The following is a 62,744-nucleotide window of genomic DNA, read 5'->3' on the forward strand; positions in this document are numbered from 1 at the left end:
AAGGAGGAATCCTACCAAAAAGCATATGCACTTCACTTAGCCGTCAGATCACATGGATTCACATGTGTCTTTCCACCAGTGCAAGAGCTCACCCATGAAAGGAAGCCCTTCCAATAGCAGTGGGTGGGTGACCAAGGCCTCAGTTTTATCTACATAAAACCAGCAGTCACTGCTGAATCACAGCGTGGAAAAGAGCCTTCTGTGAGATCACAAAAAAAGCCTGGCAGCAGGGGGAACACAGTAAAAAAGTGTACCTCATGGGAATACTTGATCTTACAGATTGCCTTTATATATTAAATACAGAGATTTATTTGTGCAAAAATCCGGGCAAACCTTTGTTTATAAACTTCTACAAGTCCTCATGTGACAACTGTGCTATAAAATTGATTTAAATCATCAATCACTTATTGGCACAAGGAAGACTTAATCTGATTAAAAGACCACATGATCTATTCTACACTAACGCTTCTGAGCTCTCCAGGCTCAGAGTATACCAGAGGGACAGGCCAAAATATTAGTTCAGGTATGCTCTACTTCTGTGAACCTCACAAAGCTCATGAGCTATTCTGCCTCAGCATCAAAAAAACCATTTTTGCACCCCCAAAGCAAAATTCACACAAAACATCAATCCTAAACCACAAGGCCATGAAAGCTAGCCTGTGCTCCAAGAGATATGGAAAAACCTGTCAGCATTGCACTGACTTAACTACAGTGGACATGATATTAGTGGGATCTCAATTTACCTCACAGGAAAATACAAATATACGTTATTGACTAATCTCTGAGACTTTCAGGAAAAAGGAAAATGGTTTGGAGGCTTTTTTTTACAGTTGATCCACCCCTGATGGGGGTTCACTTACTCAGTTGAGAAGCACATTTGAGCAACATACAACGATTAGAAATAAATAGACAAAAGTTACCAGAGAGACAGAGATTTTCTCCTGTCTTGGTTCACTCATTCTTGTCTGGTCTCACTGGTGTTATTCCATTATTTTTCTAGCACACATGACATGATCATCAGGCCTTTGTATGCTGGGAATGAAAAACAAAGCAGAGGATTAGGATTATGATCTTTTTTTGCATTTATGCAACAAGAAAGAAGAAGCCATCTTTCCAAAGGTGGGTGTATTTTTTCCAAGTTGTCAATTCACTTCAAGCGATTTGAGATTAATTTGATCTGGTGACATGGCCAAGCTAAGCATTCGGAAACTGTCCATAATAAAGCTGTCAAGTAGCAAATTGTTTCAGTCCTGGCGACTGTGTTTTTTAAAATCTTATATCAAAGGCAGAATTAATGCAATGCATTAAAAATAATTTCTTACACATAATTTAGTCACAAATGCCATTAAATAATAAAGAAACAAGCCAAATTATGCCCCACATGGCTCTTTGAAAACTCCTTTTACAAGAGCTCAGAGTAAACAGTATGGGATGAAACAAATTTATCTGAATGACCCACAACCTGTTCATCCATGATGAAAGGGCATTTTGGGAGTGAGGAATGAGAACCACTGCCCACTACCTTACCCACTCAGAACACCTCCATGGTTGTCACAAATAATCAAAGATAATGCTACAAAAAGGTGGCAGCACAGAAACTGTGAGTGGCCAGGAATGTAGACGTTGTGCCCTTCCGAGGGCCTGAACCAAAATTCACTGAGCTCCAGGAGCATCCTCCCAAGAAATATTGAGAAATACAACAGAAGAGAGGCCCCCCTTCCACAGATGACCTTCAGGTACATCATCTTAAACCTACAAGGCCACTGCAGGACATGGGGCATAGAGGGGTGACTGGCACCACCCAGGCAGCACCCTGAACCACACGCACACAGGACACCTGCAGCTCCAGGTATGGCAGTTCACCACCATCACCACTTCTTCAGGAGAAAGGCAATGAGGTACATACCTGCAGCACAGTACTCCTACTTCTTTGGTAAACCTATGCTGACAGAACATGGTAAGTTTGCTGCATTTCTGCTCCTGGGAGCAGACAACTGTGTCTGAAAGGCCTGTGAGACTTTTCTCCTGTTTCTTTTAATTGTTCCTTTTTTTATTTCCCCCTGACAGGAATCTGGGATGGAGCAGCCCAGTCCCCTCCTTCAAGCAGGCCCCGCAAACAAAATCACAGGCTTTCCACCCTGAAACAACTTAGTGAGGTACAAGATAAGCCACCTCAGGATGGTAACCTGTTAAGTCATACCTAAGATTACATATAAAGGGTGGAAATGCACTGGTGGCAAAGTGTCCCCCAACACTCCACAGGTCCTAGTAGCAATGCCCTGTCCCTGCTGCACAGAGACAGCCTCCCTTGGCCTCTCCTATATCCACTGTGGTAAATCACACACCACACAGCGTTTATACAGGTGATATAAATACACAGTAATTATATACAGATGAATAAAGCAAGGTACTCCACCATTCTCTGTAAAGTCCAGTTTCTAACATCACTGGGATTTGGTGTGTGTTTAACTTCTTTAAAGGTTAAAAGAGAAGAGAAAGAAAAATGTCTCCAGTTCTTTTTTTAAAAAATGTGTCCTTTATCCAACCACTTTGTTCTTATTAGCAAGTTTTGCTGGTTGATCGTGGTTGCTTGGCCCAGTATAGTTGCATAGGTAACTGCATTTTACAGCTACCTGTATGCCTTAGCAGATGCTCTCCTGTCTCTGCCTGGTGCACATTTCTGCTCTGTTCACAGGCAAGGCTGAGGATTCTGTTAGCTTTAGACAATGGGCTAAATCAGGACAATACAGTAAAGGCTCAAAGCTTCACATATCCCTCTCCATAAGGTGTGCCAAACTGTGTTCTGGCACTGTTGAGAATCTGATGTGTCATACCAATGAACTCACATATCCTGACTGCAAAAGTAATGACTATCAAGATCAAACAGGCTGCTTACAAGGAAACAGCAGAATGTACGCAAGGGCAGCCTGTTTGCCACCTTGCTAAAAGAGTAATTCTATCCTTGCTTACATTTCTTGAGGCTATGTCTGTCTTGTTATTTACTCTTTGTTCAATTCCTAATATCCATTGTATCATGCAGCATAATGTGTATTTGTACTGATGATTATATTGCATTTCTTCTGTTACATGATATAGGCTACTGTTTCATTCTGTTTACTGATATGGATGTTTTCTTAAAGTTTTAAAATACATATTTTTAGCATATTACTTAAAAAAAAAATAATGTGTGTTTATATTTTAAATGAAATGCTTTCAGTTTTCTGAAGAAACTACATAATTAGTCCCCAGGAAATATAGCCAGCTGCTTTCAGAATCACACAAGAAGTTTCACAGCTGTGCATTTGATTTATTCACCTATCAGCAGTTGCATAAAAGATCATCGGTTTATCTTGTCAAACTTAAACTTTTATGCAGTACAATAGCAAACAGAATGTTTCACTTGAAGCAATAGACTATTTTGGTCCTTTCTCCCAAAAAGCTCCCAAAAAGATATGACTCAGATATTTCAGATGTGTTAAGTAATCTGCGTTGATATATGCATGAACTCTCATGCTAAGAGTACTTTATGTGGTTAGTGCACAAGGATCCCAAAGGGGAAGGGGTCTACAGGGAAAGTGCAGATTTATTATCTGTTGTTGTTTGCTATTTCAACCATTTTTTTTCCTCTTATTTCCAGTTTAATCAATTTGGAGCTACTTGAACCATTACTTCTCTGAAGTCTATCCATCCTTTCTCTCAAATGAAGGTCATAGGTAATATAAGGTTTATAGGTAGAGATGTTTTATTGGCTCAGCTGGCATAATCAGTAAAATTAGGCAAGCTTTTTGTCAGAGAAGTCTTCCAGTCAGCTTCCAATATTTTGCCATCAGAGAGTTATTTCTTAAGTAAGTCTACCTAAGGAAATGGTGAAATCCAGACAAATCCTACCCTGCTAGCTCATTCGTTTGAAACCAGGAGGACTGGGTTTTCACAGTCAGTACAGAATTTGGCCCACAGTCAGCTTCAGGAAAGCATCTGCATCATTGGCACTTGAAGAAAATTCCTGCATTATGGTATGTTTAAATGCCTGCTTTCTCCACATACTTCTATTCTGCTATAGACACTCTAAACAATTAGTACTACTAATGGAGTTGTTGAAGCAAGCCCAGAGGAGGGCCATGAGGATGATCAGGGCACTGGAGCATATGAAGACAGGCTGAGAAAGTTGGGGCTGTTCAGCCTGGAGAAGAGAAGGCTTCATGGAGACCTCATAGCAGCCTTCCAGTATCTGAAGGCACCTACAAGGATGCTGGAGAGGGACTCTTCACCAGGGACTGTAGCAACAGGACAAGGGGCAATGAGTTCAAACTAAACCAGGAAATTTAAGTTAGATATAAGGAAGAAATTCTCTACTGTGAGGGTGGTGAGGCACTGGAACAAGCTGCCCAAGGAAGTTGTGAATGCTCCATCCCTAGCAGTATTCAAGGCCAGGCTGGACAGGGTCTTGAGCAACCTGGTCTAGTGGAAGGTGTCCCTGCCCATTGCAGAGGGGTTGGAAGTAGGTGACCTTAAGGTCCTTTCCAATCCCAATTGTTCTATGATTCTATGACTCACTCCCACTAGCTGTACTGGTGTAACATTGGGTTTTTACTTCAAGTAGAGTATACTGTAGACATTTACATGTCTCTACATTGCATATATGACACACCCATATGCGACAACTACATAGATTCTAAACAAGCAGCCAGTATTTTACCTTTTAACACATCTCAGCAAGTCTCCTGGGTCTTGAGGGATTGTTCCCAGCAGAAAAGATTGGTCCCTTTGGTATTAACATTGATGTGTTAGGGGCAGTGGTGGTTGCTTGTTTTACTGAATCTGGTTTCATGTTAGGTCATTTCAGGGTCCTCCATTTCTGTGCATATGTGTGACATCATTAGTTGCTGGTAGCTGACAAAGTCCTCCTTCTAACTGGAAAACCTGCTTTGCCCTTGAGTTCTGCAAAGGTTGAGAGTTGTTGTCATTTTATCCCCGATAATAAATCTCATATTCATTTTGACAAAGGCTTAGCTATTTAACAGGCGTCACACAAACTGAATCCATACAGAGCAAACAGTCAGACAGAGACTGCCATTGTGGATGACTTGTGTTACTTTCAGCCCTGCACCTAAAAATGTCCTTGAGGCATGGTCTTGGCTCTACCTAAACACAATGCACATGCTGACAGATCAGAGCCTTGTAAAATAATTGCTAATAGATAAAGTAAATCCTTATCAAAAACATACTCTCTGATGAAAAGATCAATACAACCATAATCAAGCCACTCTGGAAGCCATGTGAATGCTATGGGAACACAAAACAAGGACTGGGAGTTTTAGCTGAAATATTTCTGTAAAAATCATGCAACAACATGAGTAACATTCTTTTATAGGAGGAAATGAGTAGAAAGGAATGAGCAATCCTACTCTGTCTTCTCTCTCTCAGTTTTTAATTTCCCCCTGCTCCATTGTCTGTTGGGTGTTTTTTTTCTAGTTTTCTGATTACATTTTATTAAGAACATTTGCATTTTGGGGCTGTGGGATAGTGGTTCTTAGCTGTCAACTCAGCAACATTCTTGAGAATTTATGAAACTCTAAATTCATTAATAGCTGTGTTAGAACAACTGAGATTACTTATGTCTGTGAAGTCAGATTCCATTTAATACCCAATTCATTCTACACACTTATTCAGAAAGGTAGTTTAAGAACACGCTTTTCAGAATAAACGAAATGCTTGCTTTGGCATTAGTGTTACCCTAACAGCTAAGAACCCCACTCATACGGACCAGGATTTTTCTGTGCTAAGCACTATAATATGACTATGGTCTGAAACAATTCTTTGAAATATACACATACATGCTTTGCCAAACTAGATTAGAGTTTCATTTTGTTTACATCTCTTTGCATTGTCCTATTATTATTTATCTAGATTTCATTAAGCCATGGTGGTGCTTGTAGTAGAATGGCATAGAATTACTCTCTGCTGTGCTGTACAAACATGAAATGTGAGAATTCTTAGAGATAAAAAGTAATATAAAGACACGGAAGGGAGGAGAGAGAGAACGGTAATAGCCATCTAGGGTTACCTATCCTATTTATTAAAGGAAACAGACAACTGCCTGAAACTGGGATTTTGCTAGTTACTTCTATTGCAATGTGTCTCCTGTTCTGCTAGTTTTAGGACAGTAGTCACAGTGTTCATGGAGTGAACAGTAGTCGTCAGAAAGAGGGGAGGGTTCAAAGCTGACAAGGGACAAAAACTTTTCTTAAACTCCAGCAAGCAATGTCATTCAAAGGAGTCTCTGAGACACAAGGATGTCCGCACACCACCTCCAAGACAAATAAAATTCAGAAGCATGACGTCCTTTCCATGGCTTGCCCAGAACAGTACAGAAAGGAATTCTTTATACCAAGCTGTTGAACTCTTTCAGTCACAAAGGCCAGCCAGTATCTTTAGTTGTGTTTAATTTAGTTTACCTCAAGGATCTGGAGGTACAAATAGTTATATTGCCTCATTCATTTTTTCACTTGTTACCTCACAGATATTCTCAGCTTCCTCACTCATCCATACGTACCCGCTTCCCTCTGATGCATCTCTGCATTCTGTCTCCTCCTTCTTTCTAGCTACTCTCCCTTTATGAACCTCAAGTCCCACTTTCTTCCTCTGCCCTCTCTCCTGGTCAGTGCACCACTTTCCATCTCCTTTTGGCTTCTATAAGAGAAAGATGTCAACTTGTAGTCCAGTAGCAGCTGCAGCAAATAGCAAAAATAAAAGGGCAGTGAAGAGGAAGATCCATCTGCTGGCAACAGCTCTGCTGCAAAGGAAGTCATGAAGAGAGTCAGTCTTCAAGGTCCTTTAACTCCTGTTTTAAGTTTGCTTTTTCTCCATACTGACTGCAACCACGATCTATATGCCCTTTTAACCTAATAACAACAACAAAGAGATAGTGAACCCAAAAGCATCACATCAGGACCCCCCCCCGAGCCATATACTTGTGGAGTATAGGATTCCCTCCTTAACATACTATGCTGGCCACTGCCACAAATAAGGTATTGGGTTGGATGGACATTTCTTCTTATCTACTGTGGTCATTCTTACACTAAATGAACAAAGTGGAAGTAGTTCTCATCCAGGTAAAAACAACACCAGCTTACCTACTGTTCTTGTTTTACGTTAGTGTTGCGGGAAAATACCTCCAACATCTTAGCAAAGCAAACACGTATTTGTCAGAAAGGTTTGATTCCGTTTCCCAGTATCTAGTTTACTTTTCTGCTGAATTACAAAAGGGTTAAGAGTTTGATTTGGCATCCACTAAATGCTTTACCACACAACAGAATTACAGGGATCTCTCTGAACTAATGTAACACCCTGGGATAACATCAGCAGTTGTATGAACAACTTGAATTCCAGTAAATTCTAATGAACAGTCTTCTGTATTTCAAGCATTGTTATCAAGATTCGCTTTTTAAACAGAAGCAAGATTGCCCCAAATTCCCTTATGCTACAATGCATTGATCTGTTAAATGACACATCACAACTTATTCTCTTGACACATTTTGCACAGCTGGATCATTCTGATTAAAATATTTCCAACTTCTTTCAAAAAATACTTGGCATGAGTAGATCAAAAGTCTGTAAATGTCAACTAAAATCTTGAAAAAGTCATAGCAATTGGAAAGAGGGCCTTAGCATGGAAAATGTATTATATCTGGCAGTGCTATATGGCAAAGTTATAAGAAAGATTCACAAACAAATCAAAACTAGAATTGGTCATGTTCTAGCTAGTGTATAACTGATGGTTCAAGATAATAATTCATGTTAGTAGGCATGCAGTCATTTAGCTTCCACAATTCTGCATTATACATTGCCTTGTGATAGGAAGCATGTTGTCCAGTAAATAAGCCAGCAAATGGAAAGATACAATCGTTATCAAATAACATTATTAAAGGAATAATAAAATTTGTATAACCTTCCACAGAAGTCTCTTCATTGATTTCAGTAGGAGGTGAATAATGTTCTACAGATATTAAATTCTTACCCAACTGTGAAGAATAGAGGATATCTAAGGCTAATTACTAAAATATAAGTTCAAATTCTTATGGTTTAACAAATCAGCATAATTGAAGAAAAATACAAATTTGCACAGATATCTGTCATTAGTTTCATTATCTGGATCTCTGGACCACTGAAAAGACATCTGAATACAATTCTTTCTCCAAGCTGTTCTTCGCTAAATCAATTTAGATAATCTTCCTGCCTGTAAGCCCACAGCAACAACTTTCCCACATTAACATTCAAGGACCACTGGATGAAAAAAATGTCTGAGGAAAATTATTTTTTGAAGAATTTTTTGTGTAGAATTGACTAAATTACATGCATAAATAGACTTGCATTCCTTTCTCCTTATGAACAAATACTAGCTAGAACAGTGACTTATCAACAGGTACACCCAAAAGAATAATCATCAGAGTTTCCTGACATTCTGTTCTATTCTCCTTGGTTTCAAAATATATCAAGGTTTTGCTCCATTCAGAACTTCTATATTGTTTTGATCCACAAATATTCTAGCAAATAGTACTAGAGACAAATGTCTTTTTTGGATACAGCTAATGTCTCTGATGTACAGAATAAGCCTGTTCAGTTCTTTCATGAGCGGTTAAACTGGAAATTCTTACCAAAAGTCATACTTGTCTTTGATCTTGATATATATAGGATGTTGCTGCTGTTAGGAGCAAACCAGCCCAAACAGAAAAACCAACTGGATTGTCCAGAGTGTACATACAACATGCTCTGTGGTTGAGACCACCTTAGCCTTCACAGTTAAGGTGAGTTTAATGTTAATCCAACAATATATTTCACTACATACAATAGTCCTAAACGGTTCCATCACAGTTGACACGCTTATGTTCAAACTGAATACAATGGAAAAACTCTTTATCAACTTGAAAGACAAGCAGAAAAAAAGTCAACTTATGTCTCAAATATATTAAAAGTGCTTAGAAAGTCCTTGAGTTGCAAGTCTGGGGCAAGAAACTTTAAACATTACTTTGAAGTTATTGTTTGCAATGTCATAGAACTACTGTACCAAACTCAGGGCTTCTGCAATACTGACATGTGATCTGCAACGGAGAGACATAACGCACTGAATACGCCTCCATGTATGGAAAGACACGCCTTCATCTGAGCATTACACAGCACAGTTCAAGCGGGAGGTGAAACATTGCTTCTGTGAGTGCAACAAGAGAGGACTAGTTACTTTGCTCATATTAGGACAACCTGAAGAATACTTTAATATTTTCCTAGTGCCAACATATAACAAAGTCATTGCAGGTAGAAGAGGCAATTCTCTCACACCTTTGCGCATCAAAATCTGGGGAAAAGGGTTAGCATTTTTAATTATCAATTTTCAATAATTACAGATTTTTACTCCAGAATCATCCAGTATCAGTTTCTATCATAATAGTATGTAAATGAAGAATCTGCTAGTTCCTTCTTGATACATTTATAATAAAATGATTTTAGCCAGGCAAAAGATAGAAGGGAAATCGGACACAGAGAAGAATTTTGCACATTGGCATTCTGCGAGGAAATTATAAAGTTGAAAATAAATCCATGGACTCCTGACTCTCAGAAGACTGCCACAGCCACTTCTGTAACAGACCATAGCTCCACCAGATTCCTGTTAGCGATTACACCACTGATTTAGAGCCAATTTATTTTTGTCTTCTCTAGTAACATTTTTTGCAATATACCTCAAGATTCTTACTGTGAATCATGTTCTATCCATGTTCATACTCAGACATAAGCAGAAATACTCAGTTTTTGTTTCCTAAGTACTTTGAATGAGTTGCAAGTGGTTTGAAACTCAGCTGCTTTACCTATGCCAGCAGTGGCAGGCACCCTTTTGCTGTCCCATAATTCTCGCTTGGTCTTAAAATACAAGATAATGTGTAGTCTGTGGAAAGCAGAAGCTTGCTTACAGTATTCCTGCCCAGCTTCTTTGTCTGATTAGAATGGGACAAGAGAAATAACACCAAAATCACATCCATTCTTTACCTTTCTTATTCTGTTAGCTGGCTGCAGACTATACTCAGTGATATGCTGGTGCTGTACTCACCACGAGGCTGGACAGTGTTTTGAACGTCTAGTCCTTACTGGTATTTTGACAGGTAACATACAGAGAGCACTGTAACAGGGTAACATAGCCACAGCTACATGGCTCACAGCCATGGATATATTTTATCAGTCCTTATGTCTTATGTATAGGACAATGCCTAGAAATTCAGAAAATCATACTTTTATGAAGCATTTTATGAAAGACAACTATATATAGAAAAAGGAATTAAACTGGAACACTGATTCCCTGTCCCTGAGCAAATAGAAGTGCATTTAACAACCTCAAAAATCAAAGTGGAGTCCTGAACTTGAAATAGGAATGAGTAAGAAAAACAAAGACTGGAACAGAATTAGTAGGAAGGGGAAAAGTCTTAAATGCTGCAGGTGTTCCTGCAGCACTCAGATGTGCTACAAGAAACAAACAGAGCTTGTATGTAGTCCTAGAATCTCCCTTTAAAAAATTTAACTGGCAAGTATGTTATCTATAAAAGGTGTGTTTTCAGTTCATGTACTCAAGAATCTGGAGAAACAATAGATCATAAGCCACAAAAAAAATGATTGATTTATATAATTGTCAAAACCTTAGAAAATAAGTAAACTCATGATGGTTGAACATGATCTTGCACAGAAAGGCAGTGAGAATTTGGAGCCAGGTCATTCACTGACCTGGTTCACTGTGAGGGTCAGCAGAGTGCCAAGGCTGGAGCAAGGGAGGGAGTACACGTGTCGCTGGTGAAGGGGAAAAAGGTATGAGCAGCTCTCCTTTAGGTGGGTTGAACTGAAAACTGTATTGTTGCATTGTTGTTTGTCTGCTCGGGATGGATGCCAGGTAACTTCTATAATCTGAAGAACAGGGCATACAAGGAGATAAAGAATGGTAAGATTGACTCCTGAGGCAGAAGTTCAGCTGAGCCTCTAAACTCAGTCAGCACTGCTGTTGTGGTTTAACTCCAGCCGGCCCCTAAGCCCCACACAGCCACTCATTCAACCCCCCCCCCCCCCGATAGGATGGGGAAGAGAATTGGAAGGATAAAGTGAGAAACTCCTGGGTTGAGATAAAGACAGTTCAATAGGTAAAGCAAAAGCCACATGTACTAGTGAAGCAAAGCAAGGAATTCTTTCACCACTTCCCATTGGCAGGCAGGTGTTCAGCTATCCCCAGGAAATCAGCATGCATAATGGTTACTTGGGAAGACAAACATCATCACTCCTAAAGTTCCCCCCTTCCTTCTTCTTCCCCTAGTGCTACTGCTGAGCATGACATCATATGGTCTGAAATATCCCTTTGGTCAGTTGGGGTCAATTCCCAACTCCTTGGTACCCCCAGCCTCCTCATTGGTGGGCTTGTGTGAGGAGCAGAAAAGCCTTAACTCTGTGTGAGCACTGCTCAGTAATAACTAAAACATCCCTATATTACCAACACTGTTTTCAGCACAAAACCAAAACATAGCAACATACTGTCTAGTATGAAGAAAATTAACTCTATCCCAGCCAAAACCAGCACATTCTCCACCCCTAATTCCATACCACTTACATCATGCTAAGGTAATACACTATCTGATACAACCTCATTAATCACCACCCTTCTTCCCATCCTTTGATATAATACACAGATGTCATTTGCCTTGTCTATGAACCACCCCTGTAATATCTCCAAAGCCAGAGTTTTCTTCCACATTTCAGAGTACCTTGCATAACCAGTTCTAAAGTTAGTGTAACAAATTAAAAAGCAGTAACAACCATATTCAACACAGAGCTCATCTACCATTCTCTCTCTCTCCACATGCTTTTCACAGTGAGGATGTGTGTGGCTTTGTTTTCCATGGAGAAACCTCTCTGAGATTTCTTACGTAGTATGACGTGTTAAACTAAGCAGAAAACAGACTGCACCATCTACTCCAAGAATCCAGGAAAGGAACCTATGGCCAGAGTATGTCCACCATTTTCTTCCACAGTGGCAGTGCACATATTTATTAGGGAAAGTTAACAGGACATTAAAAAAAGGGTGGAGAGTGAACATGAATCCCTGGGTAGGGCTGGTAAGCAAATCCCTGGTGAGTCACCTGTAGACTGATGGAAGAAAAGAACAGTTGAGACTATGGGAGAAAGGTGAGAAAAGCATGAGCAGGACAAGCCAAGGAGAGCAACTAAACCTCTCCAGAGATAAATGGAAAGGGTGTGCCAGATCCTCTGCTTCTGCTTAAGTTAATGACAACTTGGTTTATGTTAATTGCAGACTGTCACTACTTTACATTAATTGGACAGATTATATCCATTGTCAGAACTGTGGGTCAAATGACACATATGTTGGATTTACTGTTACCAGAGGCACTTTTAGTGACCAATCCATTGGTATAGGTTTTTGGTACATAATCAGCGTAAGAGTCAGAAGAGTATTTGTCAGACAAATCCTTGACTGTTGTGATTAATTTCCAACAATCTCTCACCTATAAAATGAACTGGTCTGTATCAACTCTACAGATCTATCCTAAATTAATTTCCAGATTATTTGATACTGAGATGTCAAGATAAGCCTCTGGGATTTACACACATTACAACTGAGAAAAACAGACAAAAAAGCAGGGAAGAAAAAAAATGCTTTCAACAGCTCTGTAAACATTCCCTCCTGAAAACAAAAACACTTTGTTCTAGTTCTAGGCATATCCAAACTGTGGTCCTTTAATAGACTCCTGGTTTACATTAACAATGGAGACAACTGCTTGAGTTTCTGTTACTAAAATACTTCACAACTTGCTTCTGCAGTTCCTTTTCCTTCTTACAACTGAACAGGAGAGCTTGCTCCTTCCTACCTACGTAGGTAGGCTATTTTCTCTGCACCATCTGGGAAAGTCAGAAGTCCTCTGACTTCTATTTGTCAACCTACAAGAACCACTTGGAGCAACCACCCATGTGACCAACAAACATATTTACTTAAACCCTTCTGGGTTTTGTGATATTCTCATTTACAGATATAGTTCCCTCAGCAGTCAGTAAAATCTCACAGCCTGGTAATTTTCTAAATTTCACATAAGCCAGCTAACAGAGTGACATGACTTTCTTCTGTACATTTTTTGTTATTACCGATTTCACCCAGTGGTAGAGAGGCTGTATGGCTGGCTAAGCTGAACACCGGAACATCATTTGAATGCCACTACTCCCTGGAAATCAAAAATTTCAGTCTAAGCAGTAGCAACAATAACTCCAGACTATGCAAAGTTTTGAGAAAAATACCTGACCAATATCTTTTGAACCAGGACAACCTTTACAGCAGCTATGTAATAGTGTGCACTGGTAAACGTTTAGTGAAGTAGCATGTTCAAGTTTGACATTCATTGTTTCAGTCACAAGGAGTTATAATGAGTGAAAACTAAAAACTGTCTCAGAAGAAGAAAAAACTGTTTGATATTAGCACTCTGCTTAGCAACAACTCCAGTAAGAGAGACAGGGCAAGGGAAAAAAAAGCCTTGACCCCAGTGACACACCTAGTCATCCAAGGTACAGACACCCTCCTCACCTTCACCCGATGAGTATCAAAAGCACTAAATGTCCCCTCAGAAAACTCCTCCCTTTATCAGTAGTCCCTTGCTCTAGTTTACCCAATCGGAAACAAGAAACTTTCTCCAAATATTTTAAAGTAACACAAGAAGATCCTGGTATTCTGATACTCCCTTTATGCAGAGGTGGGTGTAACCGAAAAGAGAAGCAAGCTCTGCTACTTCTGGCCATCACATGTAGCCCACTGCTGAAGGTATATGCACATTAGTTGCTGAAAGCCTAGTTTGTTGGGTGGCTTCTTTAATTGCTTAACTGAGACTAGCGTATATTTATTTAATACAGCTAACTTGTCATGTAAACAAGGTATCATTTGCCTTCACTATGTACAGATGAATTTATATTCATTATGAGTACTGGCACAGAATTAAACAACGTTCTGTGGGCAGGAAATGCAGCCTTTTCTTTTCTCCTAGTCTGCTGAAGCATAAAGATACAGATCTAGGGTGTGTAAACAGCTTACTACTGATTATGAAGATGTAACTTCATTAAACATCCTGGATATTTTGACAGGGAATGTGTTTCATACCATCCATAGAAGGCCAGTATGTTGGCTTAAGTACCCCAACTTTGCCATAGTAAGCTACCACTGATTTCAGTCCAGAAATCAAATCCAGATAAGACTTCATAAACAAACCCTTTTTTGTTTATTTTACAATACTAAATGAGTGAGGGTCTAATATACTTAGTGCTAAACAAAAGTGAAACTGAAATAAATTGGAAAAAAAAAATACACTATTCAGTTCAGCAACACCTGAATTGAACATCGTATTATATTGTACCATTCTTTTACGGAAAAAAAAAATACTTACAATTGCAGGGTAGGATTTTGATAAGAACCCAAGGTAATCAGGCATCCAGCTGTGATCACATTTTACAACTAGGACACCTTCTCCACCTTGTCTCCTTCCCTTGTTTCAGCAGAAATGACAAACATGAGCAGAGACTGCTGAATTGAGTCTTACCAGGCATGTAGAAGTTAATACTGTCCTGTTTTATACAAAGTCCTTTCTGCATCCCTAAAAATCCTGGTATATAACTTCTTATATATAGCTGTCAGGTGTCTCTTATGAAATCTCCCACTGAGCACCAACTCTCATTCCATTTCTTACAATGAAGACATTCTGATCCATCAGCTACCTTCATTCTTGGCTGAAGATGAAAATGAACTGAGGACAAATGATATGTGTATAGCAAGTGCTGAATTGTGAACATTTTTGTTAATCTTTTACCATATTAAAGGTCCACTGCCCTTGGAAAGAAACAGAAATCTGCCCAGAGCAATTCATACTACCTACCTCTGATGCCAAGCTAAAAAAAAAAAAGAAGTAGCAACACTGCCTGTGTTTATTGAAGTATATATTCATTCCAGCCTTCGAAATTATAATCCAGTAGAATTGCAAAAAAACAGTGTGCAAAAAAAAGTACATTAAACATATACTGGCAAGCCTAATAGGCCCAATTCCTTGCCTGTTTCTCTAATCTGTAGTCCTTATTAACTCCATGGATGTGAATGCAATTACACAGGAATGATACTGAAATGATGTATCAGTCACAGGCCATAATCACTGTAACATTTATTTTCTCCTACAAAGTTGGTGTCTGGTTGTCTGACTGAAATTGATTCTGGTATTTTCTGTAAGGCAAAATCAGATTATACAGAGAATTTAAAAGTAGATTTCAAGGTTTAACCCCATCCCTAATAAAATACAGGATACAGACTATGAGAAGCTAGCTTTATGTTCCTCAGATATGTGCCTAATGCTTTTGTCAGCACCACACAGAAGTGTTTCCATGGCATACACTCAGTGTGACCATGTGGTACTGCAGGACCCTTCAAGGTTATTAGTCTGTTCTTTCCACAGGAAGATGAGCTGCCCCAAGAGGCAACCTAATAGTGGATTCTTACATATGAAATACTCCACACATCCTTGGACTTCAGAAATTAGCAGGAGTTTTTTGCTAAGGAGCTGCCCGGCACCAGTTACAGTTTTGAATGACTTAGAATAGCTACTTACATGCCATCTGCATAACTGTAAAGCAACACCTTATTAAATTTGTTCCAGGACCTGTTATTTGTGGAGGAGGAGTTGTATTTTATTTGCATGATATGTTTCTTTATTAGACTGAATCTTAACAAAATATACGTACATATACCTATATACTCCTCCCAAAATGCAAATACCATTGGCCAGTTTCTGAGAAAGGAAGAGGATCCTCTATTTACCTGTTCATTTGCTAAAATCCCCAAAACTCCACCTTTCTAGAGTCTCTGAATCAACCTGGGACTGAAGCCAAAGTCACCTACTATATAAGAGTGACAGAGCACCGGTAAACTACTCCTCCTGACCAACTTTAGACCTGACATACTTGTGCCAGACTCCACTCAAGATGGGGTCTGGCAGGGGGATATGGGTACCAGAATGGGCTTTCCTATTAGCAGCTTGCTGTGTCCATCTGATAGGTAAGAAGCTGCCGTCTTTTACTGGGGGAAAAAAAAAAAATAAATACTCTAGATCCAGTAATATATTTTAAACAACGATACTCATTATTTCACTTAACAGATGGTTGCATTTAAAAAGATTTCTTTGTTGTTGTTTTTTTCCAATTTTCATTAAATATTTAATGTCTATTAACTGATTTAACATTTTAATAATAATTTAAGATTGCCTTGCACTCCTGCATATAACTACATTTGGAAGGCAGCTTTGAAGACAAAAACCAAAAAGAACCATTAATCATGTCTTAAAATGTCAGGTTTTCAGTATCACTTATGCCTTACAGAAGTATTTTATCCCTGCTGCATTTTGTATTAGGGTTGATTATTGTTTTTTTGCAATTTAAACCAGTGCAATTTCCAATTGTTAGATCAGACCACTGCTCAATCTTTTTCAGCATCTTGTCACCTATCAGGAGCTGATATCAGATTCCTCTAGATTTCTTGCAATTTCTGTTGGGAAAGAGACTAGAAAGAAATATTCATGTGGCAGTCATCTTCAGTAACTAATTCTGCACTGATGATACCCTATGCAAAGAATATAAAATACTGATGTTAGGTGTGAACAGGACTGGGAGATTTGGCATATGCAATCCACCATTTTGCATGTTTTTTTTCCTCCTGTCAATTATTATATCTATCAGGGCTGGTCTTGGCAGTAATTTTAATATGAGTAGTCCTTTTAAGTCAGTGGGACCACTTAAAATTACTTGCATGAGTACAAGCTTGGTAGGTCAGTCTCATTCATGTATAGTAATTACTGCCCTGTTGAAAACATTTTTATATCTTCTGATTGCCTATGTAAATTTATCTTGAATATCATTTTCAAAACATTAACAAGTGCAAATATACTTTTAGGCTACTTTATAGATTGTGAAATAAAGACTAAAATACTGACAAGTTGATTTAAGTGCAAAATACAACAGCCACTTAGAGTATAAGCTGATGTTTAGAGTTATACAATGTCAGTAAAAAGCATCTTCAGCCATTCATTGAACAAGCAAGTTATTTGTACTGTGCAATGCTAATCTGATATACTGCTTTGGAAAAAGAGCAATGGTTAGACAGTGTCCAGCAAACTCCACCTTATTTGAATCAAACTCCATGGAAAATATTTTCAAATGCCTCGAGTGACTAAAAAATATTAGCCCAATCCCACACTATGTCCACATACATCCTGTGCCTGACTATATTTTGGGTCAAATACTAACTTTCATAAATTGATTGTAACGATAATTGTGTATGTGGATTGGCAGCTGGATATGACTTAGTAAGATGCATCTAGAAATATTATTAATAATTAGGTAGGTTCCCAAATTATCAATTAGTAAATGATCTTGACTATTCTTAAACTAAGAGACATTTCTTTTTATAATGGTCAACCACGTGGCATTGTGCAATTGCTAAATAAACCAGTGCAGCTAGAATTTCCTTGGGAATGATGTATTTGCTAAGTAAACAAAAGCCCCTGCTATTTCCTTGAGAAAAATTAACAGGCCAAAATACATGTATATACTATTCTGCTCTGTTAGAAAGGTTCTCATGCTAGAATAAACAAACATTCTATGATTCTAGGCCAGATGAGATTCCTATAGATGTGTTGGGTGAGAGCAAATTCTGGTCTATTATTAAAACTTAGAGAGGCATTTGTCTCACCTGATCCGTATCAAGTTTTCTCACCAGATGAATTATAATGATATGAATGCATTTACTTAATGACATTATCTATGATACTGAAACACTAACAGGAAATTAAAAATTTGTTTAAAATCCATCCTAAGTTACTTATTTATACATCACTAGAGGTCACTCACAAAGTTAAATGAGAAAAGAATTAAAAGCTTAGGTCTGAAAGAAACTGCAGACACTGCAGCAACTTCTATATATAGTGATGCTGCTCTGGGATCAGTTATTCAGTCTGCTTACATGGTGGAAACACTCAGGAGTTACATCAGAAAAATAATTACAATGAAAAAAAGGAGCCCCAGTCTGATTATTTTTAAGGCAAAGGTATTGTTCAGCTTTCATGGAGGTATCTGGGTTGAGTTCCTGAAGTGAAGGAAATCGTCAGCAACGAATGTAAACACCTGAGGTGACTGAGGTTTACGGCACATCCCTGACTTCATCATTTTTCTTTACTCCACCAAGGTGGCTCCCTGTTCAGTGAGATGGGTGTTATGGATCCATTTCTGAGTCAGTGAACTCTTCCCCCTGTATAAGGAAAAAGGGGGTTTAACTTAAGACTTAATTACAGAGGCAGTCCCTCTTTTAAAGAGAAATTCTCTAGACAGTTAGACTGCTCATTCACATAATCCTGATGAGGATTCAGATATTAGTAATTTCATCACCTAAATCTTTTGAGGATTTAGACTTGGCAGGTTACAGGTACATGTTATTCAACATGTTCCAAGCACGGTTATCACATGCTGACAGAATTCAGTCCTTCACAAAATAAGGTTGTACCTATTTTTCTTTTACAGTAAATCAGTAAATTTTTTACTTATATTTCCTGATAAAAGACGAGCTTAGAGCATTAACCTAGTTCAGGGTTAGTCTTTTTCTAGGCATCAGGTTTTCATGTCAAAATTCTTCATCTCTCAAAAGTCTTTGTCAGTATTTCTGCTGGTATGGTAGTGCTAGGCCATGTATGGAAAGGAATTAAAAATGTATGGAGTCCTGATAGAGAAGACACCTCATCTGTAAGACAGTTCACATATTTGATCCCCTAACCATTTAACTGGAGGTATAAAAATAATCCTTCAAGCAAGGCACAATACTAGGAAAGTTTTGATGCAGCTGAGTGTCCTAATCATGTGGTCACATGACCATGGCCTGTATTTTGTGCCTCTGTCCCACTGTTTTCAGCACAGTGTCTCAGCTTCAGGTAGTGTAGCAAGAGCCCTTGGTCAAATAGGCTTACAGTACGATGCTTAAGGTTTTCTGCAGAGAAGATGTGAGTTTGAACCATTTCAGAGTGAGAAGAGGGCTAGAAGAAAAAACCTGGTTCTTTTGGTTCCTTCTCCTGGGTTACTTCTCAGGCTATGGACCCTTGTATCATCATTCAGAGGTGCCTTCTTACAGCCAGCTGAAAGGCAAATCTAGATCCCTGACTGAGGCTCCAGATTTGCTCCTGAAGAAAAGGCCCTATGCTTAGGCGTAAAAGAAATTGGCATAGAAGTATCTGCAGCCATTAGCAGATCAAGCCCCAAGTCCCTTGTTTCTTTTAACCAGTTCTGTGCCCTTTCTTAGTATTGCCTAGCTATAGGCAATAGACTTTCTGATTCTTCCTGTTGTTTCACTTATTAACGAGATTTAGTGCAGCAGTGAATTAAGGGCTGTGATCCAGTCATTAGAAAAAAGAAATGAGATATAAATGAATTGTTATTTGAATTTAGAGCTGTATTTGTAATAGAAAGCATTATTGCTTTTTACCTTTTGGAAGGGGCTGTTTCTTTTTTTCTGATGTGATAGAGGACTGTCCCCTTTGTCTTATATAGATACACCTGGGTCCTTTGATCACATCTAAAAGCTTTGATTTAAAAGTTCAGATACAGGAAATTGTACTTAATATGTTTTTTACAATTTATTCACAGGAGCTGACACTGAAATCCAGCAGGAAACAGGAAGCAAATACATGGAGGATATTCAGCAGAAACAAAACAGTATGTTCATTTATACTGTGTGTTTGAATCTACTTGCCACATCTCTGCTTAATAATGAAAATGCCTAAAAAACCTCCCTAGATATTGCCAGTAATGTCAAATAAAGATACATGTGTATTAACAAGCCCCTTTCTCTGTAAGAATAGTATATTTGATAGTATACTAGATAACAGATACCAAATACTAATCACACAGAGTAGTTATATTTCTGTAATAATAGGCAACTAAAAAACCAGATGTGTGTTTGTAGAGGCTGTATGCATATGTGCATTAATATGTATAAAACAATACCAAAGTGGAATACACATGCAATGTTTGGTTCCAAATAAATAAGGAAATGAGATCACTTTGGCAAACTGTAAAGTCAGCAGCTGATGTTGATAAATCAAGATGGCAACCCAACTGCATTGATTTCTACAATGTAATGATTTGTGATCATACTGTTAACAGATTTGTGGCCATTTCTGAAGGGTTTCAGCCCCTTAACAGAAAAATACTAAACAGAGAGCAAAGAGGATAATTAAATTGTTTATTCCCTCCTTAGAAAGAGAAGGTTTAATGAGAAGGCAACTATGCTTTTGTACCAGTAATAGGCTAATCTAGTACCCCTTAACCTGTTGAATTTTCCAGTGTGTCTGAAGCACTCCAATATGCAGAGCTGTGAATTTCTGCTCCTAACACAAAACAGACTTCTATAAAAGGGTCAAAAAGGTAGAAAATGCAGATCATCACAGTTGAAAGAAACTTCTTATGATTTAACTATACTGATTTTGAATTTTAGTATGCACTTTTAACCTATCCATGGCCTGTGAAACAGAAAACAGGCTTAACATTGTTTCATTAGAGTTGGCATATTAATTTTCCAGTCCCTTCTAGATAAATTTTAGGTGCAAATGTTGGTATTGTTATACTAGTTTTTTGGTTTATTTCTTTTCTTCTAGCTTCTGCTATGGTAAACTTCATCTGGCCAATGCTGACAGATCCATTAATAAGACGTAAGTAGAGGAAATTAAATGTATTCAGTAAGTTTTCAGCTTCAGGGGATGCAGACAGGGAAAGGGACTGGTAAAGGAAGTCATGGATTCTTTAGAAGAGAAATACAATGATTAAGAAACATAATATTGAAGTGTTAGCTGAAATGTAGATGACTAATAAAGCTCTAGATGAAGATAACTATAACCATTTATAGGGAAATATGAGTAACAGATATGAGTGAAGAGTGAATATACAGTTTTATAATGGATAGATGGACAGAAAATAACAAATGGAGGTAGGCAGATGGAAACTATTTAATGATAACATGAAATCTAGAGAAAGCTGATTTTCAAAATATTAAGGTTGAGAATTTTAAGTCATTTATTTACAGCTAGTGTTAATTCACAGCTTCCAATCCTGCTCACAATGGTCGCGTGTGCAGCACATGGGGCAACTTCCACTTCAAGACCTTCGATGGAGACATATTCTCCTTCCCTGGGCTCTGTAATTACGTTTTTGCATCCCATTGCAACACTCCCTATGAGGATTTCAACATCCAGATTAGGCGCACAGTGGTGGAAAATGCTCCAACAATCAACCGTATCACCATGATACTTGAAGGTGTAGCTGCTGAACTAACAAAGGATGTTGTAACAATCAACAGCAACAGGTGAGTTCATTCATAATGCTTGTTTGGTAACCCCATACTTTTTTTCAGACTTGAAAAGTACTTTGGTGTATTTTGAGGGGAGAAATTATGTTTTTCAATAAATCTGACAATTTTACCATTATAAATTAGTTACTATTAATTCCTTTCACAGTAAATGATCCTTCCCTTAAAGATTAACTCAGAAATACAATTTGGATGAAAAATCCTGAGAAGTTGGATCCAAATTCAGGTCCATATTTGATGATGTTATACCATCTTATGTTTTAATTGCTTTTCTTTCCACATAACTGCATTATTTCAGAATTCTTACACATGCTGGATACCACAAGCCTTTTTTTTTTTCTTTCTCTTTATCAAACATCTGGATCAGAAAATACCTAGCTTTCTTTCTGCCTTTTCCCAGAGTTCAACTGCCATACAGAGAATTTGGAATTACGATAGAGAAAAGCAGCATTTATGTCAAAGTTGCCAGCAAAATGGGTGTTGTGTTAATGTGGAATGAAGATGACAATATCCTGGTAAGAACTGCTCCTGGACCTGCCTGCATCTTCAGGGACCTGAGCTAATTTTTGAATAGGCTGGTCCATATCTGTTTAGGAGGTTACTATTACCTTCTACTATCATACTGTTGAGCAATTCTTTCTTAGTATAAGATAGGTTTACATCCAGGTAGCCCTAAAGAAAATTACAGGGATTTACATCTAGTGGACAGCAGGCATCTGCTTAAAAAAGTGAAAAATCACTTTCACTGTATCATTAACACATTGGCATCGTTATAGGGCATACTTACCCCTTCAGGTATAATTTTCTAGCAGAATTTCACTCTCTTAGGACTTCATTTTTACTATGGATTTGATTTTCTTTCTGAAGAAGAAATAGAAAGAAAGAGGCTAAGAGCAATACAGATAATACAGTGAAAACATAAGTCTGCATCAATAGCATCTATAACTTGAACTCTGTGTTGTAAATCAAATCCAAGCCAACTCTTCATTCTATCACCCAGGTTTGAATTCGATTGCTAAATAAAGTTACACAATTATGAAAATACTTAGAGGCAGCAGTTGCAGGTGCTTTCAGTGGTCTTCAACCTATTTTAAAATGTTAACACTAACATCTATCTATTTACTGTCCATTATTTTAGCTGGAATTGAATGAGAAATATGCTAATCAGACCTGTGGACTTTGTGGGGACTTCAATGGCTTTCCAATTTACAATGAGTTCTATTCAAACAGTAAGTTTTTTAAGTAATACAGTTGGTTTCTGAAGTCTTCAACTTACTTTCTTTGTATTCTTTTAACTGTAATATAATCAGCGTTCATCTTTTCTATCCTGTTAAATGATTTATCCAGAAGTTATGATTCAATCTCTGTTCACAAATAAGTAGTGCAGAGATCAGTTAATGTGATTTAATATTTTAAGCATAAATACAGTACGCGTGCTAAGAACTGATTGCATATTCCTTGTATGCCATGGTTTATTTACATTATCAGCTAACCCTATAAAAATGAGTCGGATTTCAACTAATAACAGAAATAGGTATAGAAACATATTCAAAGAAAAATGCAATTTTATTGTCTAGGCAGTCCATTTATTGTTTCAGTTCTGTCTTAAAATTGGTATATTTGCCTGATGAGTTGCATAATTTTTGTAAGATCTTATCTTCATCATTCTATCCAGCATTGGATAGCATTCTATCCAGCATCTATCTCCATTGTCCAAATCCCTGTTTAGATTCTTTCTCTATTCCCTGCATGAGCTCAACATAATCTGAAAACAGTTTGTTATTTTTCTACTAAAAATCTTAGTTTGCATCCAGATGTAATAGGCTGAAAATTGTTTCCTAATGTTTACTTTTTCCAGGGTGCTCTGCAAGAAAAATTGAAACAGGGATGTAGTGCTTCCTTTGGAAGGGGTGATGATCAAATTTAAAGACTTAAGGGCAGTAGCTGTCTTGGCCAGTCTTGAACAGAATTTTTGAGAGAAGAAAAAAATAAAGCACAGCTGCATTGAACAAAAATCCCCCAACCTTCATTATTAAACTTCTTTTGTGCAGATATTAAGATTACAGCAATGCAGTTTGGGAATATGCAGAAAATGGATGGGCCAACAGAAGTCTGTGAAGACTCTGCTTCTACCCTGCCAGACAATTGCACTGATATTTTTGTAAGGATTTTTTTAGTATTTCATTTTTCTTTCAAACTTATACATATCCTTCTGCAGCTTCAGCTGGGTCAACAGGAAATGCCCTTGGGAGACAGCAACTTAAAGGAGCTTATATGATTCTATTAAAGAATAATTATACAAAGTAACAATACAAATATATTGCTCTTTTATTTTTTTTGTTTAGTTTGTTAGGTTTTAATTTTTTTCTTCCTAAGGATGACATATGTGAGGAAACATTGACCAGCTCTGCATTTGCAGAGTGTAATCACCTAGTTGATGTTAAAGAGTACATTACGGCCTGCCAAGAAGATTTGTGCCGCTCCGAAGAGTCTAAAAACGCCTCATGTATCTGTGACACCTTTGCTGAATACTCCCGGCAGTGTGCTCATGCTGGTGGGCATCCTCTGAACTGGAGAACCTCAAAACTGTGTCGTAAGTATCACAGTAGATAGCCTTAGTTTATGCCCAGTAACTAAAAAACAATAAGCTCTGAGATGATGCTGAGGATGAATGACAAATTGCAGACCATTCAAGATGATTGCATTTTCCAGAGGATACTGATGTGCAAGTTTCAGCATGAAGACTTCAGCAAAAGAGCTAAGGTTTCTAATGTAAACTGGATTAAATACTATCAAAGACTTATATGGATAATCTAATTGAGAGTCAAGGTATTACTTAATTAACTGGGACAGTAAAATAATCAAATAAAGGAGAAAGGAGGAAGAAAGAGGCAGGCTTGCTAGCTTGTATTCCTGTTTCTCTCCTTTACTCATGGTGGCTACAGCATTTTTCATTCTCTGTTGTTAAGTGATTGGGTCTTCACAGGTGTTAAGTACTTATTTATCTCCTCTTCTTTGGTAGTGAGGAGACTGCACCAGTGTAATCTTCACAGAGATTTGCACTGAATTAAACACATACTAGATTAGGGGTGTAGTTGTTGATACTGTCATCAGACCTGCATTTGCTTCAGAACAAAACCCCACAAGGTATATTTGTCCTTCCAATGCTCTCTGGAAAATGTAAATATACTAAAGCTTTAGGAATTTAAGTTTTACATTTCAATAGCAAGACAGGTGTTCATGTGAAGGTTGCTTTCAGTAGAAACACAGGCCTTGCTGACTTAGAGGGGTCATTACCTTCTTGTCCACACAAATCCAGTCACTGAGCCAGTCTGGCCCCAGGCAATCATGGAAACCACGTCTCAACTGTAAAATATGAAACTAGGTGACTAAATTAGCAAATTTTGAGATCTGGCAGTCAACCTGCAGTTTAGTGTGGTTTTTACATTTAGCTGTTAAATGAATATAAATATTTTCATACACAGTGGACCAGAAACACTTTTGAATGAAATAATCTCTCCTCCTTCAAAATTTTAGCCAAGAAGTGTCCTTACAACATGCAGTATGAGGAGTGTGGCTCCCCCTGTGCTGACACATGCACCAATCCTGAACCATCTCAGTTTTGTGAAGAACACTGTATGGACGGTTGTTTCTGCCCACCAGGCAAGTTATTATGTACTCACAATTCTGATCTCAAAGAACAGCAGCAGCTTACCTGTAGGATTTGAGCAGGTTCCTTGGGGTTTAAATTCCCTTTACTCACAGCCGTAAATGACCAGTATTTGTCATGTCTCAGCTGAGAAAAGAAACCTGAATTAAATGCCAATATATGTGCAACATTAAGAAAGCAGGAAAGCAGAACAGTAAACAGTTCAAGGCCAGTACCCCAACAAGATACTTATTGTACTACAGTACCTTTTTCAAAGCAGATGGAGTTTAGGAATATAAAGGTTGAATCCTTCATTGTACGAACTGGCATAGTCTTACTGGCTTCAGCATAGGTATGTCCATTCATGATAGCTGCAGATATAAAATGATATTTAGGATTTGTAGCAAATAGAAATGGTGTATAGGAAATACCTCTTTAACTGATCAAGTTTTTTGTCTTTATTTTGTTAATCTAGGGACTGTATTTGATGACATCAATAAATCTGGCTGCATTCCCCGTCAGCAGTGCTCCTGTGTTTACAATGGCAATGCATACGCCACAGGAACTTCCTTTTCAGGGCAATGTCATTCCTGGTAAACTTTGTAAATTTTCCAACTTACTATTTCCTCTCACATACTGAGTTTAATGGTTTATTATGTGCAATTGCATCATTGGTAATTGATATGCGTGTTTAACTGACCGCTACAATTCCAAAATATCAATAAAGAACATTCTGTGTTTCATTTAGCAACAGCCTTAACAAGCTTTGCACTCTAACTCAAGGTGATGAAAGCAAGGATTTACCATGTTTAGATTTCTTACCAGTCAATTAAAATGCTTCCTCTTTGTTTATTTTGTTCAAACATGTGGACTTCTCTGAAGGGAATGAAATTGGCATTATTTATGTATTTGCAGATACTTACTTTCTGTGGAGAAAGGAAGGGATGACACACTACAGCCTCTATTTTACAGTTATTAATCCTGTACTTGTATACTACCACATCGCCTTAGAAAACAGAGATACTCTGCATTAAGAATAGACATGGGGTTATATTTCTGTTAGTTTTGGACATATCTGAATAACAAACCAGAAGAGATTTTAATTTGTTGTTGTGATTTATGTTAGCTACAAAACCCAAGCAATTAATCATCCAATACCTGTTGCTGGAGAGTTCACCTGTTCAAAGGAGGAAAACAACTAAATAAGAAAAGTGAATGCATTCCAGAGTCATTCCTTTTAAAGTGTTGCATCATGTGTTCACAACGTTTTAGAAAGTCCTAAACCTAGATTTACTGTGTGTCAACCTACAACCTGAAGGAAAAAACAGCAGCAAAATAGCGGAACCCAATTTCACCATAATTCCTTATATTCTGGAGCCCTGTTACCCATTTCAGCTAATGTGATTCTTTCTCTTCCAGTACCTGTAATGGAGGCCAGTGGCGTTGTGAAAACACATCATGCCCAGGAACATGTTCAGTAGAGGGAGGTTCACACATTTCCACATACGATAAAAAATATTATGATCACCATGGAAACTGCACTTATGTCCTTTCTAAGGTGGGAAGCAAATATTACTAGGTCATAAAGCCTTACACATTTACAGAAAGAAAAGTTCATCTCAGTTAACACTTTTGAAACTTACCTCTTTTGACATAAAGAGGTTCAATTGCCTCTCAGTTAGCCAGATGTTTACTAGAACATATGCTGCCATTCAAATGGCAATCATCAGTTAACTATTAGACTGTCATGCAACAGTATATGGTGTTTACTGGGGAATTTCCAGTTCCTTGATGTAGTATTTGTTGAAAAGCACTGCGTTTTTAAAGAATTTACTTCATCTGCATTCCTCAGTATGATTAATCCAGCTTTCTGAGTTGCAGAATTTTTGCCATGTTACTGTATTGTACAGTATTGGGCCAAATGGTACAAGTTTGAAAAACTACACTAGTTCTGAAGGAAAAAAAAATTCAATTTATACGACCTACTTTTTTATTTAATTTCTGGGAAGTTCAAATACAGAAAATCATTTCAAGTCAAATGACATATTTCATTTAGGTTTTGAACCTTTTTTAAATAAATTCAAAAATAAGTCAAAAGAAATAGAAAAATTAAAAGTTAATTATAATCAAAATATTTAACTAAGGCAATGTACAAGTATTTTTCTTTATCTTTTAGGGGCTATTTCTGTTCCTTCTTTCCTTTCCTTTTTCCTCTTCCCTCATCCGCATGATTCAGAAAAAAAAAAAAAAAAACAGCTATATCTTATTGCTCTCCTGAAAAACGTTTTATCTGAAATTTACATCTAGCATTGATACCACCTACAGAAAGAAAAGACAGCAGAACTGAATCAAACATTATAAGTATGCATGAATAAAAGCTCCAGATATGTATATCATTAATAAAATGCAAATTTTCACATTGTTCCTAATCATTACAAAAGGCAAAACTGAATCTTAGGCCAAAGAAGGCCAGGGATTCAGGAGAAACTGTCCCCTCTTCAGAAACGGGTATATTTTTCAGAGTTGAGGGAAAATTTTACAGGGAAAGCTTCTGTAAGTAAGCCTTTCATGAAATAACTGTTGGCATTTTTTTTTCAGCACTGTACAGATGGAACATTTGCCATCCTGGTAGAACTACGCAAATGTGGCCTAACAAAAACTGGGACATGCTTAGAGACAGTGACCCTCAACATGAATAAAGGACAAACTGTAAGAATGCAAAATAAGCATGGGAAATAACTATTGAAAATATGGGAGCAAAGAAACTAAGCCTTAATTCATCAGGGAACTGAATTTTTCTCTCAAATGGTCAGCATATGTGATAAGTACATGTTATTTTTAATCCAGTGAAAAGAAATTTATTTTTTAATGAAAATCAGATCGGCCATAAATTTGGCTTTCTGGAAGTTCATTAAGAAAGACACTGTAGTCACCAAGCAGAAAAAAAAAACTATTTTCTCTGCCAATTAGATGGAAAAAACCATAAGCTTTTAAGTTAGAAACTACAACTGTTAAGGGATGTAATTCATCACAAAGATAGATACATTTGAAGAGACCAAGGTGCTGTAATTCCCTAAGAAGCTGAGAAAGTCTCTTTAGAAATAATTCTTTTATTACAGGAAATGTACAGAGTGGAATGAGAGAGGAGGTGAAGTCACAAAAAACCTACCCTTTTAATCTCTTTTTAATTAATACCACTGTAGTCATCACTATTACTACTCCCTGGACTATAGTTATCCTTCACACAATTTCCTCTTGTTCCTCTTCATTACCAGCTCATCGAGGTCAAACCTGATGGTGGTGTGTATGTGAACTCCATCTATACCCAGCTGCCCATTTCATCAGGTATTTCTTTCTCTAACATTCTCTGAGCAATAAGAACAAAACTTCAACTCCACAACTGCTTATTTTCTTAACGGAAGATAAAGGGACTGTGAGTTGTTCAGAACCTGCATATTCGTATCTCCCAGTTCTCTTTGGAATATTTCCTGAGTGACACAAGTGCTTTTGAGGTAGAAGTGGGAAGTTTGATGTCATGAAGAAATGTGAGACAGTACAAGCATAGGAAAGAGTTCAAACAGAAGCAAACAGCATTTACACTCTCCTGATTTGTTCAGTGTAAGGTTTATTTCCTTTTCACTGCCAAAAACTGAACACAGAAGATGCTTCCTCAGAAGTTTGATTTTTGCTCTTCTGTCTCAATAAGTAGCAATTCTGTGTGGTATCTCTGACCTCCTGATCCACTTATTTTCCATTTCCAGCAGAGTAAGGGCTCCAATTTATGCTGTATAAGCTTAGCAAAAGTATTCTTTTTAATGCTTAGTGCCATACAGTTTTTCCTTCTTACTCTGAAGGAGTAATAGCCATCTGCTTAACGTTGAGACAGTGAATAAAGTTAACAACCTGGCAGCAACAATCAAATTCTGAACTGTAAATTTTGATTCATATTTCTGATACATTTTCATAAAGATTGGCTTTATTTCACCTCAGAATTTGCAAAAGTTGTGATAGAAATTTAAGGAGAATAGTATAATGGTGTACTGTTTCCAGCATTTGACCTCACTCAGAAAGTGACCATTCTGTTCTTCATCTGTAGCTAACGCCAATGTGTTCAGACCATCATCATTCTTCATCATCATGCAGACAAACTTTGGTGTCCTCCTTGAAATTCAAATTATACCCATGATGCAAGTGTTTGTGCGACTGGATCCTATTTTCAAAGGGCAGACATGTGGTAAGTGAATGAAATACAAGAACACGTTGCTTAATGTCTTTTGTCTAGTATGAGCAATACAAACTTTTCACTGCTTTTCAACAGGTCTCTGTGGCAATTTCAATGATCTCGAAACTGATGACTTCAAGGTTATAAGTGGAATAACTGAAGGAACAGCAACAGCATTTGCTGATACATGGATGACTCAGGCTTCATGCCCTAAAGTCCAGCGCAGTTTTGAGAACCCTTGTGCACTCAGCATTGATAATGGTGTGTGCTTCTTAGATTTTTTTATTGTTCTTGTTATTTATTACTAAAGAAAACACGTATGTTGTAAAGCAAAGATAAGAGAAGAAAGACTTACATACTTGGTAAAAACATAGCTCTGAAACCAGAAAAAAATGAATGCACTAGGGATAATTAACAAAGTCAATAAGGCTTTTCTTAGTAAGAGTTAGAGAAATGTAACTGAAGGAAATTGAAGGAACCTTAGCCCAGATGCTGAGTGGAAAAAACAAACAAACAAAAAAGGATAAGAAAAAGAGAGACTTTATGTGATTTCAGAACTGGCTTCAAAGCCCAGGGCAGAGGGGTTTTTTGACTAATGAAATACAAAGAGTATTTGTACTGTTTGTTTTTTTCACAGAAAAATATGCTCAGCACTGGTGTGGACTACTAACTGACAAGAAAGGACCTTTTGCTGATTGTCACTATGCAGTGAATCCCTCTGATTACCACATGGTATTTTGTTAGACTGTTTTTCCCCTTAGAAAAAAATAGAAATAGGATCATTACAACTAGCTACCAGAAAAGGACTGTTCCATATATCTCTCTCATCTTACGCAATGCCTGTATTTTCATTTCTGTACAGCAGCACTTCCTTCTCTCAATGTGTGTTTCTGTTTGTGTCGTGACATTACCTTATTTCAATTGTCAGTCTTGGCTTCAAGATCCTGACTTGCTTGCAAATGAAAAGGCAGCTATTTACTCCTGGACGGATACACACATGCAGTAACAAGTGTATACAAAGGCATGTCAAATGCTTGTTTGAATATCAGTAAATTGTTGTCTCATCAGCCTCATCTAACTAATAAATAGTTGGCACAGAAAGCCCATTAGCTAATTTTCAGTATTCTGCTATCAATGTTTTACCAATCTTTCTTCTCACTATGAATCACCCAGATACGGACACTGGTGAAATGATGTTTCTAGATTGTGTACCATGAACAGAGCTTTGTATGCTATTCTGCAGCATATTCGTAAAAACGGTTCAGAGGGACATGAAACTCCTAAATGTATAACAGATTTTAAGACCACTGTCTCCCAGTAATAACTGCACACATCAACTGAATTTCCATTACCTTCACTCTTCCTGGCCAGGCAACTGTAGACAAACATTGGAAAAGTTTGCTAAAAAATATTGCTAAAGCTATATTAGTGTTGTTTATGAGTGAGCATATCTGAGGTAGGATTAGTGCGTAAGACCAGGAAGATAATGCTCTTTCTTTTTAGACTGACAGTTTTACCAGTGCTGAGACTATTTTTCTCTGCATTTTTAGAACTGCATGTATGACACATGTAACTGTAAAAACAGTGAGGACTGTCTGTGTGCAGCCCTGTCTTCCTATGTGAGAGCTTGTGCTGCAAAAGGAATACAGCTGGATGGATGGAGGACCGATGTCTGCTGTAAGTACTCTTAATTATCCCCTCTCCTATGAATACACATCAATAAAAACTGCTGGTCAGGGACTATTTTATACTGATTTCTAGACAACTATAATAAGTGGTGAGGAAGGGATTTTGTTAAGTGAACTTCTGGAAGTAATTCTCTGCTGTTCCCTTAGAATCAATCCATTGCTAGCAAGAGTGAATACAAACAGACAGAAAACGTAGGCTGCCTAGGAAAGAGACTGCTGTTATAAAAGTGTTTCTATGCAACTTTGAATTTCATTACAGCTTCATGTATGACAAGTTACTGTAGAGTAAATGTGACATACTATAGTAACAGTACTAGTAATTCTAACCGGAATACTTGCGAATGAAAGGTCTCTGAAGCTGCATGCTGGGTTCCACCACCAGTAGGTCTGTTTTCAGTATACGAGGAGACATTCAGGAAGATATCTTATTTCATACTTAAAAAGGTATAGAAATTTTGCCAGCACCAAATGGAGGTTTCTTTCTGAAATCCCATTCAAGAAAATATTTTCTTCTTTGCAAACATCACATAATCCACATGTACAGTAGATTTTCAGATCTAACTCTGGAAGTATTCAGAAATACATGAAAGATACAACATAGGCAGAGTTATGCAGTATTGTGTACATGTTATTTCTACTGCCTATGGTTTCTTTTTTCCCCATCAGAAATTACCACCTGGAATTAACAAATCTATTTTATTTTTCTCTCTCAAGCAAAATACACCTCATGTCCCAAATCCCTAAGCTACAGCTATAACATCTCTTCCTGTCAACCCACTTGTCGATCTCTGAGCGAGCATGATGTCACATGCAAAATTAAGTTTGTCCCAGTTGATGGCTGCACCTGCATAAATGGAACTTACATGGATGAAAGTGGCAGATGCGTGCCTGCTACTGAATGCCCCTGCTACTACAGAGGATCTCCCATATCATCTGGAGAAACTGTCCAAGCAAATGGGCTTGTATGGTAAGTGAATCCGTTGCAAAACACTCAAGCAATACTGTATATATTTTCTCATTAGAATCTGCTACATTTAAATTGGTCTCAGCCTGTCCTGCCTGAATTTCAATACAATGCTGTCTCATTTTTTTTCAACTTTTAAGAAGGTGCATATTTCCCTGAGCTTGAAGGAGAATATGCTGTACCACTGAAACATACGTTAAGGCAATGGGGCCAGCTGGGATCGATCCAAGTGTACTGAGGGAGCTGGTGGAAGTATTCACCATTTGCAAGCATTTTTCAGCAGTCCTGGCTAACAGGCAAGGTCCTAGTTGACTGGAGGTTAGCAAATCTACAAAATCTAGTCACCTACAAAAAGGACCAGAAGAAGGATCTGGGGAACTGCAGGCTTGTCAGTCTGACCACAGTGACAGGGAAGGTTATAGAGCAGATCATCATGACTGCCATCACTCAGGTGATCAGGCGCAGTCAGCACGGCTTTATGAAAGGCAGGTCCTGCTTGACAGACCTGATCTTCTGTGGCAAGGTGACCCACTTAGTGGGTGAGGGAAAAGCTGTGGATGTTGTTTACCAAGACTTTAGTAAAGCCTTTGACACTGCTTCCCACAGCATTCTCCTGGAGAAAATGACTGCTCATGGCTTGGACAGAGGCACTCCTTGCTGGTGAAAAACTGGCTGGATGGCCAGGCCCAAAGAGTGGTGGAAAATGGAGTTAAATCCAGTTGGCCCTGGCCAGAAGCAGTGTTCCCCAGGGCTCAGTGTTGGATATCACACGAAAGCAGCACTGGTAGTGGTATTAAGGGAAATTCTTTCCTTTGGAAATTCTGAAACTTGACAAGAGAGAAGTAGCTCTCAGTCTCAATACATGATTTAAGAGATTTTTTTTTTTTTTTTTTCCTCTCTTGCAGCACGTGCATCCAGGGAAGACTGGATTGCACTGGAGAACCCAATCCAGATCGAGGTGAAAAAAAATAAAAATCTTCTTCCACTTTTCTGTGACAGGTTCTGGACAGAAATAGTTGATATAATTGATTGAAATGATAAAATCTTAATGGAGTTTTAAATAATAGAAGTATTTTTGATTTAGTTACAGTGCAACAGTTATCATAAAAGGCAAGAGTGAACCTAAATTAATGATAGGATTTCTTTTTCATGATGATTTTTTTCTAAAATACTGGGGGTTTTCTCTGGTAATTCAGTGCTCTGAAATGAATCTATTTAATACAGACAGCAATCCTTACTAATTGAAATATGTAAGTCCAAAGGATTTCTAGAGGGTTTTAATGGCTAGAGATGAGCCATTTCTGATTGCTCTCATTTCTTTCCTTCCTTTAGTCTGTGAATCTCCCATGGTCTACTTAGACTGTAGAAACATCAGTGAAGGCACAACTGGAACAGAATGTCAAAAAAGTTGTCAGACTCTGGATATGCAGTGTGTAAGTATTTCAGGGCTGGATGAAATTGTGCTTCCAGGTTTTGTTTGTGCTTTTGGTGGTAAAGTAACTGATCTATCTGATCCACTCCAAATCTACAACATAGATACTTTGTTTTTGTAGCAAAAGCCTAAAACCATGTTATAAACCATTAATAATGGGACCCTTAGACAAAAATATAATAAGGTAACATCCAATTTAATTCATAATATTGGTGTCTACCTTTCTTCAGCTACTGCAGGTAACAGTAATTAGTAGTGAAAATATCTAGGACACATATTTTACTTCTTTAGGAGAAAATTACTGGCTATGAACTGGGTAGGAGAAATAATTCTTTCTTATACCATAATGCAATTAGGAACTTCTTTCACACATAATTATAATATTCCATCTAAATGCATGCCACATACCATTTTGTGAATAAGTACCATGGGAGATAAATACATTTTGATGTAAACCAATCAAACCTAAAAAATATTATGTATTTTCTTTTTAAAGCTCCATTCAGTCACCAACTACAAAGTGCAAGGCTGCTTCAGCTAATACAGAGCAAGACTTACAATTCAATGTATTTTAAATTTCACAGACTGTAGCAGAGTAATCAGGATTGGCATACACAAAACATCTTTAACAGATATATATTCTATTAAATCAATGGCTAATAAATTCCAGTTTGTTCCATTGTCCTATAAGCACTTTGTAGTCCTCTCTCATTTAAGATAGGCAGCAATAAGACCATATAAAGACATTTTATTTTAATGTTTTTCTATTGCAAATATTTCATTCTGAAATTTTATCTTCTCTTGACTTTTCTAGTATAGCATGCATTGCATATCTGGTTGCGTGTGCCCAGCTGGGCTTGTGTTACATGAGAATGGTGATTGTATTCCTGAAGAGGAATGTCCATGTATTCACAATGAAGCCATGTATCAGCCTGGGGAAAAGATCAGCGTTGACTGTAACACCTGGTAAGTATTTCCTCAGAAGTATCATTCCTGGTTCCATCATTTGTCTTTCCAAAGAACTTACATAGTAGAGCAGTAAAGAAATATTTGGATTACACATGTCACCAACTGATAGATCTCTTAGTTGTGGATTAAACAGTATGAGACGGTTTCCTTCTGACATAGACAGATAGCCAAAGCGCAGAATGGGAAGAAGTCTTTGGGACTACAGTGGTCATTTCGTATTACCCTGTTCTGCAGTTAATGCATTCAGAGCGGCACAACAGAACTTTGCTTTAATACTTCACTTAAAAAATTATTTTCACTCCAGAATCAGTACAACATTACCAGGGATGAATTGCCAAACAAATACTGATTTGCTGGGATGTGTCTACACAAAACAGTGAGTTGTTTTATTATTAAAATGTTTTATTCTCACTCCTAGTGTATGCAAGAATAGGAAGTGGGAATGCACCAAAGATCAATGTCTGGGCACTTGTGCTGTTTATGGAGATGGTCATTATAATACCTTTGATGACAAAAGGTTCAACTTCAATGGAAACTGTGAATACACACTAGTCCAGGTACTGATAATTAGCAATAGTATATGACACTTTACCTTGACTGTGTCTACAAAAATAATGTATTTTAAAATGTTATTCTCCACCCAGGACCACTGTGGGATGAGTGGCACAGCCAATGGAACCTTTCGGGTTATTACTGAAAATATTCCCTGTGGCAACAGTGGGACAACTTGTTCAAAATCTATCAAAGTTTTCTTAGAGGTAAGAAGAACAACTTCATTCTATAACTGGTTAGGGCTCAAGAGAAGCCTAGATATCCATTGCGTCAAGGAAGTTGGAAAATTAAGCTTAAATCAGATTGAAGTGAAATATTTGGTAGAGCTTCCCAGCTTTCTATCTTTTCCTTTTCCCACACTATTTTATATCACCCTTGGGGAAACTACAGATTTACAGGAAAATAGCAGAAATTAGCCTATCATGTCATAATTGTTTTATTCTGTGCAATTTAGATCCTCCATGACTGCCAAATTTTTTTTTTTTGACCTATGCCGCTTAAAATACCTTTCTACCACAGTTCCTGGAACCTAAAATTTGAACTATGTAGTTTTATCACATTTGGATTATTTGTTTTCATTATATAAAATATGCATAGTATCCTTAAAAAGAGAAAAAGAGCAGAGCTGCAGCTACTGAGTTCATTTCTAATCACCTTTTCCTCCTGTTTCAGAGCTATGAACTGATACTTGGTGAGGAGCATGTCAGTGTCATAAAGAGAGGACAAAATAATGAGGTGCCATACACAGTCCGCTATATGGGTATGTACGTAGTAATTGAGACCACAAGTGGACTGATACTCATGTGGGACAAGAAAACCAGCATCTTCATCAAGCTCAGCCCTGATTTTAAGGTGCGGAACTAGCAGTTAAATGGCAATTTACAGTCCAGATTTGGACTGTGTGTGAATTTTCTTGAGACCCTGCCAAGATCCCAAACAGGTGATGTCTCTAGCATTCCTAGGACATCCCACGTTGTTTTCCATTCCTCTGGTGCCTCAGGAAGCCATGACATCATCCTGCTGCTCTTCTGAGCTCCGAAGGCAGCTTTCAGTGCCTACTTGGCCTGACAGAACTTGAACTGGCAAACTGCTTTCTGGGACTTTGTTAAAATTACCCACTGAATCTTGGTAAAGGTTATCAGACCTTACTAAAATTACATAGCTGCATGTGTTAAAACAAATTGAGTAGTCGTGATCTTGAAAGTAATCCATTGTTTCCAGTACTCATTGACACACAAATCACATTATCATACTTTAAGAACAAGGAAGTGAAATATTAGGAGTGAAAGCCTCTTGTAAAATGCTGCCATGTGTTTTGCAAGCATGATTTACACAGGTGATAAGGGAAATGTATTTCTGTTCTCATACCCCTTCTTCTAGCTTAATATATGTAAGTCCTAAAAAGTGTAGTAGATGAGTAATTTGCTATCTTACTGCATACAGCAGTAACTTTTCAGAATCATAAAATCATAGAATCAACTAGATTGGAAAAGACCTTTAAGATCATCAAGTCCAACTGTTCCCCCAGCACTGCCAAGTCCACCAATAAACCCTGTCACTGAGGACCTCATCTACATGGTTTGTGAACACTTTCAGGGGTGGTGATTCCACCACTTCCCTGGGCAGCCTGTTCCAATGCCTGATAACCCTTTTGGTGAAGGATTTTTCCTAATATCCAATCTAAACCTCCACTGGTGCAGTTTGAGGCCATATTCTCTTGAATTAAGAGTAATTTAGAACTAGATATACAAATTAATTTCAGTATCATAGGTTATTTTGCTGCCTCATCCACTGGAATTTTATACAAATAGTAGTAATATGGGAAGTATGCACCTTAGATTTGTTGAGAGAGCATAGCATCTACTGCAGCCTATCAGTTTTACAGATCCATAAATTTAGAATGAGGGATGTTTCTGGATGTTCAAGGAAAATGTAATTCTTTTTTATACCTGTGACCAGTTGCAACAGTAAAGACTCAATGAGCAGACAATCTGGCAGGACTGGTAGTGTTTATGCACTTTCTAAGGCTGTTTTTTATATGTACATCTACTGTATAAAACAGGGCTTAAATTGAGAACTCAGTTAACTGAATCCTTGTTTCATCATTAAAGACACGCCTCAGAAGACTGAAAGTTAGAATGACAAGGATGGTTTTATTGTGCAGATTTAAAAGAGAAGTCAAAAGCAGTATCCCTCTAGCAGTAGTCGTTCTGTTGCTGAGGAAACAAAGAATTAAGGTGCTCAGTAATGTTGAATGGAATGGAATTTCAAGTACTTTTTCAGCCTCAGATGTTGTTTCAAGGTTTCTCTCATCCATTATTATTTTGTTTACTTCTTTTTGCAGGGCCAGGTCTGTGGCCTCTGTGGAAATTATGATGGCAGCGGCATCAATGACTTTACTACAAGGAGTCAGTCTGTGGTAGAGAATGTCCTAGAGTTTGGAAACAGCTGGAAAGTATCCTCTACATGTCCTGATGCTTCCAGCGTAAAGGACCCCTGTTCTACCAACCCTTATCGAAAATCCTGGTCAGAGAAACAGTGTAGCATCATCAACAGCAATGTCTTTGCTGCCTGTCACTCTCAGGTATTACCAGGGCAAAAGTTCACTTCTAGTGTGAAGACTAGGTCTATGTATTATTGAAGCTGCTATCCCCATACATTTTCACATGCATGCCTAATTTGCTAGTAATTCACTGGTTATGTTTCACTCTGAATTGTGTCAGGAAAACTTCAATACGAATCCCACTCATGGGACAGATTTATAGTCCCTACCTGTAAGAAATAAAAGGATATCTAGTTCAAAGGAAATACTGACATATTACAAAAGAATGATAGTTTAATAATTACTATTTTCTTGTAGTGTGGCAGAAATAAAAAATTTCATATACCATGTGCAGAACACAAGCTCAACAAAATAATAATACAGTAATGAAGTATCAGCATAGCCTTTATCTGACACTAAGTATATACCAAACAATGCAGGGTAACTGTGCTCTTCCTATTTAGTTCTTTCCACTGGCAGAGACATTAATCTTCAAGTACAGTTGCGTATTGCTTGCAAACATGAATCTAATCTTCTACTAGGACCCAAGTCTGGATGTCGAAAAATCTGTCAATACATGGTTCAGATGTATAATCTGGCAACACCTCTGATGTTTAACAGTGTATATAAAGCAAAAGAAAAAAAAATTACTGACGTAAGCCTTTCTTCTGAAATACTACAGTTTTAAGAAAATTACTTTAGCAAAGCTAAGAAAGAGTTTAGATGGTAGGATATATAGTATTACATTTCTTTTTATTAACAGGTTGAACCAGCAAAATACTACCAAGCATGTGTGACAGATGCTTGTGCATGTGACACTGGAGGAGACTGTGACTGCTTTTGTACAGCAGTAGCTGCCTATGCTCAAGCATGTAGTGAAGTTGGTGTCTGCATAGCCTGGAGAACCCCATCAATCTGTCGTGAGTTTTATGTCATAAATACTTCTTCTGCAAGTGGAGTTAAATTCATAGTGCCTTGCTTAACACACACTCTAGGTATCTTATGTATGTGCATTATAATCTCACTATGTAGACTTTTCACACTAAGCTGTTTTTATGGTGACACAATTTCACCTACTCATTCCCAGTTTTCAGGACTGTTCAAGCAGCACTGCAGTAATATGATGAACTGGCACGAGTCAAAAAAAGCTCTTTTTTATTTTCTTTTTCTGAGCATGTCCAAATTCTGTTTCTCCTTAGCACTGTTTTGTGATTACTACAATCAGCAAGGGGAATGTGAATGGCACTATAAGCCTTGTGGAGCCTCCTGTATGAAGACCTGTAGGAATCCAAGTGGAAAATGCCTCCATAACTTGTCAGGTTTAGAAGGTAAAAAAAAGCTGCAACTACCTTATTTTGTTATAGTTCTACTACTTTCTACGGAGTGTATTTCACCATCAGCTACATTTGCACCACTCCATTCTCTTCAACATTGTTGCATTCACGCAAATGGAAGCAAAGTATGGAAAGTGAAGTTAAAAACATCTGTAAGACCAAGTACTTGTGGGTGGGCTCTGCTGATGCTAGTACCCTGCACTACTTCCTAGAATTATTGGAAAAAAATAAGTAGCAAAATTATGACTATTAAAAACAAGACCTGCAAACATATTCTGCACAAATAAAAATTTTGCTCACTGTAGCGCATTCTTGCCTATCTCCTATATGTCCTTTTCCTTCCTTCAGGCTGCTACCCTAACTGCCCACCAGACAAGCCATATTTTCATGAGGACCAGATGAAGTGCGTTAGTCTCTGTGACTGTTATTATAACGAAGATGGAAAGATATACATACGGGATGAATGCCATGTATGGTAAGAATCAACATTCCAACCTAATCATGTACAAGGAAAAATAATCGAAACAGCAGTGGGAAATTGCATGCTCCCGTTACAGGACAGGACTAGTTAACACTGCCTGTGTAAACATAATATCTTACTATATAATGCCAGTTTTCTTACTACATTAGTAGGAAGAAGTTCATATGTGATTTTATGTTCAGTTGAATTTGTTCCTGGTTATGCTGTAAATCCTCCGCATAAAGATACAATAAGAACAGTAAGTCCTTTATGACGAGGCTTTCTCTATTTCCAATTCCTATGGCAGGAAAAATATTGTTCCAGGAGTATAAATGTATAATAGGGGTCTACTTCCAAGGATTTTATTACATTCTTATACCACTTGTAGTATTTAGACTCTTTCCCTCTTTAACCTCCCTTTTAGTACAAAAATATTGCAAGTACAAAGAAAGGACAAGACTTCCTCCTGTAGCTTTGCATAATACATAGCTTCACTTCTATTCGTAAGTTTGGGTTACTATAAAGAAAGATTTTAGAAAATTACAGGAAAAGGAAAAAACCCAACACGAACTGGACATTCAAGGAATAAACACAAATAAAGTGTCCTGTACTTTGATGCAAGTATCTGGCAGAACAAGATGATTAATAAAATTATCTCATAATAAAAAAATATGGAGATTTATATTTTTTCAGTGGTTTTTTTTTTTTAATTCTCATTTCAGTGAATGCACATCAGATGGTTTAGAGTGCAAGTTTGATGATAAAGGTAAGACAGCTAAGAACTATTAAGAAAATAAAATACTGGATATTATCTTTTCATAGATGCCTGATAGTAAACTTCCTTTGAATTACAGCATGCCACTGCATTTATGAAGGGAACAACTATAAATATGGTGAAGTCATCTACAACACCACAGATGGAACTGGATGGTGTTTCACTGCAACATGTGATGTCAATGGAACAATTAGCAGAAATATCTCTAAATGTGGCATCTTTACAACAACCCCATTTCCTTTTCTTACAAGTCAGTTCGAAACTACTGCTTCAGGTATGCATGAATACTCTTTAAAATAACTGAAAAAATGTCTGGAAGGGATGGAAAATTGCTAAAATGGAGGGCCCTTTCATTAGTTAAGGACATAAAATTTTACTTGAAACTGTTTACTCCCAGTGAAACCACCAATTCTTTTGGCAGGTTCAGTTGCTAAAGATGACCATAATCGAGGATGTAGAAATGAGTACAGCAATTCTTACAAACTCAGTCTGCACTGTTTCACCATGTTTTTTCCAAGGGAAAAAAATTAATACATCTTACTAATCATTGCACCTTGGAGAACCTCCTCATTTCCTTGCATACAAAACCCAGCAGTTCTAGACAGACTTCAGAAAACACAAGAGACTGCCATTTTTTAAATAACTGACTACATTAGCGCAAACTGAAGATAAGACATCTAACTTGAGGACATGCTCAAATTACTTAAAACAATTCTCTGGAACCTTTCCCAATTGTATATAAAAACTAAATCAATAGTTGCCTTCTAGTCCTGCAGTACAATTCTATATTATTCCTGCAGTTAACTTATTACAGTGACCATGTAATTCTGAGAAATTGTGCAAAGTATTTCCACAAAATTATACAATATGTCAGCAAGAACTAAACATTGAACTTTAAGACTTCTATTAAGTAACATCCGTCTGAAGAAAGTGGCATATATTCCACATGGTTATCTTTAAAATGCTAAGAATATGAAAAGAAATATGCAAAAAAGACTAATTAGATTATATATTTCCTATATATTATGTTAGTGGATTCCATATTATAATGTATTATATATAAAATACATATGTTAAATATATATCTTATATTTATAAATATATTACAGGTTACATTAACAGAAGTAGAAAACTCATTAACCCGGAAAAATATTTCAAAGCCTCTGTGCTTATGCAGTTAAGTGCAAATAAGTACAGAGGTAATACCAAGGAGAATAAAACCTCCTCTTACTTAAACCATAGCAATCATGAGATCACATTATCCTATATATTGCTGTTCCACATTAGCTATATTTACATGCAGCATTTAATAAATGTCATATAAATTATCACTAGAAAAAGAATACAAAAATCAGATCAAAACATACCTGAGAAATTAAATTCAAAACTGTAAAAGCAATATCGTTAGAATTAAAAGACTAAATTAACATATATGATATTAGATCCAACATTAACAAATATGGAAGATGAGCCCTGGCACTGTCTTTAATAAAAATAGATGAGACTTATATTTCCTCAATTTCATTACAGAAATGACAACTGCAGCACCAGTGACAACTGTATGTGTGAAGAATATATGTTTGTGGTCAGAATGGTATGACTGCACACAGCCTGAAAATAAAGAGGATAGTGGAGATTATGAAACATTTGAAAATCTCAGAGAAAAAGGATACAGTGTGTGTAAAAACCCAAACAATGTTCAATGCAGAGCCAAAGAACACCCAAATATAGAAATAAACAATCTTAACCAAACAGTTAAATGTAGTCTCAGTACAGGATTAATATGCAATAACAAAGACCAGCAATCTAAGCACTGCTATAATTATGAAATCAGAATATTATGCTGCAGTTACATACCATGTTCAGAATTACCAACTATGACGGCAAGAACCACAGAATTCACAACTACTGCTGTAAAATCAACACCATTCACAATAAAAACAAAGACACAACAAACAGCAAAACATGCAGTAACTGAAGTAACTACACAATAGTGCCCACATCAGAAGCCAGCAGTGCAATCAGCACTTCCAGGACCACCAAAGGAAGCACCACAACGTCCACATCCACATCAACTCCAGCACAAACGTCCTCTCTGCCAACCCAGGCTCCATCAGCACACAGCACTGCCACCAGCCTCAACCCATCAGCAACAACAACCACCACTGGCAGCACTAGAGTCCCCAGTAGCACTGCACCAGTAACAGGAGGCACAACAATCATGCCTACCACCACCATGGCCATCACAACAAGGACAGCTGCACCTCCAACAGAAGGAACAACCAGGACAACCACAGGAAGCACAACAAAGTCCAGATCCACCTCTACTTCAGCACAAATCTCCAATCCCCCAACACCATCTCCAACAGCACACAGTACTGCAATCAGCCTCAGTCCATCAACAAGGATAACCACCACTGGCACCACCATTGTCCCCAGTAGCACTACACAGCCAACAGAAGGCACAAGCATCATCACTACCACCAGCACGGCCAGCACCACCAGGACCTCTCCACCTCCAACAGAAGGAACCACCATCATCACACCCACTACAACATCACAAACCTCAGCCAGTAGCACTATCAGCACTTCCAGGATCACCACAGGAAGCACCACAACGTCCACATCCACATCGACTCCAGTTCAAACATCCACTTCTCCAACCCACACTCCAACATCTCATAGTAGTGTCACCAGCCTCAGCCCATCAACAACGACAACCACCACTGGCACTACCGTAGTTCCCAGTAGCACGGCACTGCCAACAGAAAGCACGAGCACCGTCCCTTCCACCAGCACGGCCAGCACCACCAGGACCTCTCCACCTCCAACAGAAGGAACAGGCACCATCACACCCACTCCGACACAGACAACCTCAGCTACAGCCACCACTCTCAGCACCTCCAGGACCTCTACCACCTGCCAGCCACAGTGTGTCTGGACTCAGTGGTTTGACGTGGATACCCCCAGCCCCGGGAGTGAAAATGGAGACATAGAGACATTTGAAAGCATCCGAGCCGCTGGGTACACACTGTGTGACCAGCCACAAGACATCAAGTGCCGCGCTAAAGATTACCCTTCTAGGAGTCTGGACAAGTTGGGACAGGTCTTTCAGTGCAGCATCGAATTTGGCCTTGTGTGCAAAAATGAGGATCAGATCACAAAGTACCCCCTGTGCTTCGACTATGAGATTCAGGTGCTCTGTTGTGACACTAAAACCTGCGTGGACACATCAACAACTACAGGTACCACTGCAGGATCCTCCACCACAGCCTCTCCAACACAAACCTCCACTCCACCAACACACTCTCCAACAGCACACAGTACTGACACCAGCCTCAGACCATCAACAACGACAACCACCACTGGCACCACCATTGTCCCCAGTACCACTGCACCGCCAACAGAAGGCACGAGCATCGTAACTACCACCAGAACGGCCAGCACCACCAGGACCTCTCCACCTCCAACAGAAAGAACCACCGTCGTCATACCCACTACAACATCACACACCTCAGCCAGTAGCACAATCAGCACTTCCAGGACCACCACAGGAAGCACCACAACGTCCACATCCACATCGACTTCCGTTCAAACATCCACTTCTCCAACCCACGCTCCAACATCTCATAGTACTGCCACCAGCCTCAGCCCATCAACAACGACAACCACCACTGGAACTACCATAGTCCCCAGTACAACGCCAACAGAAAGCACGAGCACCGTCCCTTCCACCAGCACGGCCAGCACCACCAGGACCTCTCCACCTCCAACAGAAGGAACCACCATCGTCACACCCAGTAGAACATCACAAACCTCAGCCAGTAGCACTATCAGCACTTCCAGGACCACCAAAGGAAGCACCACAACATCCACATCCACATCAACTTCCGTTCAAACATCCACTTCTCCAACCCACGCTCCAACACCACAAAGTACTGCCACCAGCCTCAGCCCATCAACAACGACAACCACCACTGGCACTACCATTGTCCCCAGCAGCACTACACCGCCAACAGAAAGCACGAGCACCGTCACTACTACCAGCACGGCCAGCACCACCGGGACCGCTCCACCTCCAACAGAAAGAACCACCATCATCACACCCACTACAACATCACACATCTCAGCCAGTAGTACGATCAGCACTTCCAGGACCACCACAGGAAGCACCACAACGTCCACATCCCCATCAACTCCTCCACAAACATCCTCTTTGCCAACCCAGGCTCCAACATCACAAAGTACTGCCACCAGCCTCAGCCCATCAACAACGACAACCACCACTGGCACTACCATAGTCCCCAGCAGCACTGCACCGCCAACAGAAAGCACAAGCGCCATCACTACCACCAGCACGGCCAGCACCACCAGGACCTCTCCACCTCCAACAGAAAGAACCACCATCATCACACCCACTACAACATCACACATCTCAGCCAGTAGTACGATCAGCACTTCCAGGACCACCACAGGAAGCACCACAACGTCCACATCCACATCGACTCCAGTTCAAACATCCACTTCTCCAACCCACGCTCCAACATCTCATAGTACTGCCACCAGCCTCAGACCATCAACAACGACAACCACCACTGGCACTACTGTAGTCCCCAGTAGCACAGCACTGCCAACAGAAAGCACAAGCACCATCACTACCACCAGCACGGCCAGGACCACCGGGACCTCTCCACCTCCAACAGAAAGAACCACCATCATCACACCCACTACAACATCACACATCTCAGCCAGCCACCACTCTCAGCACCTCCAGGACCACAGGAAGCACCACCGTCCACATCCAGTGTGTCTGGACTCCAGTTCAAACATCCACTTCTCCAACCCAGCTCCAACATGGAGACATAGAGACATTTGTCACCAGCCTCAGCCCATCAACAACGACAACCACCAGCCCCACGGCACTGCCAACAGAACCTCTCCACCTCCAACAGAAAGAACCACCAGCATCACACCCACCTTCAGCCGCCAGGTAGGAACAGGCACCATCACACCCACTCCGACACAGACAACCTCAGCTACAGCCACCATCAGCACCTCCACTGTGTGTGTGACCAGCCACAAGACATCAAGTGCCGCGCTAAAGATTACCCTTCTAGGAGTCTGGACAAGTTGGGACAGGTCTTTCAGTGCAGCATCGAATTTGGCCTTGTGTGCAAAAATGAGGATCAGATCACAAAGTACCCCCTGTGCTTCGACTATGAGATTCAGGTGCTCTGTTGTGACACTAAAACCTGCGTGGACACATCAACAACTACAGGTACCACTGCAGGATCCTCCACCACAGCCTCTCCAACACAAACCTCCACTCCACCAACACACTCTCCAACAGCACACAGTACTGACACCAGCCTCAGACCATCAACAACGACAACCACCACTGGCACCACCATTGTCCCCAGTACCACTGCACCGCCAACAGAAGGCACGAGCATCGTAACTACCACCAGAACGGCCAGCACCACCAGGACCTCTCCACCTCCAACAGAAAGAACCACCGTCGTCATACCCACTACAACATCACACACCTCAGCCAGTAGCACAATCAGCACTTCCAGGACCAGCAAAGGAAGCACCACAACGTCCACATCCACATCAACTTCCGTTCAAACACCCAGTTCTCCAACCCACGCTCCAACACCACAAAGTACTGCCACCAGCCTCAGCCCATCAACAACGACAACCACCACTGGCACCACCATTGTCCCCAGTACCACTGCACCGCCAACAGAAGGCACGAGCATCGTCACTACCACCAGCACAGCCAGCACCACCGGGACCTCTCCACCTCCAACAGAAAGAACCACCATCGTCACACCCACTACAACATCACACATCTCAGCCGGTAGTACAACCAGCACTTCCAGGACCACCAGAGGAAGCACCACAACGTCCACATCCACATCAACTCCAGTTCAAACATCCTCTTCTCCAACCCAGGCTCCAACATCACACAGTACTGCTACCAGCCTCAGCCCGTCAGCAACTACCATCACCACTGGCACCCGCATTTTCTCCAGTACTACTGCACTGCCAACAGAAGTTACGAGCATCATCACTACCACCAGCACGGCCAGCACCAGCAGGATCTCTCCACCTGCAACAGAAGGAACCACCATCGTCACACCCAGTCCATCAGTGCCTACGTTAGCCAGCAGCACCACCAGCTCAAAGCCCTCCACAACATCCACATCTACCTCTACTCCAGCACAAACATCCTCTCTGCCAACCCAGCCTCCAACACCACACATTACTGTTGTCAGTGTCAATCATTCAGCAACAACAACCATTCCTGCTTCACTGGGGCTCCGCAGTACCATTGCAGCGACAACACAAGGCACAACCACCATCACTACCACCAGCCCAGCCAGCACTACCAGGACCTCTCCACCTCCAACAGAAGAAACAACCACGACAACCATCACTAGAGTACCCACCTCAGCAGTCAGCAGCAGTAGCACCTCAAGGACCACCACAGGAGGCACCACGACATTCATGTCTGGTCCATCAGAAACATCCACTCTGGCAACTGAGGCTCCAACTTCACACATTACTGCCTCCAGCCATCACCCTTCAGCAACAACGACCATATTTTCTACACACATCCCTGCTACATCTGTTTCTTCTACTGCACTAAGTACTGTCACAATTCCCAGAATTTTCTCTACCACCAGCATCCCAGGTATGTCTTTCTTTGCCACTGAAAGTGTTCCAAACATCTATCTCTGTAGAATATCATTTGTTTCATTGTCTTCTGTAAGTTGTATCTCCAAATTATTCTGTGATCATCTCTTATGTTTCGTAACACACAAACCACCAAGTTGCATAATGCTAGATGCTATTCAGAACAAAGACTTTCACAATCTCTACTTAGCCATACATCAAATAGTTTAATGCAATAAAAATGTTGACTTGATTTTCCTGAATGTTTAACATCACCCTTTAATATATTAAGATCATGAGATGAAAATCCTGCGCTGCAGTTTTTCTTTTTTTTTTTTTTAACAGTAACAACATCTGCTACACCACAATCAAGTCATGTTACAAGAAGCACTTCTCCAATCTTCAGTTCTATCTCCAGCACACCTGTCACAACAGAAGCAAGTACATTTGTATCATCAATTGGAACGACTCCATGTTTTTGTCATGTATTTGGTAAATTTTTTTCTCCTGGTAAGTGTCTTATTTTATGATTATAAATACTTTTGGAAATAATATAACCTCTTAATACTCTTTCCAATTTAAGACAACTGCTCAGTATCACTTCAACACAGAACTTTGTATATATGTATACACTTTATATTTTCACAATATTTTCTTGAGGTTTTTCCCTTAAGTATTTTCACTGGTCTTTTAATTTCTCCTCCAATTTTCCCCTACAGGGGAAGTGATATACAACAGAACAGATGGCGCTGGCTGTAATTTTTATGCACTTTGCAGTAAGGAATGTGAAACTGACCCATACCAGGGGCCATGTCCTTCTACAACACCTTTCACTTCGACACAAGCCACCTCATCCACAGAACATGGATTTTCTTCTGTCTCACAGACAACAGCAACATCCATCACAACTTCAGGAGCAAGAAACTGTACTGCTGTCAATCCTCTGCGAAAGGTGGTTCCCCTCATTATTTTCTAATATATCACTATTGCAAAATGAGCCCAATTTCTGTCCTAAAGCCCCAACTGAAATCAACTTGTATGTATTCCAATAACTAAGTTGGCCATGTTCCAAATGACCTGACAGCATGCAATTCTTCCACCTGGCATTACCAGGTTTTTATATAATCTGGAGGTAGAAAAGCTTATTAACACCACAGCAGAGCCTTTTTTTTCTTTTTAAATAAAAAACATTTAAATGTCACAGAAACAAGCAGACCAGCTATGAAAGTATTAAAACCTCATTCTTTTTACGAAGAAGAGTGTTCCATGGTTCTTCTCAGCCTGACTTCTCTTAAGGCCCGAAATCATATGCTATGAAAACTAATATGAACTCCCTACCAATTTTGAGAGTATATCTCGTTGAAACAGAAGAACTAGGGTGAGAGAGCACTTGACAATAATTATGTAAATATTTTTAGCCTGGAGAGCACTGGATAAGTGAATGCCAGAAGTGTGTCTGCGACAACCTCACTGCTATCATACAATGCCAGCCGATTCTATGCCCAACAGCTCAGACACCAATTTGTGACCTCGGATTTGCTCCTGCGCCTGTACTACCACCAAAAGACTCATGTTGTCCTGAATATCATTGCCGTAAGTATTAAAAATACATATATAAATACCAGACTACACAACCTGGTAAATGACATTTGCACTTCTGTTAGTATCTAAGCAAGTTTTTCATGTATCACAGCAACAGCAAAACCTTCCTCAAATTGTTTTGGCTCTGTGAACATGTATCAACTTTTGGCTAAACATGTATTAGAAGTTTATTTAAAAGCAAAATGCTTTTTTCAGTGAAGTCTGCTGAGAATTGGTATCAGTGGGAAAACAGGATAATACTTTGAACCTTCAAGTGGTCTATGTAAGCTCAACCATGTCTGTATCTGTAATAATAAAGGTTATTATTTTTTTAATGTTATTAACGTAATGTTGGAACACATTAATATTAACCTAATTGTAGCTAAACTGAGATCCGTAAACATATAAAGCCAGCAGAAAGTTTAACAGTTAACTACAAAAGCAAGTAACACATAGCAATAATACAGTGAATTGTAATCAGTAACTGAGTTGTAATCAGTAACTGAATTGTCAATGTATGAAAAATAATTACACTGTTGTTGAATGCTCATGAAAATTCAAAAATCAAACAGATACATGTTTTTTTATATACAAAAATTTCTATATACTTATTTTACTCATATATTTATACAAAAGAATAAAAAAGAAGCCATAAATTAAACGCAAAACAGGAACATCAAAACAAAGGAACAGCCAGTTTGAAGTAGTTCTGTGAAGACATGAATGGGCTCTGCCATGTTGCTAAATTGTTTATATTATCACAGTAAGGTTATCTTTTTTTCCACCCAGAATCAACCTTCCACCTAAGCCATTTTCTGAGAGGTCATAAGGAATAGCAACAAACACACCTTTGAAGTTTACTGGACTTCTAGAGTTCAAAGAGGAAACGGTTAATTTAATTTGAAGTGAACTTGGTATTAAAAGGGAAACAAAGAGATTTTATTCATGCATAGCCAAGTTTTAAGCCATTCCTCCTCCTCTTCTAGCTAATTTCGAAGATGAAACTTTACTTAAACATCCAGCTATACTAAATATGAAGTATAAGAATGTAGGGTCGAGTTCAGGTTTTCCATGATCTCTGACTTACTAACAAACTTGGTGATGACTTCTCAGGGAGTCTCACGATTTGAGCTTACTGCAGAATTATTTTTTGTTTGTTTTTCAGAACCAATAGATGGCATCTGTGTGATTAACGGTACAATGTACACGGTGAGAAAGTTATAGTGATATACTGCTGGAAGCTAAATGCACACCCTTTTTGCCAAAATAAGCCTTTGAGAAAGTTCTTTTCCCAATACATGTTTTTTTCTTTCTAGCCCTTAACTGGAAGGTACTTCTTTTCTAATGTCAAAACCAAAATTACCACACAACTGTTCTTTCAACATCAAGCATGAAATAGGAGTAACATTTTCAGTGATATACTTTCTTTTAAAACGATCTCCCACTTCTGGAATTCACGAATTTTCCAAATGAGCTGATGAATAGCCCAAACTCAACCACTCTTTGAAATAAGTTCAGAGAACCTTCAAAACTAAAACTATGATTTCTGCTTTAATCAATACCTAAATCTTTTTCCAAAATTGGTACTTAGGTCATTTAGTCAAAATATAAGCACTAGCACTGGAGCCTTTTGGGGATACATTTCTGGAAGACAAAATCCATGCATAGATTTCTATTTATACTTAGGTATCTGCATAAGTATACCACTATTTTAATCTACGTTTGTAAATTATAATTGTTTTATAACCACTGAACATGACTTACAGGGAAAAAAAATCTTAAAAGGAGCAATGAAAATCTGGTAAAACAATGAGGCAGTGCAAATCAGTCTTACCTGCATCTTATTAATTTACTTTTCTCTTTTGTATTGCTTCATAGTTTTCTCCTAATGTGTACTTTCTTGCAAGACATAAAGCCAAACAACTTTACCTTTGACAAGAATCAGTTGCACTTGCATTTCAGCAATGCTTTCAATTCTGCCTATACATTTTATAGAAATTCTTGTCATCTGAGGGTAATTTTCTGTCTTCCAGGTTGGAATGTCGACAGTCATCAATCCATGCAAGAATTGTACCTGCACTTCTGAGAAAGATCCAGTGAATAATACTAATACTGTGCACTGTGAAACAGTTCAATGTGAAACATCTTGCCCGCTGGTGAGTTCAAATTCTCTGGGCTGCCCAGTCAGCCCACTATTAAAGGAAGACTAGAATTTTGCATGACCAACTCAACATACTTTCTCTTTCATCTCCTTGTGAGTAGGGTTATCAATACATGACTGAGGATGGAGAGTGCTGTGGGGAGTGTATTGAAGTAGCTTGCATAATCAAACTAAATAATAACACCGTTCACATGCTCCGAGTAAGTATTCCTTTAATTTTTAGATCTATTAGCTAATACAGGTTACAACAGCTAAGAGTCAATTAATTTCCCTTAATAACAAAAATCTAGTTAATATTAAAATTATTCTGAAAACAATGCATGCGCTTCCTGAATTGAATACTTCCTTGGAACAACACATTCTTGATACGTGTGGTTAACTTGGCAATAGGTTCTAATTTGTACTTTGAGTGTTCAGATCCAGGATTTAAGCTTTCAAACTAGCCATAGGTTTGCAAAATTTTGCTTTTGCCACTTGAAAGAAGTTCAGAAGCATCTGAGAATCTTTGAGGCATGAGAATTTAATTGGCTCAGGCACTTGTGAGGTAATCATCCTATATTTGATCACAATGAAAAAAAACTGTTTCCTTTTCTGATAAAATCTTAGGTTGATGATGTCCTGTCAATCGATAACTGCACCCAGTACAAATGTGAAAAAATTGAAGATCAATTTGTTGCAGTCCAAACTAAAAAAATATGCCCTGAGTACAACCCAGAAGAGTGTGATCCTGTAAGTTTCACTCAGTTCATCAATTAAACACAGTTTAAAACTTGGGAGTGGGAGGGGGGAAACGGGACGACAATACAGACACGAAGACAGGCAAAGAAGAGTACAAAAAAGCACTTCCACTGAAGTTGCAGGAATGTCTTCAGAATTAAATTAATCTTACTGTAGCATTAGTAATAAGAAAATGTTAGTGCTTTTACATGAGGCTACCAGGATTCAAGACTTCTATGGTGGGCACATTAAGTCATCCATCATTTTCATTCAGTGTTCATCACAGATGAGTCATCTGCCCAGTATCAGTAATGCCAACACATACTCTTACTCATAACTGCCATCTGTGCATTAATCCATACCCTTCTCCTTTCCCTTTGTAAAGGACGAAACAGAGACTACTCCTGATGGGTGCTGCAAAATATGTAAACGTAAGTAATGCTGTGTTTGTGTTTTCTGCTTGAAGAGTGCTGTATTCAACTTGTAACTGCCTTTGAGTAGACAGGATTTTTCACTCCTCCAGTTTTCTCTTACTCTATCAATATCCTGTGTTTCACTATTTATTCAAAAGGAAAAAGCAAACTTGTTTTCTTGATAGTGAATACCACAATTCAAAATTCAGTGCTCAAGCCTCTGCATTATCTTCCAAAGACCCTATGCAGCCAAGATCAAAGAATAATCTGAAAACTCCAGGCACTTTACACAGTATCCCCCATCACATACTGTACATTCTTAATAATTGGACATCATGCATTTTGAAATTGTTTTAGCACTCAGTTCTGAACTAGAGATCTGAATTCTATGTTTTTTCCCCCTCTTTTTATGAAGCTACAAACTGCAAAGTTTATAGCAAAAAGAATGTGATCCGCCTCGGTGACTGTGAATCTTCAGTACCTGTCGAGCTGACGTATTGTGAAGGAACTTGCCCTGGCTCCTCAGTGTAAGTTTCAGAATCTTGACATCTCTATGGCTTCATTCATACTTTATTTATACTGGTCTCTCATGTTAATCAATAGCCCAAGCTTACTGAGGAACCTGGTGGAAGTGTTCACCAAGCCACTTTCAATCATTTATCAGCACTCCAGGCTAACTGGGAAGATCCCAGTTGACTGGGAGTTTGTAAATGTGACACCTATCCACAATAAGGGCCAGAAAGAGGATCCAGGGAACTACAGGCTTGTCAGTCTGACCTCCCCTGCCAAGGAAGGTGATAGAGCAGATCAACTTGAGTGCCATCATATGGCACATGCAGGACAATCAGCTGATCAGGCCCAGTCAGCAGGGGCAGGTCCTGCTTGACAAACCTGGTCTCCTCCTAAGACAAGGTGACCTGGGTAACCTGCGTAGTGGATGAAGGAAAGGCTGTTGATGTTGTTTACCTGGACTTTGGAAAAGTCTTTGACCATTTCTCACAGTATTCCCCTGGAGAAACTGGCTGCTCACGCTTGGACAGGTATACTCTTTGCTGGGTAAAAAACTGGCTGAATGGAGTTAAATGCAGTTGGCAGCTGATAACAAGTGGGATGCCCCAGGGCTCAGGGTTAGGCCAGTTCTGTTTAATATCTTTATCAGTGGCCTGGATGAGAGGATCAAGTGCACCCTCATTAACTTTGCAGACAACACCAAGTTGGGTGGGAGTGTTGATCTGCTGGAGGGCAGAAAGGCTCTACAGAGGGATCTGGACAGGCTGGATCAATGAGCTGAGGCCAGTGGTATGAGGTTCAACAAAACCACTGGGTCTTGCATTTGGACTACAACAATCTGATGCAATACTACAGGCTTGAGCAAGAGTGGCTGGAAAACTGCTTGGTGGAAAAAGACCTCAGGGTGCTGGCCAACAGCTGTCTGAACATGAGCCAGCAGCATGCCCAGGTGGCCAAAAAGGCCAACACCATCCTGGCCTGTATCAGAAATAGTGAAGAAAGCAGGACTAGGAAAGTGTAAGTTCCTTTGTACTTGGCCCTGGTGAGGCTACACCTTGAATGCTGCATTCAGTTTTGGGCCCCTCACTACAAGAAAAACATTGAGCTGCTGCAGCATGTCCAAAGAGCAATGAAGCTGGTGAAGGGTCTAGAGAACAAGTCTTAGGAGGGAACCAAGTTATTTTAGGCTGAAGAAAAGGAGACTGAGGGGAGACCTTATTGCTCTCCACAACTACCTGAAAGGAGGTTGCAATGAGGCGGGTACTTGTCTCTTTTTCCCAGCTAAGAAGCAACAGTCCAAGTGGAAATGGCCTCAAGTTGTGCCAGGGGAGGTTTAGATAGGGTATTATGAAAAATTTCTTCACCAAGAAGGTTGTCAAGCACTGGAACAGGCTGCCCAGGGAAGTGGTAGAGTCACCATCCCTGGAGGTATTTGAAAGACACGTAGAAGCGGTGCATAGGGACATGGTTTAGTGGTGGGCTTGGCAGTGTCAGGACTCACGATCTTAAGGGTCTTTGCCAACCTCCATGATTCTATGATCACAGAATAGCAACAAAGTTAATGTGTTTATATGATGTTACTGAGTGGAATCGGAGTCAATGGACACCAGAAAGTTTCACTACTGAAGAGACAGGTAATTAAAATTACATTCATAAGTGTGTGTGGGAAGGAGGAAGAGAGGATGTAAAAAAGAGAAACCAAACCCAAACCCACTCCCAAGCCCCCCAAGAAACACAAAAACAAAGCTCACTCCAGGGTTTCAGAGTTTTGAATGAGAAGATATATTTTCTTCCCTGGCGGAACACAGGTATTCTTTTGAAGCAAACCAGATGCAACACGACTGCGGCTGCTGCCAGGAGTTCAGCAGCCAAACAAAAGAGGTGACCCTGACTTGCCCAGATGGAACAAGCATGAATTATAGCTATGTTTACGTGGATCAATGCCAGTGTATGAATGCGTGCACCTCAGACACCTCTGCAGCATCTGATTCCCAACAGAAAATCAGCAGACGAAAGAGATGATCGCTAGAAAGTCTAGAGTCTAGGGAAGGTGGAATCTTGTTTTCTCCACAATAACTTGTGCTCCTTCTTTAATAGATCGCATGTCGGTTTCTGTTATCACCTTTTCTCATTTCTTACTTGTAAAAGAATATAAATAAAAGTCAAATAATTAAATCTTAGTGGGGTTATTTTAAGTGATAACAATATTCAGGAGTAAAAACAAGACTAAAACATCTTGTGTCAATTATAGAAATATGACAATGTTTCATTCAATCACTGACATTTTTCAAAAAGTTTTAAGGTGTCTCAAAAAAAACCCCAGACCCCTCCCCAAAACATTGTCACTACATTGCACTTTACACTCTTGTGCCTAGAGAGCATTACTGCTTATCATTTTTATGGATATAGTAGCCCAGACATCCCAGAAACAGGTATATGACTGTTTCATTTGACACATAAAACTTTGAGCATTTTTCCATTTTGGTGATTGTTCAATACCCAGTTTCACTACCTAAATGATGGAGAGTCCAATGGCATCAGGGAGTTTTCCAACTCGGACGGGGTATGTTCTTTAGCAGCTTTTGGGAATGAAGACACACCCAAAACCCTTTTCCTGGATGAGGTTCTATTCTCTTACAATATAAAGCCTAATATCTTCCCTGAAGGCTTGGCTGAAAAATAAAGGAGGAACTGTTTGATCAAGTAATTGCATGTTTTATATGTGCTTATTTAGAAGGGAAATTTGATCCCTGCATTAAATCAGTGAAGCCCTACCTGTTGGCCCTCACAGGCATGACCTGATATGAGGATCAAACAGTGGGGAACAGTAGGAAGGTTTGTAAGCTTCACATTTTACTGCTGAACTCCATTAATCTGTTGACTGCCCATGGTTTGCCTGTCCCATAGCTGTCATGCAGGCTCCAGGCAGGGTAACTGACAGTGACAGCGGAGCAGATACAAGTACCACTCCCTCCACCTTCTCTTCTCTGATCCAGTAATAAGCCACTTTTCACTCAGAACCTGGGCTGTTTCACAATGTCACCAATGCATCCTCAGACCCTAAACACCAGGTATTGCTATCAGGAGACATCCAAACAGTCCTGAACAGAGGGACTAGTTGATCAAGCACTTTGACAGCTTTAGCATAGCTTCCCAGGTTTCTAACTTCCAGAGGGCTTAGCACTTAAGGCACAGCACCACAAAAACAGGGCGCCTGATGGGATCTAGAACCGTATTGCACTAAAAAACAGGATCTAGAACTGTAGTGCAGTGAAAAAACAGCACTGCTGGCTGCAGATGGGCTTCCTGAGAGGCATTTGCGTATGCCAGCCACATTAGGCCAAGGAAATCTGCATGCTTCCCCCTTACTCCCTAGTTCCTATATTCTGCGTATCACAGTATCACACAGTATCACAGTATGCTAGAGATTGGAAGGGACCTCAAAAGATCATCCAGTCCAATCCCCCTGCCGGAGCAGGAACACCTAGATAATGTTACACAGGAATGTGTCCAGGCGAGTTTGAATGTCTCCAGGGAAGGAGACTCCACAACCTCCCTGGGCAGCCTGTTCCAGTGTTCCGTCACCCTCACTGAGAAGAAGTTTCTTCTCAAGTTTAAGTGGAACCTCTTGTGTTCCAGTTTGTACCCATTACCCCTTGTCCTATCATTGTTTGCCACTGAGTAGAGCCTGGCTCCATCCTCGTGACACTCCCCCTTTATACATTTATAGACACTAATAAGGTCACCCCTCAGTCTCCTCTCCTCTAAACTATAGAGACCCAGCTCCCTCAGTCTTTCCTCATAAGGGAGATGCTCCACTCCCTTAATCATCTTGGTTGCCCTGCGCTGGACTCTCTCCAGCAGCTCCCTGTCCTTCTTGAACTGAGGGGCCCAGAACTGGACACAATATTCCAGATGCGGCCTCACCAGGGCAGAGTAGAGGGGAAGGAGGACCTCTCTCGACCTACTAACCACCCCCCTTCTAATACACCCCAGGATGCCATTGGCCTTCTTGGCCACAAGGGCACAGTGTTGGCTCATGGTCATCCTGTCGTCCACTAGGACCCCCAGGTCCCTCTCCCCTACACTGCTCTCTAGCAGGTCGTTTCCCAACCTATACTGGAACCTGGGGTTGTTCCTGCCCAGATGCAGGACTCTACACTTTCCCTTGTTATATTTCATCAAGTCATTCCCTGCCCAACTCTCCAGCCTGTCCAGGTCTCACTGGATGGCAGCACAGCCTTCTGCTGTGTCAGCCACTCCTCCCAGCTTAGTGTCATCAGCAAACTTGCTGATAGTACACTCAATTCCCTCATCTAAATCGTTGATGAATATAGTAAATAATACTGATCCCAGTACTGACCCTTGAGGCACTCCACTACTTACAGGCCTCCAACTAGACTCTGCCCCATAGACTGCAACTCTGGCTTCTCTCCTTCAGCCAGTTCACAGTCCACCTCACTACCTGATCATCCACACCGCACTTCCTCAATTGAGACGTGAGGATGCTGTGGGAGACTGTGTCAAATGCTTTGCTGAAGTCAAGGTAGACCACATCCACCGCTCTGCCATCATCCATCCACCGTGTTATTTCCTCATAAAAGGCTAAGAGATTGGTCAAGCATGATTTCCCCTTGGTGAAGCCATGTTGACTGCCCCTCATAACCCTCTTATCCTTGATATGCCTTAAGATTGCACCAAGGATAAGGTGTTCCATCACTTTCCCAGGGATGGAGGTGAGGCTGACCGGTCTATAGTTACCCGGGTCCTCCTTCTTGCCCTTTTTGAAGACTGGAGTGACATTTGCTTTCCTCCAGTCCTCAGGCACCTCTCCCGTTTCCCAAGACTTGGTAAAGATGATGGAGAGTGGTCTAGCAATGACTTCCGCCAGCTCCCTCAGCACCCGCGTGTGCATCCCATCTGGACCCATGGATTTATGGATGTCCAGATTGCTCAACTGGTCTCTAACCCATTCCTCATCGACTAAGGCAAACCGCTCCATTGACCTGACTTCATCTGAGGTCTCAGGGGTACAGGGCTCTTCAGGACTGCCTGCAGCAGAGTAGACAGAGACAAAGAAGGCATTCAGTAACTCTGCCATCTCTGTATCTTCTGTCACCAGGGCACCCATCCCGTTCATCAGTGGGCCTACACTGCCTCTGGTGTTAGTTTTATCTGCCATGTATTTGAAAAAGCTCTTTTTGCTGTCCTTGACCCTTCTCGCCAGGTTTAATTCTAAGGAGGCCTTAGTCCTCCTAGCTGCCTTCCTACATCCTCTAGCAGCAGCCTTATATTCCTTCCAAGTGGCCAGCCCCTCCTTCCATGACCTGTAAACTCTCCTCTTCCACTTGAGCATACCCAGCAATTCCCTATTTAGCCACGCAGGTCTCCTGGCCCTCTTCCTTGACTTCCTACGTGTCGGGATGCTCTGATCTTGAGCTCGGAAAATGCAATCCTTGAATGCCAACCAACTATCTTGGGCCCCTTTACCTTCAAACAGCCTTGCCCATGGGATTTCCCCTAGCAATTGCTTGGGTACTTAGCACCATGTTCGCCAGTTAAAAACTTCCCATTCCTCCTCTGGAGGTTTTCCTCTACTGTTTCAAACACTCTGCTACCATGTCAGCAGTACACTCCAGCTCAAGTCCTAAGCTGCCCTCTAACGGTCATTATTCACTTTTCTAAACCAGGAACTATTATTCCCTTAATTCTACTGGGAACAAGAACCCTTGTGGACCATGTTCATCCATCAGAGATCAATTATTTTAGCATATGAATTTTATTTTTAATTCGAAATTCCCATATTATGGAGGACGTCAAGGCAATTTCTCAAAGCTGAACACCACATCATTTCCAGGTAGCTAAGTTACATAGGACTTCAACTTGAAGATGCCATTGCAATCCTCACTGATCACGTACAGCATTCATAAAAAAAAAAAACACACCAAAAAAAAAACCCCAAAACAACATCACCACCTCCCCAACCTGAAAACAAAAATAAACCCAACAGAATTCGCTATTTAGAAGACAGAATCTTGATAAGAGGGGGTCTGGGGGCTTGACTTGTTTTGTTGTTTGATGTTGTGTCCCACCTACCCCCCAGTCTGAAAACCAGCCCACTGCAGAATGCTAGAAATTGGCTCTGTTCTCCCTAAAATATTTTTCCTTTTTTAAGGGAAATCTATTATTGTCCCTTTTTTTTCTCAAGCCTACATGGAAGAAAACCTGGGGATTTTGCCCTCTTAAGTAAATGGGATTCAGGAGACAAACTTAGATTTCTCTTTGAAGAAAATGCTATGCTACAATTACAAGCCCAAGGAACCTCTAGAGATTACTTTAAAGCAGAGAAATCAGCTGAATAGAGAAGAAAAAAACAACCAACCAAAAAAAAAAAACAAAAAACAACCCACCAACATACCATTGCTTGATATGCAAGAAGTTATCATTTATGTTAAAAAATATCTAGCTATTATGTACTACATCAAGCTTCTTACAGCATGAAATGATAAAATGCACATACACCTTGAATTTTATGGCTAAATTTCCAAATATACGAACTGTACATTCACAGCAGCAAAACAGTTCGTTAGAAAACTACAGATTAATAAATTATATTTAAAATAAGAAATAGTATATAATACAAAATCAATCCAGAGCTTTCCTGTCATTTCCATGGGTTATCAAACCAATCAGGAAGTGCTGACTTTCCATCCTATGAGATTTACCATAAACAAATATACTGATGCTTCACTAAAAATTACTGCAGAAAAGCATTTACCTACATCAAGAAATAGAACACCACTTTTCTATTCCACCAACTAATTTCAGGGACTACTGCACCAGGGAACGTTATATAGTAAGATGCATATACGTGGCACAGCTACCCAGCCAGTGTATTTCATGGATCTGTCAATACTTCTAAACAAATCTGTCAGCCATCCTGAGAAACTTACGCAGCTTAGTGAATAAAGTGTCCTGCTATAAATAGAACCATTTACAAGTTTTATTGCCTGATGATCTAAATTGGGCAAATATGAAAGATATGCTGTTTTTCTGTAAAAGTGAGTGCTTTTGTGGAACTGTAATACTTAACCACACAAAAGACATTTGATAAGTTTCAGATCAATACCTATAATATATACCCAGACTTTATCAGCTGGAAGACAGAATTTGGTATCACTGAACAAACTAAACTGGGTGAGGTATCTGTACCATGTTCATATGCAAGGCCTTTTACCTCCAAATCCAAATTCATGACATACGCTTGCTCTATATTTTCCAAAGCACAAAATACCAAGAGAATTCAATCAAGTGGAGGCCTGGAAAGCAGCCAAATAGACTAAAAACAATCTGAAATATTTCAAATCACTTCTTTACATCACTTCGCAAAGATTTCAAAGTTTAGCATGCTGACAATCACCAAGAATCTATTGCAGCAAGGAATCTCTCAACCTTGAAGGGTAAACTTGAGAGGCATCCATGCTCATGAGGAGATACTGGCCTGTGCGCAGGAGAGCTCAATAGGCCCTGGAATGTTCACTATTTACAAAATCAGACTTACATTTGCATACCAGCAAGACATCTGGGTCCCTTCCAGCCAGCCACTGGCTGCCAAGTTGCCATCCATCCCCCAACACGAGCTGGACGCAGTCATCACAACTCCAGTGGTGGTCATGACATAGGGGGTGGGACAGACACACACCATCACATATCAGGTAGACAAAAATAGCACTTTAAAACATTTAGGATGTTTTAGGGGAATGGTTCTCAATTGTCCTGCTACAGGTCATACAATGATTTTAATTTAAGCTGGAGAAAAAAAAAAAGATTCCCTTCACAACTTCTTACCAGTACTATAAGAAAATGCAAGCAGGTACCTCGGAGGTTATTTTCTGCACAATGATCTCAGCATCAGTTCTGCCAGCAGCAGCACACAGGTGAGATCAATTGATACCCTGTTCCTGTTAGTAAGACTTGAATCAAACTGAAAGATCAAAATGAATATTATAGCTTATAGTGAATTAAAAATCAAGTAAAAGCAGAGTTCACAAATAAAAGACATCTGAAAATATAACAATAACCGCACACTCCAGTGCTCACCATGTAACCTGTAATGAAACAGAGCCTGATCTAAACCACTGAATTCAGTGAAAAAATTCGTGCCGATACCATGTTTCGAATCAAGCCTCGCATTTACGGGAAAAATCAGATAGTGCTGTTTAAAATATGTAATATAAGCACCCCAATTCACAAAACTACAGCCTTAGTCTTATGACTACAATGATGAGGCTTGCTAGTCACCTGCCACAAGAAACAGATTTTTTTCTAAACACTTCTCATCCTCCTCCTTTTGCTGGTAACATTTTGAAAAGCCCACTTTGCAATCTTTCACAGCACAGGCCAGCCTGAACTCAAATCAAGTTCTGGCCACCTGAATTTTCTCCCTGCAGGGGCAAAAAGTATCTTCGTAGTCCTCCTCTATTGCCTTGTCCATACACTTTCCTTTCCACCTAAGCTCTAGAAGATCCCTGCTTGGCCAAGCTGGCCTGCCCCGCTTGCATGACTTCTGATATGTTGGAATTGCCTGCTCCTGCATTCTTGAGAGTGCAGTGACCAACATGCATGGACTCCCAATACCTTCAAAAGCAAGATTCCCAGGGAACCTTACTAAGTCACTCCTCCAGTAGCCTGGAGTCTGCTCTCCCGGCATCTAGGGTCCAAATTTTGTTGGCAGCTTTTCCTCCTACTGCCAGTGATTTGAAACTCTAAACTACTTTGTGGTCGCTGTGACTAAAGCACCCACCAATTACCACTGCCCACAAGACTCCTCTCTCTGTTTACAAATGACAAATCTAGGAGGGCACTTTTCCTCATTGGCTGCCTCATACCTGCTTCAGGCACCTTCTTGGACCTGTTTGTGTCCACTGTATGATATTCCCAGCTGATATCTGGGAAATTAAAATCACCCACAAGGACAAGGGTAGTTTAGATATACCCCTAAATTCCTTGTAGAACAATTCATTGCTGTCATCATCCTGGCTGTCTGGTCAATAGTAGACTCCCCTTCATCTTTACCTGAGGTACTCAACCACACTGACACCAAGCACCATACAATCCAACTCCTTCCTTACATACAGCACCACCCCACTGCCTCACCTGCCCTGCCTTTCCACCCTGAGGATCCTATAACCATCCATCATGGCACACCAGTCACAGGAAAACATCCCACCAGATTTCACTTAAGCCAGTGATGTCAAAACCTGTGATGGGGCCAAAGCTTCTAGCTTGTTCCTCATGTTGTGTGCATTAGTATACAGACATTCCAAACACGCTTCAGTGTACTCAGCATATCACGGAGCAGACTGAAGACCCTTGCTAGCCACTACCAGGTTTACTTCTCACAAGACTGGTTTTATCCCTTTCTCCATTCAGTTCTAGTTTCAATCTCTTTCAATGAACTCCACCAACTCCGGCAAAGATCCTTCTCCCACTTGTGCACCCCTGTCACCAGCAGGCCTGGCATCATTTAGAGCCATCTGTGATAAAAAAAAAAACAAAACAAAATTCTGCAAGTGACACCAGGCACAGAACCAGTTATTGATCATCTGGATCATCTTGTTCCTACCCTCATTATTCCCTGCAGCTGGAAGGATAGAGAACACTACTTGTTCTCCTGTTCCTTTAACCAGTTGTCCCAACACCCTAAACTCTTTTGAATGTCCCTGAACTTCTTAGTGCAAATTTGTTGCTGTCCACAACAAAGCAATAATGGGTAATAATCCAAGAGCAGCCCCAGGGTAGGAAGTTTCCTTGCCACATCTTTAGCCTGGGCCCAGGGAGGCAGATGACAAGAAGCAGGTCAGCTCAACATACTAGGCCTTCTGCTCCTCTCAGAAGAGTGTCTCCTGTGACAGTGACCTATCTTTTTTCTCCTTTATAGAAGTGGTTTTGACCACTTTGACCACAAGGTTAAGTGGCTGACTTAACCTTGGCAACACCTCCAATTTAGATGAACAGTTGTCCTCATCGTTGTTCAGTTCCTCTTGCAGAGCCTAGTACCTGTAAGGGCACCTAGGAAGATGGGGTAATTGGAGGCGATTTAACTACTGCACTGGGCAGGAACTAGTCACCATTCCCCCTACTATATGCACTTTTATAATTACTTAGTGATTCACTTTTAGAATAGGATTAAGCATTTTAAATCAACCTGAATATTCCCCATTATAGAAATCATGACAGAATATGCAGGGGGAGCTGGAACTAGATGATCTTAAGGTCCTTTCTAACCCTAACTATTCTAAGACTACTATTTCAGAAATTATGCATTTAATGTGTACTTTTTCCACTCACTGTAGTTATTTTATAGTTGGAGATTATTTTAAAATAAAATGAATCATCTGTTCTCTTCCAATGATAAATGCATTAAAATGATAAAGGTCATCTATTTTATCTGGTCTGCCTCTTCCAGATGAGCACACTTAACTTTTTAACATGTGCCAAGTGAACTCTTCAAATACTCCAAACAGCCCTACTTTCTTAGTTCTCCCACACATGGGAATACAGACATAGCTAAGATCAGTTTGAATTTACTTGCTTTCCACAAATTCACTTCTCCCACCTATATGCAAATTTTACTTCAA

General features: G+C 39.6%; 1 protein-coding gene across 1 annotated transcript; it reads left to right on the top strand.

The window, feature by feature from the left end:
- Window positions 1–16,002: 16,002 nt before the first annotated feature.
- Window positions 16,003–54,279, top strand: LOC134158920 (mucin-5AC-like). The gene is made up of 43 exons (XM_062609342.1): window positions 16,003–16,111; window positions 19,738–19,806; window positions 20,748–20,801; window positions 21,190–21,451; window positions 21,855–21,969; window positions 22,593–22,683; window positions 23,506–23,615; window positions 23,831–24,047; window positions 24,992–25,117; window positions 25,579–25,696; window positions 26,523–26,661; window positions 27,702–27,812; window positions 28,379–28,448; window positions 29,200–29,337; window positions 29,422–29,586; window positions 29,963–30,057; window positions 30,876–31,002; window positions 31,728–31,980; window positions 32,883–32,935; window positions 33,310–33,410; window positions 34,224–34,375; window positions 34,797–34,935; window positions 35,023–35,136; window positions 35,603–35,782; window positions 37,275–37,514; window positions 38,236–38,392; window positions 38,672–38,800; window positions 39,155–39,281; window positions 39,989–40,032; window positions 40,121–40,315; window positions 41,572–41,954; window positions 42,149–45,031; window positions 45,094–46,741; window positions 47,068–47,232; window positions 47,442–47,674; window positions 48,141–48,315; window positions 49,469–49,512; window positions 50,337–50,459; window positions 50,566–50,664; window positions 51,071–51,193; window positions 51,567–51,612; window positions 52,010–52,121; window positions 53,913–54,279. The coding sequence occupies exons 1-43, from the start codon at window positions 16,039–16,041 to the stop codon at window positions 54,124–54,126; spliced, it is 10,212 nt and encodes a 3,403-aa protein (XP_062465326.1). The 5' UTR covers window positions 16,003–16,038; the 3' UTR covers window positions 54,127–54,279.
- Window positions 54,280–62,744: the final 8,465 nt, after the last annotated feature.

The sequence above is a fragment of the Pezoporus occidentalis genome, unplaced genomic scaffold (genome assembly GCF_034315485.1).
Source record: "Pezoporus occidentalis ecotype Australia unplaced genomic scaffold, CSIRO_AGI_Poc_V1 ctg137, whole genome shotgun sequence".
In the NCBI taxonomy this organism is placed as follows: domain Eukaryota; kingdom Metazoa; phylum Chordata; class Aves; order Psittaciformes; family Psittacidae; genus Pezoporus; species Pezoporus occidentalis.

Bases quoted from the DNA above. Each gene is read 5' to 3' on its own strand.
- LOC134158920 (XM_062609342.1), top strand. From the start codon at position 16,039: ATGGGGTCTGGCAGGGGGATATGGGTACCAGAATGGGCTTTCCTATTA. The intron at 35,137-35,602 runs GTAAGAAGAACA...CTCCTGTTTCAG, and splicing joins CTATCAAAGTTTTCTTAGAG to AGCTATGAACTGATACTTGG. The intron at 46,742-47,067 runs GTATGTCTTTCT...TTTTTTTAACAG, and splicing joins CTCTACCACCAGCATCCCAG to TAACAACATCTGCTACACCA.